The sequence below is a fragment of the Stigmatopora nigra genome, chromosome 15 (assembly GCF_051989575.1).
Source record: "Stigmatopora nigra isolate UIUO_SnigA chromosome 15, RoL_Snig_1.1, whole genome shotgun sequence".
NCBI lineage: Eukaryota > Metazoa > Chordata > Actinopteri > Syngnathiformes > Syngnathidae > Stigmatopora > Stigmatopora nigra.
This window is the reverse complement of record NC_135522.1, coordinates 3806536-3870439: the sequence shown is the minus strand read 5'-3', so window position 1 is coordinate 3870439 and position 63904 is coordinate 3806536. Positions and strand designations below refer to the sequence as shown.

Here is a 63904-nt window from a genome sequence, read left to right as displayed (position 1 = left end):
TTTTTTATGTGTTTTTAGTTCAAAATATATTACATTTCCTGATTTTCCCCCTTTTAAATGAATAATTGTCATTTTTTAATCATTTTTTTCTGTTTTCAGTTCAAAAATAATTTTGTAAAATCAAAAAAATATATATAAAGAAAAGCTAAAATAAACATTCTTTTAGATCTATAAAAAAACTGAATATTCAGGGATTTTAATCCAGTTCTTTTAATCCATTTATTTAAAAAAAATTCTAAATATTATATCTAAAACGGTCCACGTGAAATCAAGTTGACGTTAAAGCAGCCCGCGAACCAATCCGAGTCTGACACCCTTGCTTGGGCCTTATTCTGGTTTCTTTCTTTTGTGGGTTAGCGTCAAAGCATCTATTTTTCATTGTCGCTAATTAATCCGACTAGATTTGTCTGATGACAACAAAGCTGCCGGTAGTTGTCATAATCAATCCCTGCTGGAGCAAGTGTCGGCGTAGTCGTCCTTAAAAAACATGTTTTATACTCCCAGTGCTAGGCCGGCATCTCTGTGAAGGTTCTTTTATCTGTATATAATCCTTTGCTTATTCTGTTTGATTCATGGCTGGCTCTGATGATGAGCTCACCACAAGCCAATCCACTTGGGTTTCTTTTTGGGCTTGTGTATCCTGGGAACTCATCTGTTCTCCGTGTTTCAGCACCCGCCAGATCCGCAATGGCTGCAACACTTCTTCGGTGAGCCAGCTGGGCCAACCCGGGTGGTCGGTCGGGGTGATTTGACAAATAGGCCAAAGGGACGACGGGCAGAGAGGTATTTGGAAGAATGGATGGGTGGATTTACAGAGGATTGGACTCACCAACTGAAGCTAAGAAAGTTGCCAACAATGGGAATGACAATAAAGTATAAAGAATTGAAAAATGGAAGCAGAAAATCAAATCCAAGGACTTTCAAGGGAGTTTTCCACAATAACAAAGTAATAACAATGGACCTTTACTAACAATAATCCATGAAGGCCAAGATCAACCCAGAACTTCAGAAGAAAAGTATAAAAAAAACTATTTTATGGGCTATCAAAAGTCAGACAAAACCATGAAGTTATTTTTCAATCTTGTCAGCAGTTTTCATAGGGAATGATTATGTATTCATAGCAAAAAAAAATTCCCCCGGATCCACCCAGTCATGGAACACCTCACTATGCTATATTCCCTCGCAATTTAACGTAGGGAATCGTGGTCCAACTGGTTCTACACAGTGGGCAACTAATAAATAGCTTGTTGTAGAACCGCGTTCTGGGTTTGGCAGGACTGAATATTTACGTAGCGTTCAGAGTGTGCAGCTGGCTATAGGATGCCTTTGTCTGCCGAGTGTCGGTTTACAGGTCGTTGAGTTGAAAACGTCAAGAGAAGCTCGTTTTGGGGAGTGGAAGACAACAAAAGAGTAGTGTCACACAAATCCTGTGGACTGGCGATCAAGCGCCCAGAGTGAAAAGGCCTAGGGCCAAGCCAATAAGGGAGTAAGAATAGAGTATGCTAGTTGGTGGGGTGGGGCTTGTAAAGGTGGTCCTACTATTTTTAGACTGTGGAGTGGGAGAGAGGGTGATATCTATTTGAGGGGTTTTTCCAGGGGAGTATATTTGGAGTTGGGATGTGTACAAAAGACAAGGCAGGCCGTTCTGATGTAAGAATCTGCAATCGACTTCGAACTGGCTCACCTGTTGACTCCTTTAATACACCAGAATTGGTGACATGAAAAGGATAAAATATTTTTTTCCAAGTTGTTTTTACAAGATTAATGAATTCATTTTAAGAATAATTCAAAAGTTGTAGGCATGTGTATGTAATATTTAGGGTTTTTTTATGAATGGATTAAAAGAACTGGATTAAAATACCTGAATATTCCGTTTTTCATAGCTCTAAAATATTTATTTTGGCTTTTTTAATATATTTTTTTTGATTTCACAAAATGATTTTTGAACTAAAAACCCAGAAAATTTATTTAAAAAATACAATTATTAATTTGAAAGGAGGAAAATCAGGAAATTTAATATACATATATACTCTTCATTTAGTTTGATCCTAAAACAGAAAGTCAGCACTCATGATTTACTTTCCCGGGCCACAAAAAATGATGCAGCAGGCCAGATTTGGCCCCCAAGCCGCCACTTTGACACATCTATACTAGAGAAGAAAACTCAAATTTTGTCTCTCAATAAAAAAGCAAATAAAGTAACTGAAAGAAAAAGCTCACAAATCCAAAACCCTAAACAGGTTAGAGCAGTCGGAAATGAAGGTACCGCTGTAATTTGTGGCAAACGTATTTTTACAAAACCAAGCTTCCAAGTTTGAGAATAGCTCAACTTCACCGCCTTATGCCTCGATCATTTTTTATGAGTAAACACAAAAAAATAAAAGGCAGCCCTTTCCGGCAAATCAGTATAAGAAGCGGCTCGTTTCAGACACCGCAAATCAGACACGAGCTTTTTCCAAAACGCGGCAAACATGGCCGCCAAGAGGAGGGGGGGTGCCGCAGCTGAAAAAGCAACGCTACGACAGAGCCATGTGGTCTGTCTTGCTAAGGATAATAGCATGCGTGCTGGCTCGGGTAGACGAGAGAGCGCGAGGCGAGCGAGTGCACAGCCGCAGTGACGCCATTGTGGTTCTACAGCACTTCCTGTCTACCGCAACAGTGTTTGTGTGTCTTGTCTCTATGGTAACTGCCAACACATAAATACCAAAGAGAGTGAGTGCGAGAGCGGGAAAGAGCAATCAAAGTCAAGAGGAATCTAGTCCAACCAAGCCTTGGAGACGATAACTGGCGCGTTTTTCTTCGTCCAATGCGTGCGAGATCTTTTCTATGCACTTTATGACCTGACGTTGCTCGCTTTTGTGTTCCAACGAGAGCGAGTTGAGACGTATAAAAAAAAAAAGTAGTGAGCTCAAGTGTCCCGGGAGAGAATAGGGATGTTCAGGGTGGAGTGGATGAGGATGAAGGGAGACAAAAAGATGGAGGCCACCTATTAGCTGATGGCTTGTAGACAAATATTTTTAAAAGAGATGCTGATGAGGTGTTGTGATGCGGAAATTACTGACATTTGAGTTAATAAGCAACGGAATACTAGGTATTATATTTACTGATATGGTTACTTTGTTCAATAAAGTGCATTGGAGTTCAGTTTACTAGTTGATCTTCAGCTAAGTGAGTGGTCGGGAATGTTTTTAAAAGAGAGAGCCATAAATAAATCATATTTTTGAATGTTATTCAATGAGAGGCATACGGAGGATTTAAATAGTAAAAAAAATACCTGAAATGTGGGAATTCTTTAGTCATTTTACCTCTTTTAAAGTACAAAAAGTCAGAATTCTTTGGATAATAATATTGTCATGCTATTGTTAATCAATGAGTACCAATGAGAGTATGCATATACAATTTCCATATTTTTACCTCACAGTTTAGCGGGGAGCCATATAGACTCATCAAACGAGCCACTAATGGCTCCCGAGCCAGATTCCCTACCCCTGATCTAAGTTAATACAAATCTGTTGCAGACGATTTTTACATTAAACTTTTTACTATTTTTAAAGCCTTTTTCCATTTAATTTCTTGGCTGCCATTGACAGTGCTAAACGTGGAATTTATTTTGACTAGGAAGGGCAAGTGAACTTTTGCTCTCTTTTGGGAAAATATGAAAAATCAAAGCCAAACCTCCAAAATGAAATGAATTGGACGTATTGCATTTTTTTCTTTAAATTTAGTAAAAACTTGTTTGCATTAAAAGTCCTTAGTGTACATTGGGAAAAGCCATATTTCCCATCTCTTAGTGTTGTATGTACTTCAGTAGCATATCTGGGGCTCACTATAAATTCCAATTTATCTTGCAGTTCAAAGCTAAAAAATGTTGACTGAGCAATGCCTTTTAACTTGAATAACTTAAGTTAAAGTCTCATAAATTAATGTATTTGATAAAAGGTGAATACACACCAATATGTTATCTTTTTTTTCATAAGAACCATTTCAAAGATTGCTTTTATCTAACTATGGATCAACTAAATTTACACATACTGTGTAGACTATATCTCTTGAACATGTCTGAATCCAATTCTTGTTTTGTTAACAAAGAATTCCGCTTAATTTACGTAATGCATGTGTCATTTCTTTGATTTCTTAAGCTAACATTGGGCAGGGAAAGCTTTCAGGCAACAGTATTTCAAACTATTTCATCAGCTAGAGAGAGAAATGCCAAGATGGCTGTCGCATTGATAGTTGGGAGAGGCCCACACACCTCATCAAGTCCTACCGTAAACTTCACTTTAGCATCTGCAAAAAATGACATAGTGCTGATGTAAGGTTGGATTTACATTATAAGATGCAAGTGACAATTCCCATTTCTTTTTTTTTTTCACTCTCAAGTGGCACCTTCAGGAAATGAGTCACGGCTCCAAAAAAAAGTTTCAATGGGAATATAGCCTCAGTAAAACGTTGATTATAAATCCGATATGGATCAGACATCTGCCAATGCAATTACAAGACATCAGAACGCGGAAAAAAAGTGAAAATGAGATGACTTAAGTCATTATAGTTAATCTGGCAAAAACCAACAATATTTTAAGAAAGTCCACATCCAAGCCCAGTTATTACTCTAGCTATGTAGGTCATAAATCAGGTCATACAATAAACCACAGTCACAAACATATATTATCATATAACAGCTGCTTAACCAAGTCATATGGAATATGTCTCATAGATTTCATAAGTCGGCCACTGCACTCCACATTGTTTTTGACCCAAAAAGTATCCTAGAAATGTCAAATTAAATTCAATTTTGAAAGAAAAATTGCCAACTCAGACATATGTGCCTATACTACTAGCGAAATACACACAAATCTTCAAGAACAACACAAAAAGAAGTACTTTTTGTGTACTTATGGCACATTACACATCCTAAGAGTTAAAACTAAACTTGGATAATTTAGCAGTTACTATTAATTAAATCAATTCAGAACCAGGTCAATCTAATTAAGGTTTAAAAGTTAAAAATACAAAAGGTTAGTAATTGGTCTGTGAATGCAGGTTGTTATGTGAGCCTGTCATATTTACAGAACTTATTAATTAAAAAAAAGCTGTCAGTAAATGTAAAGGTTTTTTGTTATTGATTAAAAGGGCGCAGGGTGACATAAATGTCCCTTATTTTCCTTTTTAAAATGTTTTGGGGTCTAAAAAGTATAATTTTGGATGATTTGATACATCATTTGATCTGACTGCACTCAAAAGCTGAGAGGAAATGTTATTAATGTATTTTTTTTTTTAAATCTCCCAGACATTGCAGCCAAGAATAATCACACAGTGACTCACCAAGTCACCAAGATGGTCAGCTGGTTCAATATGACACGTGATTGGGTGACGCACTTGTATCCAAGCATACAAATAGTAGAATGAAGGCACTAAAAAAAAAAAAAAAAAAAAAATTAATTACAAGAAACCTACAGGCCTGATGTGCTTTAATTAAGATTGTTGATTAGTGACATTTATCATTGTATTTGAGTCATTAATCATATTTATGGGATAAAAGTATGGGTCATCTCAGCACAATTTGTGAAAATCACCTCCAAAATAAATAAATTAAAAGAGAAAACATACTTTAGATTTTTTTTAAAGGAAAATTATGGTCAAAATATGGCACAATTGAATCCTCGGGCCCTTAAATAGAAATATGTAGGGAGATTATTTGTGTTTTATACTTGAAAAAGAGTTAAATTTATGAATTGATTTGTTTCTACAGACCATAAATATATTTGAAGTGCTGAATAAGTACAAATGTAGTGGTTTAAATAGAGGCTAGGCATAATTAAGACATCCCACCAGGATATAATAACCAAACACAATTGCAACTTCCTTATTCATACCAACTTAGTTAATTTCTACCATTACAGTTAGCCTTGAATTTACGCTTACACCTGCAGAACTTGTCAAAATGGCCACCTGCCAACCTATGTGTACCCAGTAACTTAATAACAGTCATTTTAATTCTAAAAAATTAATAATAATTATGATAATCTCCTGTCTCTAATCATTAAAGCGCTTAATGCTGATGACAATGACCGACTTTGTTAAAAAAGGAAAATCTGCTTAAAAAATATATATATCTTATTGCATTTAAAAATCATTTCAGTTAATTGGGAGTGGCCTCTTGTGGTTTTAATAGTCTGTGTTTTGAGGGCATTGTTCAGTCTAATCTGTCTGACTAATTACAGAAACAACTCTAGTTAAGAGTCAGGTCGGAGAAGCTTAATTAAAAGGGGAGTGTACACCACGTCTACCTGAATTTTGACCACAAGAAAGACATGGAAACTTTTCTTCATCTCAAATATGCTTTCTGCCTATGTACAAAGTGGTGCTCATTAGAGTAATTACACAAGTCTAATCAATTCTAACTTAAATGACCATACCTTAAAAAGAACATCATACCTTGCGGTTATGCATGTTAGTGGCACAGTCATTTCACTTGGCCTCAATGTATGTGTTGCTAAGAGACAAGCTTGTGTGTATATGTGTGTGTGTGTGTCTGTAAGTGGAATGTGTGACGTCTACAGGGGCGTAGTTGTGTCTGTGTAGGACTTTTGTTGTTCTCACACACACACATGCACACAAAGGGCTTGAGGGGAAGTTGTAAAGCTTCAATCACACCCCTTAGAAAATTGTGACGCTGGTCCTGAGTATGTGTTGTTTGAGTGTATGTGTTTGATGATAATAGGTATAGATCAGCAAATAAGTCAGAAGAAAAAACGTAAAGTTAAGGTCAATATTTGACGTTAAGGCCCTAAAATTGGCTAAATCGGGGGGTAAAATATTTTTTTAAATACTATATGCAATAGTATAATGGCCTAATTGTCCAGAGGTAATATTTATATGATATTGTGACAGAAAAAGGCAAACTATAAGTAAAGATTTGAATCTTGAATGCTTGAAAAGATAGTTGGAAAAGATTAAATGTGTGTAGTAATACAACAGAATGGTACTTAATAGAGGAAAACAGTTATATAAAGTTTGAACACTTAAGTCACATACTAGGAGAAACTTTTCCTCTAATTTAAAATAGGTTTTATAAAACGCATTCAATGCAAACAATTTATATACTAAATAACAACCATACAGACCCTGTTTTTAATGGATTTTGAATATAAAAGCCCACAGAAAAATTGTGTACATAGATGACATATATCTTAAAGTATGATCTTATCTACTATCTGCCACCTTCATATTTCCTTACTTGATAAATGATTGCAAACTCATCCCTTCATGGTCAATTACACTTGTCCTCACTTGGGTCATGAGTAGGCTGTAACCCATCCTATTTAAGGTGTAATACACCTTGGACAAACAATCATACATGCCGACTATTGAATTTGAATCCACACAAATACGAGAACATCCAAATAAATTCATATCTCACAACCTGGTTATGTTGCACGATACCAAAACGATTATTTCAGCTTCAAAATCATTTTCAAAGTCAACAACAAAAACCTCCAATATTCTCAAAAACTGTTTTACCAACCATTTCCTGTTTTCTAATTGGCAAAACCCCAACAAATGCTCGAGAAGTGCCAACATCCGACGCTGACGTGGATATTTAACACTGTTAAAAAGTTTGCATACTCAAAAGCGGACTTTCCGAGTGTGTTTGTCTGCTGAACTTCTGCACATTTCCTGCTCGCTATTGACTCGGACTGCCTTTGCTCATTTATTAGCGGCTGTGCGGCCAATTAGCTCCCTGCCCCCTTTCCTGTGGGGGAGGAAATCGGGTGGTACACTGCTTGGGAGTGAGCGAATGAGTGAGTGAGTGAGACAGAGAAGCGAGACACTGAAGAGGAGGACTCTTCTCCTCTGACATCGTCATAAAGGAATCCCCTGGACTGGACTCAGACCCGCCCACCCGCTTACTCTCACCCCGTCTGGCTTCCAGACACACACTGGTGTTCACACACACTTGTGTCTGCACTGCTCAAGAAGACAGAAAGAGAGAGAGAGAGACTACATTGGAAGGAGAGGGAGGGCAAAAAAGAGAGAGAGAGAGGCTAACATCTGTGTATAGTTGAGCCACACCACTGGAGAGCATGCTTAGGAGTCAACGGGAGACCAAAGAAAGGAGTAACAATGTTCTCTCAGGTAAGTGCACCATTTCCCCCCGAGGGCATTGACTGACATTGTCGTTTTGCTCTTTTCTGTCTACTGTATACTTCCTGTTATATGTTGATTTGTGCGCCCTCTTCCGTGAGTCTCACGTTATCTGGCAAAAAGCGGCAACCTGTTGATCAAGGGGGGACTTGAATACTCATTCTCACATTGTGTCGGGTGGAAGCGTCTCCATTACAAAGGTCGGACACAAATAGTTTCTTTGAATGGGATGTCTGCCAGTTTAAACTCCACCCTGTTGAATGACATAATTAGTTTTCCTCAACCTGTTTGTCTACCTTCCAAATGTAACCGTCGGTGAGCTCCCTTTGTGGATGTGTGTCATCATCCTGTCCATGCGCCCTTCCAGGTCAGGGTTTGGGGTCATTAAAAGTCGCTGAGAAGCAAAGACGGGATGTCGGGGGGGGGGGCAGCGATTCAACAGGCATCCATTGGCTTAACATTACTCTTATTGTTCCAAGGCCTTGTAAGTCCATAGAAGGAAGTCAGTTCTCTTTCTGAATTGGTCTAGACTAAAGTTTAGCGCTATGGAGCAACAATAGCTCATGTATTCCATTTGGGAATCATTAGTTAAATGCTAGAAAGGTATAATCGACTTAGGGAATGCAGTAATAGGAGTAGACTTAAGGAAAAAAGGGATGGCGTAGTGGAACAAAAGCCATTGCATGTTTTCTGCCTCCATTTATGCACGTGTGGTTCATGGCAGCAGTGCAACTGAGGACTAAGTAGAGGCCTGGTGGTGGTAAGGGTGTATTGGCATGGGACCAGGCTGGGGATAATGTTACACATGGAGCAGAACCACCAGCTTGGGGATGGGCTCATAGTCCCGAGAGACTTTGTCTTCTTTGCAAAATCTTCATCTGGATTTCCCACAGATGAATGTCAACCCAATGGCCCGTCCCCACTGATTTTAAAGCCAAATGCAGCACGTAAACGGAGAGAAAAGTATCCAGCAAGGAGCGCCAGAGAGTCAGACTTTGAATGTCACGGTCTCAGTAATAATTACACTCTCGCACGCAACATGAAATGAATACGCCGACATGCGCTCACATACCCAGACATACACTGTCTGCTAGCTAGGCAGGGTGTGGTAAACACACCAAGGTGTGTGGCCTCAAATATCTAACTGTGGATCTGCTAGATTTACACATAAAATTTAAGTGCACCTTCAGTTGACATTGTTATCTGACAAAAGATTGATTGTTGTTTAAAGTGCAGCAATTTCACAGTAGCATACTCTAACTATTTTTAAAGGGTGTGATACCTAGATTTATGAAAATAGAATAGTTGCATCCCTGCTTAAACAGAGTATCCAACTATAATCATTTAATATTGATTTCATTGTTAGTAACATACAGTAAATACATGTTTAATAAATTACGTAAAAAATCAATAAATTGGTAAATATACTTATATTTCATACTCTTGATCTGTGTTGCGTTTATACATCCATATTTTGAATATTATTTTGCTATTTATGACAAGTTTCTGGTCTTTAAAAGTTATCTTGGTTAATATCAATTTCATTGAGAGTAACATACAGTAAATACATGTTTAATAAATTACATTAAAAATCAATAAATTGGTAAATATACTTATATTTCATACTCTTGATCGGTGTTGCGTTTATATATCCATATTTTGATTGACATTTTTTCATATTTATGACAAGTTTCTGGTCTTTAAAAGTTATCTTGGTTGACAAAAGCTAAAAATAGATATATAATGAGTAATCAAGCAGTATGTATTCAGGACGCTCAACCTGCACTTTGTTAAATTGTATCAATATTAGTATGCCACATTATTAAACCACACAAGTGCACTGTTTGCCATGTGGAGCTCTTGCCAGCCCAGAAGTGTGAATGATGTCACATCAGCCTGTATTGGTGCTATTCTGAGCTTTATGAGGCCAAGAGAGGAACCAGCTAACGCACATACCTTGTTTACCCACCAGCATCGCTGACATAACCGGTGTTTGTTTATCGATAGCATTGTGTGCGGGTCCCCATTGCCTTTGCGCATCTCTTAATGCACATGCACGTGTATTTGTGCAAGGGCACTGGGAAAAGATATGCGTTGAAACAACAAGGGCTTGAGACCCAGCTGTCTCAACAGAGGCTTTTCCACTTAACCGTGTGCCCTTGTGTAAACGGCAAAGTCAACCCCGAAGAAGAGTGACGGTCAGAGAAAAACAGCCAGTGGCCACGTCAACAATCTACTGTGCGTTGTGTGCACCAATATCAGCAATTTGTCAACTGGCGTTAACAGTATCTCAAACTGATGGGAGTATAAAAGAGGGTTTTTTTTAGTATTTATGTTTGTTCCTGGAGACATATTGGGATTTGTCTATTGTCGTGTAGAAACTGCATTGGTATACGTGGGATTTAATATTAGAAATGAGCCTGGACAAGTTAGCTTCTAAAGCACAAAAGCAAAAAGCAATGCTATAGTATAACACAACAAAAACTAGAATTGATATTATCACATACAATGGTGTGGCAATAGTAGATCTAAATTAGGGGTGTCAGACTCGGGTTGGTTTTCATGTGGATTTCATGTGGGCCGGACCATTTTAAATATAATATTTAGATTTTTTTTTTTATAAATGGATTAAAAGAACTGGATTAAAAGCCCTGAATATTCAGTTTTTTATAGGGCTAAAACAATGTTTATTTTAGCTTTTTTTGTATATTTTTACGTTTTACAAAATGATTTTTTAACTAAAAACACAAAAAAATTGAAAAAAAATTACAATTATTGATTTAAAAGGATGAAAATCAGGAAATTTAATATAAATCTATACTCTTCATTTGAATTTAATCCTAAAAAAGAAAGTCAGCACTCATGATTTACTTTCCCGGACCACACAAAATGATGCGGCGGGCCAAATTTGGCCCCCGGGCCACAACTTGGACACACGTAATCTAAATAGTCTAAAAAGAGCAATGCGATTTTATTTTTTCAGTACTACAATTTCCGAAAACTAGGAGACAATTGAAATTCTTAAAAGATGCCTTTCCCCTTTTTTCCCCAATGCCCTCATTAGTCCTAATGCAAACGTTCCACTGAGCTACATTTCCTGGCCATGATCTCACACAATGAGACTCATTTTCCCCTTCTTCTATGCCTCAGGATGCACAACACTGGCACAAAGACGATCCGAGCCACAGACGTCTTCTCCACAGAAGCTTATGATTACATCTAACCATAATAAACGTCCCAGTAGAGAGAGAAGCGATACATGTCACGTCGACACACACAAAATAAACAAGACGAGCCAAACCCCAAAAAAAGTGAGACATCGCACAAGGAGCATTTGAGGTGAGGTGTTGGACAGTGTGCGTCATCACACAGGAAGGGAAGGGAAAGGAAAGGGAAGGAATGAGGACAGCTGCGGGTTCGAAGCTGGGAAAACCCATGGAAAAGATGAAAAGGCAAAGAAAATAGTGTAAGATGAGAGTACTATGGGATGAGTTGGCGGAATAATGGCTATAATGGCTATTAGGACATAAAAATGACCTTTTCTATGTAATAGGATACATTTAAAGATCCCCACTGCAATATGATTTCTGTGAAATTCTCCCAAAAATAGATTATAGGAGGTTTTGTAATAATAATCAATACTCATTTTTGTCATATTGTCATATTGTTTGTGTGTAACTGTAACCTTTTAAATTCAATTGGCTATTTCCAGCCAGAAAGGAGGGGGAACAAAAACCCTTTCACTTGGAGTGTTTACCATTGGGACTGCTGTAACATTTATACAAATTAGCCAAAGGGGTAAATTTTTAGGTTTTTTTTCGCCCACTCAAGGAGCCATTGTTGCATGGTGGAAATTTGCGGAGTTTACAAATATTCCGAGAGCTCTTCTTGGGCGGTAAAATGATTCCTTGGTTTCCTTCCAATTTGAAATCAGGACTGAAAATTAGTCTAAAGTCCTGCATTAGCCTGTCTTTTCCACATTACTTGTTCCCATTTCTTTAACCAAAACTGCCCTTTCTTGTAAATCCAATACATTTAAAGTGAATGTACATTAACTGCCATCTTCCCACTTCAAATAGATTGGACGTCTATTGCTGTCAAGTTGTTAAAAATAAGAAAATTCCAAAAAAATAAGCTGCAAATGGCTCTGCATTAGTTGCTTCAAACTCTATTTTGAACAACAGTAGAAATCTCAACTGGGAAAATAAAGTTTTATTCTTAAAAGAATAGAAAAATCTTACTTTTACATTCTATTGAGTGAAAACTACTTGTAAAAAAATGTATTCCCCTTTGAGCCTTTTACTGTATAAGCTGTTCCATGTACAACAATTACATTAAGCACTGGTGCAAAAGTGCCTTACTTTGGCTTGACATCAAATAAAACAGTAGGTAGCGATTATACTATTTTGGGACCATGTTTCCAGTCTGTATGCTCTACAGTTTCTGCAAGGAGATTGGCGATAAGCGCCCTACGTGTCCCAAGAGTTGTGCTCCACATCCCGGCAGACAGACAGGCTTTAACTTATTTAGAGTCCGGAGTTTCCCAAAAAGAGTCTTGCTGACTCATGTGTTGTACTTCAAAAAGTGCCTCTTACTAAATACTAACAAAAGTAGCAAGAATAAGAATGTAACACTAAACTAAATGTAAAATGATCACATTCCTTGCTATTTCTTAATGGGCAAACTAAGCCGTTTCACTCAATTCGTGAGGAAAAAAGATCAGACGGACTAGTGCGCACATCCATTAGAGGGAGTGCCACTTGACTGGCCACTTCCTTCGAACTAAATTCTCCATTCTGTCATTGAAAAGCTATTTTTATAAGAGAGGCCACGGGAAGTCTGGGAGTTGACGACAAACACACACACACAAGGACGAATGGGGGGCCGAGACAAGGTCAAATGGCTGATAAAAAAAGGTAATGGTGACTATTGTGATGTGTTTTGTAGATATGGCGACGACAGAGCTTCTCGTCGAAAACCGTCTCTGTTGACCAGGGGAATTCCTGGCAGAGTGATTTCCAAGACTAAGGATTGAATCACATTGCCAGGGATTTCCAATGGCTGGCATGAAGAAAGCACATATGAAGAAGAAGAAGAAGAACATTATTAGTTGCTGTTGACTAGACCTGAGCGTGCTGTGCCGTGGCGTGACAGGACTTAGCTCACATGTGAACACTGAGTCTGTCATGTTCACAGTGGTTAAGTTCTGTCGCTGCAGGGCTGAAAACCGGAGGGGGGCCCAAGGAAAGATCAAGGTCATGGGTTGACGTCCATTTGCATCAGTGGAAAAGCAGTTGAAGGATTATACACTCATATTGAAGATTTTTATATTTAAGTTGGAAATTGTAGCTTTATGATATGCAGAGTTTTGCTTCTTTGAAAAGAATGTTTTGGGAAATAATGTGTTTTATTTGATGGAGGAAGAGTGGTGTGAGGTTTAGGATTTAAGAAAAAGGGATTATAAAGTAGTTTTCTGAGGAAAAATTAATGTCTATTTCGATTTTGGAATTAGATTTTGTTCAAACAAAAAAACATATTTACAGATGTTAAAAATGACTAGATTAATGTATTTTTGGGAGAGAAAAAAAGTAACAAATGTAAAGATTTTTAAAAAATGACTAGATAAATGTATTTTTGAAAAAAATTAAAGGCCTAGCTCTCATCTGCAGTTAAATATATACAATTATATATAATATATATAATTTAAAAAGTTTTAATCTTGATATTATTCATGTAAAAATATATATTTACAAATGTTTACAATTCAAAATACCAGAGTCATTTAAACTTCTGGTAAAATATAAAAGAGGTGTTCTAATTATTTTCTGTATCCTTGTTAAAGGGAATGTGAGGGAGAATTTAGGTGTTTGTGAATCATTATTAGCTTGATGTAAAATAAAATACTCCATGGGTAACCTAATTTTTTAAACATATTTAGATATCAAAAAGAAAATAGTCGTTAGCCTTTTCATTGTTCTTGTGCCATGTGTCCATAACAAATGATTCACCACTTTGTTATGACAATGCCAGATGAGGTGTACTGCCTTATGGGAGTGAGTATAATGCCATCTGCTAATAATTGCTAATCTTTTGTAGAAGCCAAATGTCATCAGATCCCTGCCAAAACGACTTGAGGACAAAATTTGGGCTTGCAGCGTTTTTGGTTCAAGATATTGCATCGCCTGTGGATTTTTGCTTGATTATACAGAGTCCATTAGGTTGGAAATATATGAAAATATATGTACTTATGTGTGGCAGTATGGACCCCCTCCTGGGCTGGTCTCCTGTGCCTGCTGCGCTGATAATCAGTGTGTGACGTCAGCTGGCTCAGTTCAGCAGGAACAGGGGCTCGGAGCCTCATTTAAACTCACTTTTTTATGTCGACTTACCGGAAGGAAACATTTCAAATATGTGATTAAAGGGGCTGATATTTTGATATGTCCAAGTTATGTATGAATATAGTTTTAAAAAGTTTCTTCTTGATTTACAGTATGAATTTTGTTGCTTCTTTTTTGTCCGATTAACAGAACAAGTTTTGATTTGTGACATTGAAAATAAATTATTTTGCTAGTTTTTGTGTGTCCATTTGTGGTTTTTGTGTAAATGTATTACATCAAATTGTATATTTTTTGGGGGTTTTCATAGACCAAAACGATGCAATTTTAAAATAAGAATATTTTAACATGCATAATTTGTCTGATTCACTAATATTTGGCATTTATAACAATATTCAATCAAGGAACTAAATCTAACAAATTAATAAGTGGAAGACTTTAAGAATATTGAAAATTCCATAACAAATCGGTGTCAAAACAATCAAGTTCTGTGTTTTTTTTCCTGCTTTTTTTATGTTACCACGGCAACAATGTCACGCGTTCCATCATTAGAGTAAAAAAAAAAAAAACTATGCGTCAGAGTACTTCCTAATTCTCAGTATTCGGCGGACACATTTCTTTTTCCCATGTTCAAAAGTTTACCTAAGTATCAGCCCTTCCCTTGAAACACACCCCCACACACACCCATGAACTTACTCACCTGTTCATTCATGTTGGCCAATGGATTTAGCAAGATACTCATTACCATAGCAAAGACAGATAAATAGAATAGAAAAAAAAGTCAGGATAGGGATTGAGTTCAGCCCTAGACGGACACAATTAATCCTAATGTGTAACTGACAGAGAATCACACACTTGATTGTCTTCCTACTTCTTCTTTCTCTATGTCTAGTACTTAGCTGCTCACCGTCACTTTAGACAGGAACAGACATAATTGCCATTATGACTGCAGTTCTCGTTCACATCCCACAGGGCACTGATTGTTCCATGCTGGGGGGGGGGGGGTGCAAACACTGCCTGGTCTGTGTAGACGTTTTTGTAGCGTGACAACGACTCGGCGCTGAGTTTCAAGTTTTTTGCATTACTATGAGAATCCTCTTGGGCTATTCTGAATGAAATCCAGGTCAAATGTCAACTTTGAAATCCATTAAATCGTACTAAACTAGAAAATGTCCTTACTAGGTCCAAATCCAAGTCCCAGAACAAATGTAATGTAAAGGGAATTTATTTAATCCAGTTCCAAACTGCTTCCATCTTCAAAACCTTGATTTGTGGTTGAGGATATGCTTGAATTGACATTTTCACATGGAGAACTTCCAAGAGTTAGAAAAAAATTAAAGGAAAACTATTTATACTCCTTTTAAAAGATGCCTGAAGGGCAAAATGCACCATTATTGCCAAATTGTGGCTTTTTGGTTCAATCACATTAATCACTGATTTCTAAGTGCTACTCCAGACTTTTGTTCATGGTCCAATCTAACAGACTCACGTAAGCAATGAAGAATAAGTGCATGTAAGACAGAATATATTTAATCGTTATACACACACACAAAATGTCTTATCTACTTTTGCTTTGCTGTACATTGGCTGCTATAAAATAAAAACCATAATTTAGTTTAAGATACAGCAACCTACAATCCATAAATGACAAAACGGACTTTTCTTTCATTGTACATTCTAACAGTACACAATGAAACACAGAAAAACACAAGTCATTCACCTTAAGTTAACTCAAGTCACTCAACATGCAGTATAAACTATGAGTTTGTCAAATTTAGATTTTCCTAAGCTTTGATGCCATTAAATGGAATCTTGGGTGTAACAGAAGACCACAAAATATACACTGGCAGTTAATAAGTGAGTTTTTAGCGAAAAAGCTTACGTAATATCCCGCAAGGAAAAACCCGAACATGTCAATACGTTAAATATGAACTACAAATAGCTGTGGATTTGATGTGTTGCTGAAATTCTACCTCCAAACCACATATTTTCCTACAGACTAGTACAGTGTCCCATTCCCAGTTACCCACACTTTTTATATTGAGGCACCACAAAAAAATGAAAGAAACTCATTGAGTTGAAGTTTTGTTGGACTATGAAGGATGACATAATATAATCACTCGGTCTATAGATGACTTGAAGTGAAAAGCTTTTTTTTTTGGAGGAAGACGCAATTTATTGCACACATATTGCACGACTCATGTTTTTGAGAGTTAGTTCCGATGTCGTTACTTATTCTCAAAAGCAAAATAAGGACAAAATATTCCCTCATATACACACTTGTAACTACTGTGTGGAATGCACAAGTTCCTTTTTTTAAAGGTATAACATATAGTAAGCTTTAAGTGGGTTAGGAAAACAACTTGAGGATATAGGAAGCGTGATTGGCACAGGAAATATTATTGCCACATCAGACTGATTTATCGCATTGGGAAATGGCTTGACTTGATTATGGGGTTGTTTTAGCTGAGAGCAGAAAGGAAAAGAACCTTAAGAGGATCTATTGTGTCTGGACAAGTAAAAACTCTACGTCAACAACTGAACGGCAGAAACAGTGTGTATATACATATATACATATATACCTATATATGTATATACATATATATTTATACATACATATGTATTTACATACGAGTACATATATACATATATATGAATATACATATAAGTACATATATATGTATATTCATAAATATATATATATGTATATACTTATAAGTACATATATATGTATATACATATAAGTACATATATACATATATATGTATATACTTATAAGTACATATATACATATATATGTATATACTTATAAGTACATATATATGTATGTACATATACATATATACATATATACCTATATATGTATATACATATATATTTATACATACATATGTATATACATACGAGTACATATATACATATATATGAATATACATATAAGTACATATATATGTATATTCATAAATATATATATATATGTATATACTTATAAGTACATATATATGTATATACATATAAGTACATATATACATATATATGTATATACTTATAAGTACATATATACATATATATGTATATACTTATAAGTACATATATATGTATGTACATATAAGTACATGTATACATATATATATGTATAAACATGTATATGTACATACATAAGTAATATGACTTATTTTGCAAGGCTAAAAAGGGAAAAATAGATAGAGAACAAAACAAAATGTAACGTCATTCTTAAGGCCACCCCCTCTACAAAAGAAATACTAAGCTTGTATAACAAACAAATGCTATAATAATCTAAAATATTCATTGATATTCATATTGTGGAAATAAGACAGCTATTTAAAGATTTTCAAACAACGAGGTGAACATGATGAAATAAACTATTGCATATACATTTCTTTGAATTACAACTAATTGTTTGCATTCTTCAGCAATCATGCAGTGTGATGTCACGGTTTACATAATATGGACAATCATCCGCGGCGTTCATTGTTAAATCAAATCAAATTCATGAGCCAGATAAACGCCGTTTTGGCTTCATGGCCACCACATATTCACTGATTCCATCACGGGCGTCTGTTAACGCACAACTGACTTTTTCTTTGGTGCATGCTGTGGCATGCGACTGCATTGTTGCAGCCACACCAATCATAATAAAAAAAAACTTGTCTTAACAAGTCAATATTGGACGTAAAAGCTAAACTCACCTTAACATGGCAGCACTAATGCTGCAGTAATATAAAAATTTAACCGTCCCGACCAACGAAAGGCTTCCTTTTCCCCGAGAAAAAAATAAAAATAGGGGTCTTACTGTGATGAGACAAAAAGCTTTGCCGCCTTCATTCCGTTTTCTTGCCGGCGGTCAGTTGGTCAGCGTGGCGAGCGAATGTTTCAGCCACAATTAGAGGAAATACTATAGTAGCATCGGCATACACCTGGAAATAAAAGGACTATTGTTAGAATACACCTTGTAAAGTAAATATAACAAAAAGGATCAATGCTTGCAATGACATGATTATCCATTTATCCACATATTTGTGTATACATAGTAGCCTTAAAAGGAGAATATAGTGATGACCAAAACCTATCAATGGCAATAAGAGGATATACTGCCACCATGAGGCAAAATTAATACCTATCCTGATTTTAATGAAGGTGTGCCAGTCATAATTAATCAGAAAAATTGACTTGGCGACTATATTATACTTTTGATTACCTGTTTGAGTATTTCAACAAATGTAGAACAAGGTGAATTAGTAGTTTACCTGGCGTAGCATCAGACAAGTGATCCTACAATACTGAGATTCAAAACTGTTAAGAATACACTGTTGGAGTTCCAAAACGTATTTTGCCATTGGAATGAAAAATGGAAAAAAATCTCTGAACATATATCGTGGAGTGGTAGAAATTTGTAGAAATGTGTAGGTATAAGCAGTGATTATAGATACCTTAACAGGTTTGGCATCAGTTCTGATCTTGCCCCAGGACACAGCCTCATCGGGTCTGGCGCCAGAGTCAGAACCGTCAAACTCCTGGCCCGTGTTCACGTACACACAATAATCTGCACCATTTCTCTGGAAGAAAATGTGAAGAAAGAAGTTAAATAATAATGTGTATCAGTTAAAAGCCACTACACAACATTAATGATCATCCATTCTTAATAATGTATTAAAGACAGACTATTATATTAATGGGACATGAGAGCCAATCACAAACTAATATATTATGATTATCTATTTGTGTTACTTTGCGACTGGAATAAACAAACATGAAAATGACTTCCACCACCAATGAAAAAGCCTAAAAAGGCACTGAGAGAATCAATGGATAAATTACCATGAGATTAGCATTGGCAACGTGATGCTTTACCAGTCCACCACCAAGGATGATCATTCCAGATTTTTTGGCATGTACCGCCTGGGTGTTCAACCTGCGTATATCTACAAAAAAAATGTTTAAATTCAAGAGATGATCAAGTATAACATAAATGAGTTCATTTATCTCCTTTACCTTCCACGATATCCAAAATAAGACCAGGGTTCTTATAGGAATGGAAGTAAAGCATGTCCCCAAGAGAGCCATCTGTCAAGGCAGGACTGAATACTGGAATGTTATTCTAATAAAATGTAAAAATAAATAAAAATAAATATTCTTGGAAAGGTAGAGATGATTGGTTAATGTACTTTATAAATAATGCAACCTCAGACTAACCTTGTATGCCCAGTAGTAGACCGAATCGGTATTATTGATCTCTTTTCCAAGTCGATGGATCATTTTTGAGGGGGTCCAGTGTGTACCCTAAGAATCAAATCAATTTCCAACCATCAATAAAAACAAAGTTACTAAATAAGCAGTATATTAAGAGACTCACTCACCTCTGTGTTCTGCTCCAACAGCATTTGATCCAAGATGGGTATAAGCCAGTCTTCAAATTTACAGTAGTTATCATTAGGAACGAGTAAGTTCCCGATTCTTGAACCAGAAAAAATAAAAGGGGGGAAATGGAAATGATTAAAAAGAAATATGGACACATTACATGAAGGCCAGAATTTTAAAAAAAAAATCCAGCCACTACCCCATATTTGTTCCTTTTTAACAAACTAGTCCAGGGTTGGGCAAACCAGTTTTGGAGGGCCATTATGGGTGTAAATTTATGGTCAAACCGGTTGAGTAGAGCCAATTTAACCAATGTGATTTTTGCAGAAAACATGAAGCTTCTGGCTGTAATCTACTTTTAGGATAACAGATTAGTGGAATAGGTGTCCTATTTATGAGTTGGAATGGCAGCCCTTTGTGGAATAATTTGCCTAACCCTGAACTAGTCCCATCTACAGATATTTGTCTTAAATGCATAGTTCTAAGAATGAGTAAAAATAAAGTAAAAACACTGTAACTGATTTCTCAATTTAAAAAAATGTATCCACATTCTCTGTTAGAAAGTTCCTCAATACCAACCTGTTAATTCCTCTTAATCGAAGCTCCTTGCCAGGTAGACTAAAGTCTCCCAGGTACGTATTCGCCAGACACTTGATCAAGTCCTCCTCTATGCCACCTGCTGTGGTTACAACCACATCCACCTTCAAAAAAGTTAACAGAAACATTTTTTTTGGTCAAAAAAAAGAACATTTGAAGAGAACTACGATAAACTCTTCAATACATTTAGATTTAGAAAATACATAATGGCGGACGTACCATTTTGTGTTCTACCAGATATCGGATGCTCTCTCTGACTCCAGAACTGATGAGGTTTGAAGTATACCCCAGGAAGATAGTGCAACCTGGACGGGATGGCACGTCACCACAGTCATTTTCTGCTGCTTCCGTTGGCTCAAGACGTTTCTCGATCTAAGAACAAATACATACAGTAATTGTCAAACCCTCAAAAACAATAAAAAAAAAGTAGTGCATGTTAAAGCTCTCACCATGCGGTTGACCTCCTGTATGGCCAATCCGAGGCTACTGGCCTGAAAACCTGTGTTGAGGTAAGACTTGAGCACTGCTTGGAGATCCGGGCCCTGGTTAAAATCGTAGCCTCTGATCTTGGGTAAGTCCTCTGGTAGGTCGCTGCTGGTTTTAAGAACAGCCTCGAGGGCAACAGAAGGGATTTTTTCTGCCATGTTCTTGACCACAACTGAAAGGTAGTGTGATACAGTACATAATTAGTCTTAAGTCACTGATTGCCATTGACCATAATGCTCCTCTTGTCATCATTCTGCAAGTTCTGCAGGCAATTTACATGAGATCATCACTTATAGATGTCATGTATTCATGCTTTTTTTCCACAAGTATTGCAGGGGTGCTGGATTCTATCCCAGCCAGCCATGGGCAACAAGCAGGGAACACCCTAAATTGGTTCCCAGCCAATTCCAGGGCGAGATGAGGGGGGTGCTGGAGCCCATCCCAGCTGACTTTGGGCCACACCCTGAATTGGTGGCCAGCCAATCACAGGGCACATGGAGACGTCATACTTAGGGGCCATTTAGAGTGTCCAATCAGGCCATCGTGCATATTTTTGGAATGTGGAAGGAAACCAGAGTACCCAGAGAAAACCCACAAAAGCCCAAGGAGAACATGCAAACTCCACATAGGTGGATCTACCTGGATTTGAACCCAGGTCCACCCACTGTGAGGCACTCATCCACAACACATGTAAACTATTATGCATTCAGTTCAAACAATTGAACGCGTCTCGCCGTCAATGGCAATTACTTAGTTGTTTTCGCCTTAGAATGAACGATCGCTACTTTGCACATGAACCAATATATTTTATTTTTGTACCCATATATCTTAACGTAATGCATTAAGTAAGGCAAAACTTTTATAATAATTTGCCATGTGGACAGTTTAGCAAACAAAAGCTAACACATGTTAGGTTCAATCGGACGCAAAACTATAGAAAACAAATAAAAGGTACATATTTACGCACCTTAGAGAGACGCTGTGGAATGCGGTGCTTAGGATTTGAGAGGATCTCACAAACGATCTTTAGATCTTCTGCTTTTTGTGATTTTAGATCGAAGGAACCACAAATCGCAATCAGGACGCATTTGTGACAGCTCAACGGAGAGTGGGAAAGGACAAACTTGATAAGTTTCTTCTTCGTTGCTCACAAACTTGTTTTTTCTTTTATAGGTGTCGCATTTAATTTAAAGAAGAGATCTGGCAGAGTATTGCAGTTTAATTGTGCACTGCCACTGACAGCAATACACATATTCATCATGGTTTACAACAGGGGTAGGGAACCTATGGCTCAGGAGCTATATGTGGCTCTTTTGGCGAGTGTATATGGCTCTCCGTGAAACTGTGGTAAAATATGGGAACAGCTGGTGAGAGACCTCTCTACCACCTTTTTAAATCATAATTTATCTTCATTAGACTATTGGATAAATGGCAAAAATCAACACTATATAAATTATTTATTTAAAAAAAAAAAATACAAGTTACAAATAATAACTTTATTCTCAAATATGCTTCATAGGAATAATCACAATGCAAAAAAAAAACATCTCCATGTGTGATGAAATTCATTTCAATTTAATTAAATTCCAAAACAGGCAAAAACAATGCAAATTTGCTCACCAACAACAACAGTTTACATTTATCAGACTACTCTACCAAAAAAAGGCTTTTTGCAAAAGCAGATCCATCCTAAATCCATTTGAAGAGCTCTGATCTATGTGACCTTTCCATATTGACCTTTCGAGTAACGTTCAAAGGGTCGTTCTACTCCTGCCCGATGAATGAACATAAATACAAAGACAGTGGCGTTCAAAAAAGGTACGCAGAATGCTTTTCAGGCTACATCCAGCCACAACCTAACGCGGCGATCAGCTCTTGTGGAAAATGAGTTACAGAAACAGTCTTGCTCAAGTGCAAAAGATGGTGGAGCAGCTCCGCTTAGAAGCAAGCATGGAGAGGACAAAGGTATGTATACACTTGTATTTTTACATTAATCCTTTATCTTTAATTCATGGATGTTTTTCCAACTTTATCCTTCTGTAGATTTCCATCACAGCAGTAGACTTGGTCCAATACTGCCTGGACCACAGATGCAATGACCCTCTAATAACAGGCATCACTGCCTCTTCCAATCCTTTCAAAGATAAGAAATCCTGTATTTTGCTTTAAAAAAAACAGTTTAAAGATCGTCATTTCTTTATTTGATGTCTTTACCAATGGAAAATGTTAAACCGTGAATAAAATGGAATACTTTGTGACTGATATATTCATGATTTGTGTTTTACTGGATACATAGTAAGTCATACAATGGGATTTATTGTGAATAAATGAGGCAAATTAGTTTTTTTTTTAATGCTGAGGATTTATTGCATATTGTGTTGGGAAAAATGTGAAAAAGTCATTTGTTACTAACCACTTTTTGAGTTATAATTCACTGGCCACACTCAAAACGACATTGACACATTGATTTGACCCAAGAAAGAACTTTAATAGAATATATTCAAACAAAATGAAGTAGGTTACAAAAACTTAACAATAAATCATGGCAAGACTCCAAGAAAGGAAAAAAACAATGAACAAAATGCATGAAAAGTTCCACTTGATGAAATAAATATGAACTTTTAACAGCATTCCTAATTTTTTTTAATTAAATTGTACATACTTTATTATATAGATGAACTATATGTGTGTTTGGACACAGATACTACATTAATACATCCATAAAGTGTGTATACACAGTATACTGTGTACTCAATTACAGACTGCCCATACAAGTACAGTACTAATTATTTCAAAATGTTATAATTCAAATGATGACAGATTTATTTTTAAATGTCATCTTATTTCCTCAACATAAAATATCCCACATAGCCATTTTCAAGATTTGTTCCTAAACCAAATAAGTTCAAAGATAAGTGCTGAAAACATAACATTTGATATGATCTTTAACAGTAGTTTTAGGGTCACTAAACCGTCCAATTCCATCATCAAGTCTCGCTTTTCTTTGGCCTCCAGATTTCCACACACATATTCCCCAAAGCGACAGCAAGAATTCCAGCCTCCACACTTAACTGGAAAAAGAAACAAGGAAAATATGATTTATCCATCCAAACATACGAAATGCAGACATATTATAATAAATTACTCTGTCAAGTCTCAAAAATGGTCAATTTAAAAAAACTAATGGAATAATTTTATTATACAGTGAATTGTTTGACTTTGAATGTTTTTATCAAATAAAGGTATGAGTTAAAAGGAATTTAATGACTTTTTATAAGTAGTAAAAACGTCTTTTTACATCACACTCACCCCTAAGACTCCTTCTTGATGACGCATTGTGCATAATGTCTTTGGAGGCCCACAAGGGATGTGTGTCTGAAGATGGAAGAGAATCAATTGGAAAAAAAACACAAAAAAACATAAATTGTGTTAAAAAAAATACAAATAAATGTAAAAAAAAGTCCTGAAATTTCCGATTAGTAACTAAAAATGTACAAAGGCTGACAACACTGTAATGCTTGCTTTATATGACAATAATATCACACAGTCTTACCTTGACAGTAAAATCAGAGGAGCACGTATAGAGGCTTCCAGGTGACTTATAAATCCCCGTGATCATAGCCGTGTGGCCAACATCGAACACCGACAGTCGTTTCATGATCCCCTGCTTTATTGAAAAACAACGAAGCTGGCCCTTTAAGTCACCTCCCCAAATCTCGCTGCCACTGTAGCTCATGGACCGCAGGTAAGAACGTAGCTAAAATAAGAGAAACAATTTTGAGTTTATCTGTCATATAATTAGAACTTCTTCCAGTTCTTTACAATTACCCGAATTTTGATCAATCTCTTGTCTGCTCTGCGATCGTGGACGACCACGGTGTTGTCTCTACTCGCAGAAATGACATACTGATCATCTGCTGCCAGGCACAGGATGGTATTGTTGTGGTGTTCGAGGGTTTTCACCAAAGGAACATCAGCTATGGGTAAAAAAATAAAAACAATATTATTAATATTAGACCGAAAAGTACATTTTGGGAGTAAAAGTACCTCACCTCTAGGGTCATACATTAGGATCTTCTTATTATATGTGCCAGCCACCAATACATCTTGAAGATAAGACATGCATATGACGCCAGTTTCAGTCTTGAACACCCCCCTCTCTGCCCCACAAGCTTGAAGGTCCCACAACCTGACAGTTTCGTCAGATCCCCCCGAAGCCAGAAGGGGTCCCTGCAATGCCAAACACCAAACCCAACCTTGATGAGTATTAAAGTGACCTTGACCTGTTAATGTATGCATCAGCATATTGCCAGAATCTGCCTTTAAATTCCAAAGTTTAACATCCCAATCTCTGGAGCCTGTAGCACAAACAGCTCCGTTACCCCCCAATAGGAGGATGGAGTTGATCGCGCCGATGTGTCCTGAAAGCAAGGTGACGCACTCTAGTTCTGGAGGTGGACTTGGACTTCTGGAGGGTTGGTACTCTTCATGGCCCTGAAGCCCAACAGGCTGTTGATGATCAGGAGCATCATTTTGGTCCTCAAATAAAATAGGTTGATCCCCAAAATCCCCATTCCCTGGTTCTGGATTATCTTCTAATACCTCATCCGGAACTCCCCTCAATTGGGCTAAATGGTCCTCGCCATTGTTTGCTTCCTCAATGACACCCACCCTCTCTGGTTCAGGAACCCCCACTGGGTCACCTTGTTGTTCCTCTGCTGCTGGTAATTCATTTTGCAAGGCCCTTGGACGCCGGCCCACTCTTTCATAGTCCGCCAAAACATATTGAGGCACTCTGGTTACAACCTGCGGTACACTGGACCAGCATGAAATGAGTTTCTCCATCTCCAAGCAAGCAACAGGCCAATCGAAGTCTTCCCTGGGCCCCACTGGGAAGCTAGCTGTAGATCCAATGAGTCTGCGTGTCCGTAGCTGCCAGGCTGTGCTGTCCTTCCCGATATTGCGCAAAGCACAACAGACCTGAAATGAGAAGACAGGAACCATGACAACATTTTGTTTGTATTTTTAATCCCAAAGCATGGTTGGGTTTATCATCAGGACCATTCAGTGACTAATCATTTTAACCCAAACATCAAATTGTGGCCCAATGACAAATGTAAGGCTCATATTTTTTGTGAAATGAAGGAATGGGTGAAGAAATAGCCTATACAACTCACCTTTGGCAGGACAGAAATGACACATTGAGCCGGGAGATGTGAAACAATTTGGGATACCATCTCCAATGGCAATGACAACAATCCACTGGCTTCGGGAGATGCAGATGGGGAAATATCATTGGAAGTGGTATTCCTTTTATGAAACAAACAAATTACAGAGAATTGTGTAGCAGATGAAAGTGGAAAATGTAGAGAATACAAGTGAGGATAACAAATACTTGTTTGATCTACAAAATTAAAACTATTAATTAATTACACAAAGGAAATTAAGGTTTAAAAAAAGCTATTTTAATGATTATGTGGACATTTTTAGGGAATAAAGTCGTTGATTTTACTCTTACATTTGTTGCTTTGGACTTGAAGTGTCGCTTTCAACAAATTCGTGAGACGGCTCACTTTGTTCCCCATCTTTAACCACCACAGATCCTTTGTTTATACTTGCGTCATCCATATCCGAAGCAGTCTTAGTAAACTGTATATGGGCAACACTACTCTCCTCTTCTGGCGATTGCATGCTTATTTGTCTGGCAGTACTATCTTACATAGATCAACAAATTGTGTGACGGAAACAAAAAATTAAAAAGGCAATTCGTCATTTCGGTCAAAAAAAATAAAACGTCCGCGTCCGGTAACCAACATCTGATAAGTTCAGGCAATAACGTAAGCATCTGCTGGATACTGTACCACCCCAATGTTTACGTTTAACAATTCTCAGCGTTGTCACCAAGGATGAATAGATCACGGGTTTAGTTTGAAGTCGTCGCTAGAAGGGGATTTTAAAAATATATTTGCCAAATGGGGTAAACGATACGATTTAGTTGCAGAAATAATGTATTATCCAAACTGGTTTATCCTGTAAGAGGGAGTAAGGGGCGAACTACAATTTCAAAGGACCACTTCCGGCGGTAGCTATTAACGTCATCAATGTGCAGAGTTCAAATTCTGGTATTAAAGTCAATGGCTTGTTTATAAAAAAAAAAAAAAAAACAAGTCACAGATTTAGCCTGGCTGTCTCCCTTCCACTAATGATAAAACTCATTTAAATTTACTTATTTAGAATGTTCCTTATTAATTGGTGCGTGTAGCTAGTGGCCATTGTGAGTAGTGTAGGAGGACCAGGGTTGTAAACTACTAAATTCTGATAGACTAGTTATAAAGTTTTACTTGCAAATTCAGGCTATGCATTAGAATATATGGTCCTCTATCGCCAATAAAGTACATGCAATACAAAAACGCTTACATTATCCTGCCATTATAATGTTCTTATCAATACTACATCCATCTGAACATTAGCCCAATTTATTCCAAGGTAAACAATTGTATTTAAAGTGTTGTGCAGAAGAATTTAAAACCACATTGTAATAGAAAATTTTTATTCCCCCCCTTTGACAAAATTAAAAAGGAGTACATCAACAGAGAGCCCACCTGCACCACAGTTAAAAGGGAGGTGAAACTCACCAGCCTCAATATTATATTTAAACAAATTCATGAATCAGTTGTCCTCCCTAAGGTATGCGCCAAGCCTACTCCTTCAGTCAACCACAACATCAAATTTGATGTAATTACATGGTCCACTATAAAAATGAATATTTCTTTAAATGAAAAGAATAAAAACAAAAAAAACTTTTGAAGTCCAAAAAAACATTTGTGCATCACAGGCACAAAAACATAAAAATAAATTAAAATACCACAAGTATAAAAATAAAAAAAAAAATCTTCACGTATCACAATATGCAAAGACCACCACCTCCTGCCTCAAATACACAAGTAATATCAATACTGATCATCCTGAGTGTTTTTGACAGCTTTAAATGAGCCAATGCAATTGTGTTACATAAGTTCATAACCAAAAAAATAGTTAATTAATAAACAAAATTCATAAAGCTAGCTAATACTCTGGGACAAGAAGTAATAAGAGTTGAAGTTTCCTTTGCCATACAGTCATTCAATTTAAAAACCATTAAGGTTTTGATGTTAACTGGCTGGCAAATATTGATATTGGCAGTGGTCACTCAAACTCTTCCTTCCCCGACCTATGCCCGGCACATAACCTTAGGGTAGGGCTGGTGCAAAACAACATGTAAGCAGTAATTACATACAAACACCTTTATAGCAACAGACCCAAAAAAGGCTAACAGCCATACACACTTCCAATACAATCATCCACTATGGACAATGGCTAGAAGACAAAGCTGGAATTTAAAACAAAAAAAAATGCTTTCTCCAGCTATCCAGTGTCGTGTATAACTATTGGGATCAGTGTATTTCCAGGCATAACGTGCGCACACAGTGTTTACAGGTGAAATAAGTCAGCCGATGAGAATTACTAGTTGAATCATACGCTGGAACTGTCTCCCATTAGTCCAGCACAAGATTTATATTGCTATCAACAAAGCTCTTAAGCGCGACACCCTCAAAAGAGGGACATTTTGTAAAATGTCTAAGCGGAAAAGGAGCAACTTATTGGAAAGCATGCAAAGGTTCATGATTATTGTAATGTCTGTTACTTTTCCCCCCTCCCAAAAAAAATGAACTAGGGGCGAAACTTATCACATGGGTCCAAGTTACAGATCACCACAGCAACATGCAAAAATACTGAAATAGTCCCTCTTTAATCTTAGGAATTAACAAAATCACTACTGTTTAGACACCTTGAGTCTCACCTATCCTTTTATCACTGCTTAATATTACTTAATAATTCATAGACAATCCTAGAATCCCTTCTAAAATTAAGCCCTCCGGATCAGTAATCTTGTAAATTCTAATATTCTTACAATAGAAAAAAAGTGCATTTATATTTGTTAGAACCGAGTTTTCTTGACTTCTCTTATGTCCACGTTAAAAGTCCTTAGATAAATTAAGCAGCAAAACAAGAATCCTTAACCTGCCTACAGTACGTTAGCCCGCCTTTACTTTGAATATTAATCTGTATATAAAGTTGGTATTTATGCAGCTTCCATTGAACAATAGAGACCCACTGCAGTACGAATGTAAGGGGGCTAGAAGAAAAAAAAGCAGCCTGATTGCTACACGTGATAACCTTCCTATTATAACTCTATAAATCAAGATATTCATTTAACATGCATCAATGATGAGGCAATGGGATAACTCAGCATAAAATGTACAGATGACTAGAGGCAAAGACCCAAGTATATGCACACCAATCGATTTATGCATTGGTTTTCCTGTAAAAAGGTGCAAATATTTATGCACATTTCCTGCATTATTACATAATAAAATCAACTTTTGTTTAGCCTCTGGCAAAGCCGAGAGCTGACTTTCAAATCATGAAGTCACACCAGCCTGTTTTAACACACTAATGTATGCGCGTCGATGACAATGTGCATTGGGAGATTTGGGACTTTGGCACCCTATGCTGGTTTAGACATTTCTTTACAATGTACCTTTCTGACGCCCCCCACCCCAACGACACTACGTTGGGGGGAAAAAAATGAACTAATTGAAGGGTAGGGAGGTCAAAACCAACCCCATTTTGAGACATCAACCAACTATAATCCCTGTGGTGCTATTGGTGAAGTCACTTTTGCGCATGTTGGATTTTGTGAGGCATGAAATCCAAGAGGTATACAAATATCCCTAAGTTTACCCTCCCTCACCCACCACCCACCCTCCCTCACAGAGACACAGGGCACGGGGAAAGAGGGGGTGGGAGAAGACCCTCTGCCAAGTGAAGGCCCGTCACGTCCCGCCAGATCATTTCCCCTGCTACGCTGGGCAATGCAATGAGTCCCCCGGTAACCCTTCGCTGTTGTTAACCAGAGGGGGGAAAAAAAGGAAAGGAGCACATTAGAATTTGAAACAGTATTACTTACAGTTGCAATTGTAGTAAAAACATGGCATTCTAGATCAGAGAATTAGGAACACATTATTTCATTGCTTTTTCAATGAGCTGGGAGTGTCATCATCTCCAGAAAGGCAAGGATTTCAATAAAAGACCCTGAGAAACATACCGAAGAGGTCAGCATCCATTGTGGACTTGTTAGACGCCATAGCATGCTGACAGACGTTCCTTCAACAATGGAGGGAACTGCTCAGAAAACTGCTGCCAGTTCTCTTGACCGACTTGGTCCTTAAAACCATGCAAGATCTAAGATAAAGAGAGAATAGCACTGTAAGTCCAATGCAGTTTGACTAGTTCAAGAGTTAGATTAGTTAAACCAATAAACTTTTAGCCAGCTTTAAAAACACATGTCAGATTCAAGTCATCCTCAGATTTTGTCAGATTTCGAATGTCTTAGAAGTGATCATCATCGTGTGTACAGCTAGTGTCAAATGAACAATGAAAGTGGATTCACCCACCTTATAAAACATGTCTCGGAGGTCATCCTTGGGGTTGACCCAGGATGCCACGGCATCACAAAAGAAAATGAAGTCCTGAGAGAGACAAATTCATACAAATACATTTGATATTTAAGCAGAAGAATGCAAATAAGACCTTTTCACACTAAATACGGCAAGAGAATATTATTGGTTAAAACAACAAAGAAATTGTTGAAATAGCAAAAATAAAAATGAAACAAACAGAAATCCCCTCTATTTAAGTACCCCAATTACACTAGTTATTTTTTTAAATATAAGTGGCCAACAACATCAGGTGGCCAAATTAGCTCACCTGCACGACACCAGCTGGATTAACACCAATCATCACGCAGATTCCGCGGAAAGCTGAATCTTTCTCTTCATTATCCCTGATATTCCTCAGTGACGTGCACCTGCCAATGTGAAACACATGTTTCAAATAACGCCTAAATAAATCACAGGACAACGACATGATTGAAAGTAACTCACCAAGGCCTGATGAAATTTGGAAGCTGCGGCGCCACTCCCTGAGGGCAGACATAACCCAGTCTGCCTATTGTTATGGCTGCACATGATTGAAAAACATATTTACAATTTCTTCAAAATACTTCCAAACACGTGTCTATGCATCGACACAGTGCTGTATGAGAGCGCGCACCTGTATTTTCCAGCAGGGTTTTTGGTGTATTGGGTCTGTTGATGATCTCCACCAAATGTGGCAAAACCACTCCAACATAAAGTTGCATCTCTGCACCTACAGAAACAAGTGGATAGTTAGATAAGGTTTGAAGTACAAAAAAATTGCAGTAAATAGGGGCTGGTGTCAACAAGCAACTCATAAATAAACTTACCCATTTGCATGGCAATTTCCCCAATGGCCCAGGTGGCATTGTTACACACTGAAATAAACTCTGGGTTCAGATTGAGGCCGAGGATGGGCATGAACTCAGCTGGAGAAAGGACACAAAACAAATTGGTCACAATAAACAATGTGTCTTTTGAAATGTTTTAGTCCCGTGACCATGCTATCCCAAAACATGTTTAGCCTTGCTAGCTGTCAAACATTTGACTTGGATTAAAAACTAGAATGGGAGGGTCAAAATATCTGGATCAGAAAATATAGGAACAAAATTTTTCATGTTTTTTCAACGAGCTGGGTTTTCATCATGTCCAGATATAATGAGCTTTGCTCTTGGCTGTTTCGGTTTCGTGTCAATCTCATGTAATTACCAAGTTTACATTTCAAAATCCACTATACCATATTATGAGGGAATCATTAGTTCTAACAGAGGGGGAGAAAAATACACTCACCAATGCAAGGCTTAACATGCATGAAGCAGACCTTCGTTAAATCTCCCAACAGGGCGAAAGAGCTTTGCCTCACTTCAGGCATCGTATCCTGCATTACAAACATGCAAAATTAGAACTCTACAAAACTGCAATATGACAGACAAAGTATTAAGACCTACCTGCATGCACTGAAAAAGCAGTGTCATTATATTGGAGCGGGCCACAAGCTGCTCTACGTGATTCCCCAAACCTTCTGCCAAACCACTGAGCAAATCCAGAGCTACTATCATAAAGTCCTTGTCAGGTGCCTCATATTGATCTTGGTGCTGGTTGTACATCTGCAAAGGCCATATTTTCATTATGTTAGTCAAAATATAACAAGCAGTAAAAAAAAAAAAAAACAATTAGTACATTTCTTCTCTCACCATAGCCTGAGCTAAAGTTTTCTGGACTAGTGTGACACAGCGCTGGTAGACAGGTTCGCAGTAAGGCAGAAACCCACTCTGCAGTGCAGTGGCAACTGAAGATAAGCACTGGGAAGGGGAGAATAACATTAGACCTTTTGTTTGTTGAAATTCCACATATTTCTGGTAATATAAAAAAAAAAATGCAACATTAAATTCAATGTATTGCTGATTACCTCCAAGAGAGGAAATAGGTCCTTATCCTCATCTTTGAGCTCATTCCACTTTGCAATAAGAGGAGGCATCAGCTTCTGGATATATTCCTGAGAATTTAAAAATACAGAAAAATGATGATGCATAAATGTCTAATAGAGTAGACTTAAAAAAGCGGAGAGCAAGTACTTACTGGCTGATTAAGGTGGTGGCCCACCGAATCTGCCAGCGTTCCAATGGCATCATAGAGGATTAGAAGATTCTTATGCTGGTATTTCCCAAAAGCAAAGACCAGCGTGTCCAAGATGAAGCTCAAATATGGTACTAGTTCTGTGCATGCCTCCTCTTCTAAGGTGGCAAAGGCGCTATGGTGAAAACAAAGATGGCGGACAATAACAACATGACTAAATCTAGTCTATGGCACATATATGACTACCAGTCAACAAATGATTTGATAAAAAAATGATGTGGATCAGAACAAAATATGGGAACAACATGTATCATTGTTATTCAATGAGCTGGGAATGTCATCATTTCCACAGTGAGTGAAGGTATAGACAGAAGCTTACCTGCAGGCTGCTTCTTGAACCCTCTTGTTTGCATCCAGAATGCACTTAAGAAGCTCGGTCATGAGGGGCTTCAGATAAGAGTCTGGGGGCTGGGAGACTACCCAATGTGCGTAACGACTGAGCGTCCAGCAAGCGATGGAGCGTACGAGAGCTTTCTTGTCACTCAGACATTGGATGAGGTGAGGGATGAGCTCTGGTAGGTAAGGAACCATGCCTTGCATGCAGCCTGTGGCACAAGGACAATTATTGTATGGGTATTTAGCTTGGCTTTTGCTATAACGAGCAAAAAAGGTAGCCATTCTTACCTTCAGCGATTGCACCCAATACAAGAATACCAGACTCCTTTATGACCCAGTCAGGATGGAAGAGAAGCTCTTTCAAGAGTGGAAGCAGGTGAGGCAGCAGTTCATCTCGAAACACGTTTGCAAGCACGTCCAATGCTGCCGCTGAACACTTTCCTGTTTGTCATAAATGTCAATTTTCTTCACAGCCAAAATTTAAAGAACATGCCAGTGTTAACCAGGTAGCTAAATTAAGTTCTGAAACAACTAGAATGTGAGGGTCAAAATATCTGGATCAGAAAATATAGGAACAAAATTTTTCATGTTATTTCAACGAGCTGGGTTTTCATCATGTCCAGATATAATGACCTTTGCTCTTAGCTGTTTCGGTTTGGTGTCAATCTCATGTAATTAACAAGTTTATATTTTTATCTCGGTCATGTATGTCTCCATGTAAAAACAAGACTAAGATGGGCAATTTTACTCACTGAGGTTCCAATCAGACAATGTGTCGTCGTCATCGTCGTCATCATCATCAATGTCTTCACTGTCGCCACCTTCTATGCCTTCATGCTGCAAAGTGACCGTGCGAGACTTGTGGAAACGCGGCTTGATGTCCTGATCGCTGTCTGGTACGGCCTCATCTTCCTCCACATCTCCCTGATCAAAACACAGACAGTTGTGACACTTGGCAAATCTGCACCACCATAAAATTATATTAGCTGCTTAAATGATTTATCTTTAGCCAGACACTGCCAATTTCATTAAAAGAACAACAAAATGACTTACCTTCAACAGTATGATGTCTATCTCTGAGTATTTCATTCCATTCACCAGGATAGGTGTCAGTCTATATTAGGACACATAGGAGTGGTGAAAAACGGAGTTAAAAATAATAATTTTATTTTTTATACAAGCATGTCCAATTACAGTAGTACCTCGACATACAAGCATTTCGAGACACGAGAAAGCCAAGTGGCCCAGCCATGAAAGGCTGTTTATCATTGTAGTGCACTATGTGAGGGTCAAAATATCTGGATCAGAAAATATAGGAACAAAATTTTTCATGTTTTTTCAACGAGCTGGGTTTTCATCATGTCCAGATATAATGACCTTTGCTCTTGGCCGTTATAGTTTACATTTCAAAATCCACTATACACCTAATGCTTCACGATTGTCATCTATTTCGTGTATAACAGATATCTACGAGCACTGGGTGGAGCGTTGCATTTTTTTTCAATGTTTTTTTTTCTGTCATTCAGCGCAAATGCCAGAGCGATCACTATTACGAGGTATATATTACTTCCCAGAGTGGCTACTCACTGTGCCAGGTGTCCTGACAGCATCTCCTTGCAGATTGGCTGCTCTGCCAGAGTCAACCAAAACTCACAGGCTTCCAGAGCTACGTTTTCATCTGGGTCCTGCGTACGCTGCAGCATATACTGCAGACAGAAAGATGAAATGTATTGGTGACAAAGGTACAACATAAGAAAGAAAGTTCTGGCCCAGAGCTGTAGCAAATCTGGATCAGAAGTTTAGGAACTTTAGGTATCAGTGGTCATCAATGAGCTGGGTTTGTCATCACATCCAGGATTTTTTTTTTAAAAAGCAAGCGTCATAGAGATTTCCTTACCTGGATAATGCTGTGCATGTGAGGGATAAGTCGATCGATACGGACCTCCAGAAGCATGACCAAAGCCCGGCAAACATTCTTTCGGACTTCCGAGTCCTCGTCTGTTGCCAGCGCAAAGAGGCTCTACGGGGACGAGATATTACACTTATTGAAAAAAAAAGTGCAGAAAACGAGACTACAACAAATAGCAGATGGAAAAGTCTCATTAAATTATTTTAATTAAAAAAAATGCAGATAACTACATTTGACTCCAATATCTAAACACCAACCTCAATGAATGTGTCAATGTGGTTCATTAGGGCCTGTGCTCTACTAACGATGAACTGGTTTACACAGGCGATCGCATGAGACCTGCAGGGACCAAAGATTTTGTCAGAATAAAGTGCATCCATGTCGAGTCCCTCATTTTTCTATGAACATAAAAATGTAAAAAAAAATACTTGCTTAAATGAAAGGCGTAAAGGACCTGTACCTAATTTTAGGGTTGCAGTGCTTGAAGAACTGAAGGAATTTGGGTATCATGATATTGAGTGGTCGATTCAAAGCGTCGCTGTCCAGCAGCTCGGACAAGTCTTCACAGATCTTCTGTAGTGCTCCGAACGAGCCCTGAGACGTGGACACACACAGAGAGACTGTCAAATCAAACGCAAACATACAGAGGGGGGAAAAGGGGAGAGAAGGATGCTCCATGAGAAATTATTCTACATTTTTGTAAAGTAGTATTAAACAAAGGTGCAACACAGTGAGTTATGTTGTGTCAAATAATTTGTGCCTTCTGTTTACACAGGAAGATCCTTAAATTTACCAAATTCCCTATTCATGATTTTAGATTTTGCGAGGCCTTACATTATATTAACTAAAAATGTACTTTACCTCGCATGTATTGTAGTCCTCCGAGTTGAGCAGGTTGCAGAGCTGAGGAAGGAGCTCGGGCCATGACTGCAGCTCCCCCTTAGAGGAAATCGTCGTGATCAGAATACCTGAAAGAAGATGGCAACAAAATTCAGGTTGAGCATCCAATGACAAGGGCTGTTTTTTGTTGGCTGTCTACAGCTTTGGATCAGCCAGTATGAATACAAAACCTTCACGGACAATCAGATGATAGTATGCATCACCTCCAAAGGGACACAGGCTGCAAAATACTGTGACCACTTGAGGCTAGACTTACCAATGGTGGCACGGATGAGCGGAGAAGGGTCGCCAATGTTGTTGACGCATTCCTGCTTAATGAAGTCCGCAACAGTTGGCGGGAAGTTCTGGTAATGGGCCTTAACATTGTTCTTCAGTATCAGACCACTGAGAGAGCGAGTTGGCTCATCTAGAAAGAACAAAATAAATATTTATCATATTTTGGGGCCATGTGAAGGTATCACAATAATTGCAAATAGGGTTTTGAATCTATTGGGTCCAGTTTGTATTATTAAGGTTGTATTGGCCTGCTGTAACATGTACTTTTAAATAAAACAAGATGTTCATATGAAAGACAATCTTTTTGGATATATATATTTTTTCTAAAAGCTTACCTTCTGTTTTAAGTCTTGTGAGGACAAATATGAGATAGTTGTTGAAGTCAGGGAACTGGTTCAATTGTTCAAGTTTCTAGATTAGTGGTTAAGGATTAATTTATCCAAAGCAACCCCTCCGCCCCAAATATAACAATTACCCCATTATTTTATGCTAAAAACGACATGGGTATTTCTCAACCTACAAAGAAAACTATCAATGCAAATTCAGGATACTTGTTGGACGGCTCTCTGCGTAGTTGTGTCGGGTGACTGCGAGTCTTTAAGCAGTTGGAGGACTTGCTGAAGTCCTTGCTCATCTGGCTGCCACTCCATCCTGCAGAAATGAATCATTTTGTTTCATACGGTACAAGTAATAAATATATGGTAGAGAGGGAAAAATAAATACTTGTGGGATCAGACAGTATGAGTAAATAAGACCATCAGGGTTGAGTCAGCTGTATTTAATGCATCATCTCCCATAAAATAACACAAAATTGGTTAGAAACCATGGTGAGGAAAAAAATACAAGTACTTTACTCTGGACTCGAGCTGTTATTTTTCCTCGTATTTTATATTTTATACGGTGCAATAGTATTTTCCACTCCTTTATTTGATGTAACATTAGCCTCTTTGCTAATTTTGCTTAAATAATGACTTTTCTGCAGAGATCTATAGTTATATATGGGCCAATTGTGGTCTGAAAACATAACAATAATGAACTTTAAAGCACCTTTGCAAATCCAATTAGGAGAACATGCTAGACGGCCAAAACGAGCACATTTAACACGAGCGGTTAAAATCTAGGAACAGGCTTAATCCTTCCAAGGTAATCCTTCCCCAACCCCCACACCACCCTCGATTCTAAAAATGCAATCGAGATAAGTCTACACGAACCTAAACTAAAAAAAGATCGTCATCGATTCATGGATGTCGATCTGAACGGTAAAATCGGTGATCCCACGTCCTAATGGTTCAATCGACTGAAAAAACGTGAGGCTAAATGTCAGCTAACTTTAGCAATTTAGCTGAAGCACCGTGGCCAATTCTGACAGATCAAAAAAAAAAGGTTTAATCACAAGAATAGGACGACAAAAAAACAATCTAAACACATGATGACGTCGATTGTTTACTCGATCCCACGTTAGATCATTATATATTAAGTGGATTGCGTAAATGAAATTGCCCTTCTATTTGAGGCCTGGTCTAAAGTAAAGTTTCAAGACATCGTGTTCACACGAGACGGCCTCGAATAATGGAAAACTACAACACTAACTCGAACACAGATCGACGAACCCATAATTAAAAAAATGTAATAAAAACACGACTGGCTACCGATCGCAATTGAAATGCTGATCTTTACTAAATATAGCTGCAAACTTGTTGAACACGTTGCGCAAGGTGGTGCTAATGCTAAGACTTGTCCACGAGACATCGGTGAACAAGGAAAACTTCATCTAAAATTATTAGCCACCCGATATAGTGATATGGCATGGTAATCGTGAGACTTTAAAATTAAAAAGTACAAACCGCACACTCATGTACATACAATATTGACTTTTAGATGGAATATTAACGCTGAGCTGATCTTCCACCGTCCCTCGTTGCGCTTGTTCTTGTTCAAATGGACATTGGGTACGTTGACTGAGATCGACTCATGACGGCTTCCGTTCTACGCATTGTGATCGTATCGCGAGATCACCGGATTGCAATAAATAAATAAATAAAGACTGTAAGAATGTACGATATTATTGTACATTATTACAGTAAGGGGGAGACTGAGAGCTTTGCTTTTTATATCGAGTGCCTCGTTGAAGATGCTTTGATCAACGCACTCCAACGTAATGACCAAAACTGAGGCACAATGACAAGCTTTGTTTTCATCAAATACGTTATATATGTTTCCTTCTTCGTGCTTTAACATCTATCTCTTTTTAATATTAATGAGGGGCTTTCATTTTATAAAATACATTTTCTTTAAACTTCAAGAATAAAGGGAGTTATTTTAGTGTATTATATCTGTATTAATATTCATTTCAGTTTCATAAATATATGATATAATATATAACACATAATATAAAACATATATTGTATATAATATATATACAAATATGTATGAAATATATTATTTTGTGTGTGTCTAGTTTCCAAAGTCTCTTCAATTTAATTTTCTCAACTAAGATAACATGCACACAGAAATGGCAATTATTAATTCCAGTTTTTAATTGGAAAGATACAAACTTGCAAATTTGTGCCCTTTTAAAAAGTATAAAAATATGTATATATATCTTAGAAACAGCAGGTCATTAAAATACAACAATACACATTTGTATGTATACAAGATGATATTTTAAACTACAAATAATACCCATTTCTTAAAAGTTATGGTTTATACAATATCCATGAATGTTTTGACATAAATCTTTATCCAAAATAAAATTCTTACATCAAAAAGTCACAGTGTAACACCCAAATAACTATCCAATACATTGCTTTGTTAACATACAATAATCAAGCATTAAGTATGTCTGCAGCAGTTGGCATAAAGTGCTGTTCATAACCTGATACATCTTGTTCATCTTCCAATGAACTCCAAGAATTTCCCCTACCTGCAGCACCACTCAGATTCCTTACCTCCGTAGCAGTTGGCATGAAGTGCTCTTCGTATCCTGATCCTATTTGTTCATCTTCTGATGAACTCCCACAATTGTCCCTTCCTGCTGCACCACTCATAATATTTTCCTCCCCAACAGTTGGCATAAAGTGCTGTTCATATCCTGACACATCTTGTTCATCTTCTGATGAACTCCCACATTTGTCCTTGCCTACTGCACCACTTTCACTCATTTCTTCATCAGAGTCCACCATTTCTTTATACTCATCCCTGCTATTTCTATGTGTCCTACAAATACATCTTTTTGAGGACTCAGCAGGTCTTGTTTGGTCCTTAGGGCGATAAACCTGTTCGCATTGAGGGCACCGGATTTCCACTAGTTCTAATACGGACATGGAAGGAAGGGGTTCATTGATGGTGATGCAACTCCAAGGCACAGGATCATTCACCTAGCATTAAATGACAGGAACAATAATATTATTTTCCAAAAAGTGAATAGCTTACATAGCATTTAGCTGACAAAAAAATGAAACTCACCTGATTCTTAATCATTTTGAAAATGGTGCTATTGTAAGGATCTGGGATCTTCTGATTGAAACACAGACATGCCTTGTTTGTTTTTTTACTAAAATTGACAAAAATGTTGTTGTTAGTAACATTGGAAAAAGACAAAAACATTTTAATGCTAGTTTATGAGACAAAATGTTGCATCTCACCTGAATAAAACCAAAAAACAGCATAAAATGGCAGGGAGGCATAGTAGAAGCAGGAATGAAAATAAGTGTGCTGATAGACAGAGATAGTGAAATGTATGGAATTAGAAAATGGGTTTATATTATGGGATATATTTTTTAAGAAAATAGTGAAACATGAAAAAAATGATAATACTTTTGGATTTTAAAACAAGATGCTCGGATGCCTTTGTGATGAAACTGGTGGTGACTTTGGCTCCCGGTCCAGCTGCAGTCACCGCCTTAATTCCAACTTCATACTCTTGATTTACACTGAGATTTTGCAGTTCAAACATCTTGTTTCCATCCTGAGTGGAAGCGCTCACATTGTACACTGCTTTAGGGGAGACATATCACAATTAAAAAGATAACAAACACACCAATATTGTAAAAAAAAAACAATGTCTTTCTAGCGCAAGAAACTTTGGTTTTAAGGTCATTTTTTTAACTACCATTTTGTCCAAGTACTCCAATTTCATAGAAGAGAATGAGCCCATTCTGCATGGTTAGTGGTATAGGCTCCCATAATAGGGTTGCATGTGTCGCAGCAATGGAAATGACTTTAAATGAAGGCACTTTGGCAGGAACTGAAGGGTAAAAAAAACAAATTGACAAACACAATTACAAATATTTCTTGTTATAATAATCCAATCAATGTATGAATACCTACTTCCATGACTAGAAAATCCAAAAACAGATGATATGTGATGGCTTTGTTGATTGTCCGTTACAGCAAATAGAGACACTTGGTAAGGTCTATATTTTTCAAAATGACCTGTAATAAGAAACAACAAAGTGAAATGTTTTTTTTTCTCTTTAATCGCAAAACTTCAGTGAGAAATTTCTTCTTCTAGATATTTTTTTGGCAATTAATTTACTGTTGAACTAATCAAAAATAAAGCAGACCTTTAAATGTAACTGAAGTGCAGCTTTTATTGACTCTGATCCAGTCAAATCCTTCCCCTAAATGGCATCCTGCTTGTTTGTATTGGACCACGTACTCCTTAATTAATTTGACATCAGGTAATTGCAGGGGAGAATCCCAAGATACTGTGAGGTTTTCTGTATTCATGCTGACATCAATAGAAACTTCACTTCTCACTTTACCTGTAAACATTAGGAAAAACAAATCAAAAAATGAATAGAAAATACATTTTGCAAGTGTTTCGATTGCTTTTGAAAGAAATAAAACATTTGAGATGATTGAAAAAGTACTTATAATTTTAATTTCCACTTTACATACCTAAAGTAAATCAATAAAATCCCCAAAATTGATACCTGGAGCTGGAATTGCGAGATAGGAGTGCACTGTAGCTCCATGGGCATTGTAGGCAGACACACTTGCTGATGACACGTTTTTTAAAGACGTGTTCAAGTAGCATTGTTGCTCATCACAGACCAACAAGTTCCTTGGTTCAGCTATGGAAACATTCAGTAATTCACTTCTGCTATGTTGGGAGGACTGCTTAATTTCATAACCCAGAATTCGGCCATTAGCCTGAGAAAGTGAAATCTTCTGCAAGGGAACATAAAAGGGAGAAGAAATAAATAAATATGCATTAATATGAGATTCCCACGCTAAGCATAAGCAAACATCCCATTTGCTTACTACTATAATTAATGAATTAAAACTTGTATACCTTCCATATCAGAGAACAATCACTATTAGTGGCAGGAACGCCACAATCCTTCCATATATCCATTTGTCCAGTAGGAGCTGAAAAAAAACATGCCAAAAATGTCTATACTATTATTTTTTTTAATAGATGTCAATTCTAAGTGATGAACTTAATTCTTAGATACTTATAAAGAGAAGGCTTACCTGTCTCAGAGGTCCTTATTCTATGGATTCCACTCCAATTGCTTTTTATGCCTGTTGCACAGGAACAGCGGACCTGAAATTCATAGACTAAACCAGCCCGGATAGGATCATTCAGTTCATAGTGGACTTGTGCACCAATTTTTTCCTTAGAAAAAGAAATGTAAAAAGTCAAACAGTGTTGATGTCACGTAATTAAATGGTAGATGGAATGAATTAGGTTTTTTTTTTTAATACCTCATGCCAGAATTGGTCTACTTCATTCCGAAATCTCACATCACAAGGACCCAAAAAAAGATGCGACTCACTACAGATAGAACTCCATGTTATTTCCAAAGGATCTTGTTGACTCGATGTAATGATAGGAGGAGACGGCTTCACTAAAAGGGAGGGGTGACAGAAGTAGCAAGTTTAAAAGAAAATAATGCAGTAAATGTGAACAATACCTCATTTACTCACCAAGGTTGCCTGTGTTTAAGACAACCACTTGAGATTTGGCAGATCCATGTTTGCTTTCAGCTTCAACCCAGACAGAAAGCTCACTATTCATGGAAAAGTGTTCACGTCCGATAAATCCACTTAAATTGGTCCCTGTATTCACATGGTCAAATCTGGAGAGAAAGAAAGGGGAGATATTGAAAGCCCACTTGATAATATTCATTTAAAAAAACTACTAGTATTTGTTCTTGAGTGACATTTGTGTTACATTACCCAAACTTACATTTGACTGAGATTGACCAACCAAAGGCAGGCAATGATAAAACAGCAATATGTGAAGTTGTGCAATCCAATTTTATATAAAGAAACAATGTACATATTTTTACTCTTACGAGAGTACATTTCTGTTTTGTCTTCCCATATCTGTCATTTACTGAGTAGTATTATATTGCCCTTACACATTGTTTGCTGTTTCCCAGTGAAGGCTATAGTTTGTGATGACATGTGGATCACTTCCATGATTCCAACTACAGTGAATATCAACCCTGTAGCTTTCACCAGTTGGAATGTAGCAGTCCGGTATTGAAGGGGCAGGTGTAGAACCTAAAAGGAAAAGAGAAAAAAAAAGCATTTTCAAAACATGTGCTCTTTTCTTGGGCAGAGAACAACATTTTGACCCTGTTTCACTTATTGGTAAATAGCACCACTAATTTAACCTTGAGTTTTGATTAGTTTAGTCTTATTTATTAGGAATATTAACACATAGTCCATGTTACGAGTGTCATTCAATACAAAAGGTGAAAAAATGACTCAGCCGACGGGAACAGGAAGTGAGGAGATGGTCTACTTTGTCAAAGAATGCTTGTGACAATATAAGTCGCAATGTGAAACCAGAACTGTAGCACGGCTTCGTGTGAAAATCACAAACTTTTAGGCATTTGTTGTAAGAAATGAAATCGGCTTAAAATTCTTAACATACTATAGTGTAGTTAATATTGATGTGAATTCATTTAAGTGGTATATATTGCCAAATATATTTATTAAAGCAATAATTTAAAAAAAGGTACCAGAGATTGATAATAAATCACTTGAAAACATACCTTCAAATGCGTCAGAAATTGACATGTTGGCGATTAGGATCAAGAGAAGCCATCCTGAATCCATTGCATTGGGACCCAGCAGTTTTGTCCACCTGTGAATGTGAAGATAGGAATATTACATTGTGACTAATACAGTCTGTATTTAAAACTTGTGAAAGGTTCCAATGATTTTGCTTACTGAGATTGTGTTGATTAAACCAAATTGATGAATTGATGTGCTAACTAATGTCCAGAAGTTTCACTTCTCGGGGCTGGGACAAGTCTGGCATGGATTCTCAAACCTTGAAAATGTGCATAGAAAAGTGTGTTAGTTGTCTTTTGACGCATGGAAGATTGCAAATACATAAAAGTAAATAATGTATGTGCTTAAATTGGCCTCTAGTTTGCTTCATGATACTACAGGAGTCCATTAAGTCTCTTTACAATTTATTTTGAACTTTTAAAAGTTACAACAACAACAAAAATGACTGGAAATTAATGCAATTGTTTAATTATGCATACACAACTAGATCCACAGAATAAATGTGTTGATATTAATGAAAATTTAAAAAGAAAACTACAAATAGACTCATGCACCCTAAATATTAACTGATTTACATATTGGGGCATATTTTGTTAAGAATGTGATATAGCAAAGAGTATTTAAATACTAGTTGGGCTAGTTCTTCAATCATACATCATATTTGTTAATCATTTTGGCGAAAATATCAGATAAAGTTGATTTTAAGGAAGCGCCACCATCAAAACAACTACGTCTCGCTAAATCGCTGATATATTATGATTTATACAACATACACGTCGTGATTATAACAGTTTAACGGGACTATCTCTATTCACATTGCTTTACGTCATTCAATCGCAGTGGAAGAAAACAAGAGAAAGAAAAACTTAGTCTAGACGTTTTATGACTGTCTGGATTCGTGCTAACATTATTATTTTGGAAATCTCAGTCAAGCGACAACATACCAATCCATTTTAAATATGAAAAAAATAGTGTGTTACCTCATTTTCACCGAGAAATGGTGTTAAGGTTCCCATGTGATGTTGCGTCGATTTTGACAGGAAACAGTCAGTATAAACCCCTCTGTACGCCCACTTTTCTAATCACGTGATTAAAGCGGAAGTGTGAGGATCTACAACCCATGTTTATATAGTATACTACTATATAATAGATAATATAGTATATTATACTAGCCATTTATCTACGTATTTAGTATTTCTAATTGTATTACGTATTGTATATTTTTGTTTATGCAATCCATTGGCAATGGGCAGACTTGATATATCTTTAGAAAATAAAGTAAAAGTGCCAGCTATCTTTTCTTGATAAACATAAACACAACAGTAGTTTTCATTAAGATTTTAATTGATTTGATGGTTTGGGATTTGCAACGTTTTATCAAGCATCTTTAACAACACATTACATCTTGTTCCAGTAACAAACAAACATTTATTAAGTGAATGCTATGTAACAACACATTCTGACAACCCATGCTTCTGACAAATAAATAAATAAATAAATAATTCTCTAAAGAAAAAAATACATGTACATTCATGTTTTGATATTGATCATTTTGTAATAACAGCTGTTGTTAATCCTCTAGAGGCAGATGTTGCAAATTTGCAACAACTAAATGCTAATTATCTAATTTATCCACATGCATATTGTATGAGTATTTTTTATGGCTGTATTCAGTTTTCAGCAAAGAGTACTAATCTCACTCTTGCTGCAGCCCCACTTGCAGCATGCATTAGAAAGACCCAAAACCACATCCCGACCCTTACGATCTGCTTTTCGCAGGGCTTCGAGAATCTCTTCAGTGATAAAAGAACGAGTTGGCCGACTGAACAGTCTATCTTGGTTTTCACTTGATAGGAAATCCACATCTTTGTTTCTGTAGATTATACGTTCCAACATTGGGTTGGTTTTCAATTCCTCTGAAGAGTCTTGGTGGGAGATGAATGGGTCTTCTGCTGTAGAATTATGAGCAGAAGTTGAGTTGAGTTGATAGGAATTCAAACCATCAAATCACAAAATCCTGTACATACAGTATAGACAAAGTCATGATTTTACCTGAAGTCGTAAGCGATCGTTTCCATCTTGAGCCGCCACAAGTAAAGATGATGGCTCGGATGAATTCTCGTCCACAAAGCTTGACGCCATAGACTGGGCTGTCCATGGTCCGAACTTCAATCGACAACAAACATACAGCCAAAAGTATGATTTTCCACATAGTACCCAAGGGAATAAGTAAATATCTACAAAGAAGAAATTAGTGTTGCACAGCAATTGGGTTTTCGTTTCCCTGACTGGATCAGCTATGACTCTGTAGGGTGACCCAAACGGGGTTTATAAAGCAAAGTCAAGCCAAGGGAAACATGAATATTGTGCATGTATTATCCTCTGACACAATAGATATGAAAGGGAAATAGAGTCCGAGACCTTTATGAAGAATAAAAAGCAGACCAAAGGTCAGAACAATGTGAAGTGGTTTAATCACCTTTTGACAGCCTCAATTTCATGGATAGAGCTTTTCATTATTGTGAATTATGAGTATATTGTAGAGATAACGAGACTAAATGTTAGCCAATCAGATTTGCTTTGAGGGGTCTATGATAAACAAAACATGTTAGCATTTTATGACAAACTCCTCATTCATAAACTCATCCTGGGTACAATGATCTATACAATCTATAAAGTGTACCAGTATGAAAGAATCTAAATATGAAACTATAAATAAATTAAAAAAAACATTAAATGGCATTCACTGTTTTCCAGAAGAAAATCTAAATACACTCACAAACAATACATTAAAACAATATACCAATTGTCAATGTAATGTATTATCACCCCATTTAAAAGAAATAAAAAGTCAAATGATGTGAATGATTTCCACATTGCCACCTCACGCTCCTAGTAATGACTTTGTTCTATTATATCCCTTTAACAAAAAGGTGAATATAGACAACAGAGCCGTCACTGGTGACATTTCCAAAGTCTGATAACATGGAGCTGTAGTTACGAACCGCCCTAAAATCAAAAACCTTTTATCTGTGGAACCACTAGTCAAAGGTCATTCATTTGTAATATTACAATAGCATGATGCATTTGCCATTAATAAAACAATGAAAAGCAAACTAAATGGCATTCTAAATGTGAAATTCATTGGGGGCGTCCAAAGTTTTGAAAAGAGTCGGTTTTTGAGTTTGTGTTTACACTTTATGACTTTTTTGTACATTTTGTCATGTTTTGCCACTCGCTTAATTTGCACCATTAAATCATTTTTCCTGCTCTTTTATTGTTTGCTGAAGATGAGGAAACGTCACAATTGTCTTAAATCCAGTTTTTGTATGCACCATCAGAAAACAGTTATTTCAATATCTGATGAAATTAAGTTCTGTTAATGCAATAAAACGTGTTCAGTGTGTATAACTCGCGATCGAGGGGGTAATACTTGGATTGTACTGTAGTATCTGCTTGGAGACACTCAGAAAATGGGCGTGTAGGGCTTTGTGGTGAAAAAAGTGCTATTACTATCACTTTAAGAGAATTTGATCGTAGCCAGCCAATCAGGATCAAGCATGGGAGAAAAGGGAGAGGGGTGGGTAGCAACAGTTGCCCTGGTGAGGACGAAGCGCCATAGCCACGGTAGCCCTGGCGACAAGAACCCGGCAACGAGAATCAACAACAACAACGACTGAATCGGCCATAAATTTTAAAGAAGATCTTTTAACCCCAGGAACACACACGTGGAATCACAGGTGAAGCCCGTTGCATCCACGGAATATTTTACGTCCATTACAGGATGAAACCAAGGGGGCTTTTTTAACCCTTGTTTCTCTCGGGCAGCTGGAATCAAATATTACTCTGCAAACTAGCTGTGTTGCCGATAATGTGTGTTGTAGCTTTCCGGTACGTGGGTATTTGTACCCACTCGTGTCTGGGTTGTCAGTCTGCCTGCCTTGACGACGCAGCCAGGATGCTGCGGGCCGTTGTTATGGCGATGTCAAAAGCGAAAGGTAACAGTTACAAAATGGCGGTTGTTGAAGCGCTCGGGAGCACAATTTGGACATATTTGCCGTCAATGGAGCCTCGCCATATTGCGATGATGTATTTTTCAATATCACAGCATTCGTTGGAGTTCCCAGTTGATCGTGATGTGCGTTACTGGTTTATTCGCCCATTTGGCGGAACGTGGATTCAACAGCGTCTCCCAACAAAAGTCCATCGGCACGGAGGGTTCAGTAAACAAAGAGGTGTCGATTTACAGTGGCTAATATTCGAAAAACTGATGAGAATGATTGCGATAATGTTTAAAAATCACACGATCGTGATACAGTCTGTACTAAAAGTGTAATAGTCAAGAGAGAACCAGCGAGGGCATGTGGCGGACATTGACGACTCAAGAGGCGTGGCAATAGAAAGCGTCTGCGTGGGAGTCATGCATGCTTAAGTATGATCTTCTATCATGGATATGTATAATAGGATGACCATATTTCTATAAAATCCTGAACGGATGGGGCCATTCTATATATTTTTTGTCTTATAATTGTGTCATTCAATTATAGTTGGCCTATTTTGGAGTTCCAGACCCACTTTTGGGCCTAATCACTATATGTTATAAACCTAAGAAACATATTTTACATTTCAAAAATATCTCATAGACATTTAAACTGAAATAATGATTTCTTCTGAACCGTTTATCTTCACCAGGGTTATAGGGGGTGCTGAGTAAAAGTAAAGTAAAAGTGAAATTTCATTTTTACATTAAAATGAATGATTAAATCATGAATAATTAATATCCTGCAGCACACCTGAGTCATTTTTCATCATCATGCACATCAAACACACATACATTTTACAGTATTAGACACTCCATAAAAACTAATGACCCTGTGTAACACATTTGGAATTTATTTTACATTTACCAAAATATATTAATGGAAGTCAATTTTATTTGGTCCTTCATTGACCGATCATAATACTTTTCTTAAGAGTGTAGTATACTTTGTTTTAATGCCCCCTTTTCCGTTGCTACCACGGTTAAGAGGCAGTGTTATCACATTACAGGTAATAAGACACCAATGCCCTACCTCACTGCTGGCTTCCATATTAGCTCTATCATTAATGGCAAGCAGTATTTCACAGTGATAATTTCATCAAGGCAACAAAATGGGAATATACAGCAACAGCCTCCTTTCATTTTGAATATCTTATTTCAAGAGGGTTGATGTAGAAAGGTAAACAGAGACCTCTCATTCATTGTCCATACCGCTTAGCCTTACTAAAGCCTAACATATACCATCTTAATAACCAAATTGTTGAAGAAAAGAGTCATATCTTACAACCTTTAGTCGTAAAATGACTAGATTTACTTGTTTCTTGCTTTCAGGGGGATTACCCAGCCAGCGCCATGGCCACCTCAGGCTATGTTGGCGAGATCCAGCCATCAACACCATCAACTGTTGTCATATCTGGACAGCCTGATGCCAGCACCACTCCTTCAACTACATCTCAGTTCTTGTCCGAGATTCAAACCACCGTGGTCACCCCTACAGTTGTCACCCCTACTGCTCAAAGTGTACCCACAGAACAATCCACTTCAATCAGCAGCCAAAAGCCAATTGCTGGCAGTCAAACCCAGTCAGCAGCTCAAAATCAGCCCACACAGACACATTATGTGACAGCAGAAATCCAAGGCTCCCCCACACAGTCTGGAAATGGCCAAAGTGCTCCTCAGTACATCGTTGTTACCGTTACAGGTAATGTAGCATGCCTTTTTAGCACCGGGTGTTGGAAAAGCTGCTTTAAAAGCTTGTGATAATTACAATTGCATGTGAACCCCTTCTTGTTGCCAACTTTTATGAGTTCTTTGTCTAGCAGAGGGTTCCCTTCACTCAAGTGATAGTGTCTCAGACTCCAGTTCCCCTCCAGCTGTTGTGCAGACGGGGGTACCCACACAAGTTGTTCAACAAGTCCAAACAGCCCAACAGGTAAACAGTCTATCTTTGTGTCTGTCTGTTTTTAACCTAAAACTCATCCTATCTTTGTTTACACAGAGGTCTGTGGTCCAGACCACCTCTCAAATAGCCAAGACTGAGCCTAGTGCACAGCTCAGTGTTGCCAGTCTACAACCAGTTCATATAAGCCCAGAGGTAAGGTTATCAAACTGGAAATACCTCTGTATATACAATTCAAAATGATCAGTTGCGACCATGAGTGACTAGATTGTATTGTCACTTTCAACACATGATCCGTGTGGTGGGATTTAGCTCCATTTCGGCAGTGGAGAGACAGCTTTAGTCAGCACAGAATCTATGGAAGAAAGACATCATCCAGTTTAGGACAGCATTTAGATCCCTTTGGACATCTTTCACTATAAGCGGCTGTTCTACCAGTTCTCTATGCATGTAGAGAACGACTCACCAGCTGCCTGCTGCTACCAAGTAGGTCAGGGACACAAGGGAGCTAACATATGTGAAGTTAACCGGTAGTCAGAATGAAGTTTGGGTCATTAAATAAGAAAAAAAATCGCAATTGTTGAAAAAGTTTGAAAACTACTGTCAGTGGGAACAATTTGCATAACAATACCTTAACTTAAAAGCCTATTTTTTGCTCATTCCAACATGCAGCATTTGCATCTCAGGTTTTTGCTCTTAAATTGAAACAAAAAAATAACTCACTCTTATGTCAAAGCATCAAATGTACTATATAACATCTTTTGAACTATCAGTATAATTTTTTATGTTTTTTTACAGCAACAACAGCTCACACCAGTACAGGTTCAACATGTGTATACAAATCAAGTGCAGTATGTGGAAGGAGGCGATAACAACTACACCACAAGCACTATGTTAGTAATTTCTTATCTCTCATTGGTAAACAAACTCTGTACTTTGAATACATGGCGTTTTCAATGGGCTAACCTTTCTTTTAATCTCCTATCCAGTCGTTCCAGCACTTTCCCTTACAGTGACACAGCCTTGTATACCCAGTCCAACACTGGCCAGTACTATGAAGGTCAACCGACCTCAGACACACAGGCCTCTACCCCTGGCACACCTCTTACCGTCTCTGTGACCACCGGGACAACAGGCGCCGTGTCCATGTTTGTGGCTCAGCCTAGCAGTGCAACAGGGGGAGGGGCCACAGTGGTATCCACAGGTGGTACCACAAATGGGTCAGGGGATGGAACAGGCTCTAATGGTGGTGGTGCTGGAAGTTATGTGATCCAGGGGGGTTACATGTTGGGCAGCAGCAGCAGTAGCAGCAGTAGCAGCGGCGGGTCGGCTGGAAACAGTCAGAGTTACTCGCATACAGCCCGCGCCTCCCCAGCCACTGTGAGTATAACAGAAGGCGAGGAGAGTAGCGTGCCGTCGGCAGACAAGAAGGTATGCAGAGGCTCCAAGCGAAGGAATTTCTTTTCATTCTGTTTTCACTCGCACAACCCTTTGGTGCCACACGTTGATGATGTCGACAAGTGGAAAGCACAATTAAAAATTGGGGAGATTAAAACCATAGCAGAATTTGAAGACAATCCAATCCTGTATGATTGGAACTATTTGAAGCTCTTAAAGCAGACTATATTTTTAACTGTGTTTTCCCCAGCTAAAGGAAAACTGAACCATGATTTCATTGCTTTCATACCATTGTTTTGCATGTACAAGGGGTGGCTTTTGATTTGCTTGAAATGCCCCAAAAACATCATAGAATTCCATATGATAATGGTTACCACCCAATGTTTTGGGAAACATTTCATTCGTATTTCAGGTCATTAATTCATTGCATACCAATGTTGTATGCCACGGCACGCACATAAAGGTATTTGTGTTTTCATTCAAGTGATCTGCAAATTATTTGTGTAGAAAATACATGTGCATGCAGTGTTTAGGAGAAAAGAAACATCTGTAACTCACAAAAGTTAGGGATATTAGACTTGTAGGAATTTAGGATTAACTCAAATTGATCAATACAGTTTGCTTATTTGGACCTTTTCTAATCTTTTCAGTGCACATGGCACACTGTCCAATGTTCCAGTACCTTTTTTTACAAAAGAGTCATGAATAACAAAAAATATATACATTTTGATATTTTTCTTGTTATTGTTCATGGAACATTGAACGTTTTTTTTAGAGAAGGTCAATGCAAGCTCAATTACATCTCAAAACCAAAAAGACCAACAAATGCAACCTTTTGTGAGCGGTGTTTATTGTGCTTTTTGATATGTCTTATCTTTTCTAATTGTACCAGTCTCTTGCTTTTCCTTTGCCTGCCGGTCAGGTACAGTGGTTGCTGGACAACTATGAGACTGCTGAAGGAGTCAGTCTGCCACGCTCAACCCTCTATTGCCATTACCTGCTACATTGCCAAGAGCAGAAGCTGGAGCCTGTTAATGCGGCTTCTTTTGGGAAACTCATTCGATCTGTTTTCATGGGATTGCGTACACGACGCCTTGGTACACGGTAAGATTGGTCTTAAGGCACATTTGACCCATTTCAACAAAATAATTTGCATTCAATGTATATGTAAATACCTTTAAAGTCTTGACTAAATTGTTGGCTATTGGAATGTGGTATTCAGCTGAAGGTGATACATTTGCTGCCATCTCTAGCTTTGAAATTTGTTCTGAGTGTGGGAGGGAGTGTGGGCTGAAATGTAAACACAGCTTGTCTGAGGATTTATGAGTTTTGACACCAGAGGAGAAATTCTGCTAGTTTGTTTATTTAGTTATTATAGGTTAAAAGCAAATAATAATTTTCTCTCCATTTCACAAAAGATTCCTTTGAAATAAATGTTTCTGTTTCTGACAGGGGCAATTCTAAATACCACTATTATGGCCTAAGAATCAAGGCAGGTTCTTCTCTTCTACGCCTGATGGAAGATCAGCAACATTTGGCTATGAGACAGCAGCCCTTTTCTCAAAAACAAAGGTTCATACTTCCCATCACTAAGAATCTTATAATAAAAACAATTCCAATGAGTTTTTATGCACTGTTTTGGTTCAGTCCACAAAATGATCTTTGTATTGTCTCAATTGTACGCAACCAAGCAGGTTGAAGCCTGTCCATAAAGTGGAGGGAATGACCAATGGGACAGCTTCGGGAGTAGGACAGCAACAACTTCAACAGCAGACTTCTGGACAGGTGGACATCAGCACTCAGGTTCAACAGTACCAGCAGTTCCTTGGTTAGTTATTTTTCTTTTGTGTAGACTTAAAGTGAAGGCACTTTACCACATAATTATGAATGGAGATGACCTACCTAAGACTATTTTTTAATGAGTTTAGTTGTGTTGTTTGACTAGATGCAACCAGAACACTGCCAGAGTTTCCAGATATTGACATCCAAGGGAAACCGCTACCCGAGGGTATTCAACTGGATCACATAAAGAGCTTTCAATTGCTCTACAGAGAACACTGTGAGGTAATGACATAGGAGGAATCTAGTTTGTTGGTTACAAAATATTTTGGGAATTTGAGTCAAACTAAATAAATTATATGCAAAGGTTTATTATACATAAAATATTATTTTTCTTTGTCAGGCCATACTAGATGTGATGGTCAATCTTCAATTTACTCTAGTGGAGACCTTGTGGAAAAGCTTCTGGAGGTTCAGTCAGAATCAGGCTGAAGATGCCACATTGGCTGTGTGAGTGTTTTACATTTCTCATGCTGTGAGGAAATTAGGTTTTATGAGGCTGACAGATAATTTTCATGCTAGGCAGCAATTTTGCAAAACTGTTGGGACACACTCCATCATAGGAGGTACCAGTAGATATATTAATGAAAGCTGTCTATGTCACCAGTCATGATGAATCTGAGAAGCGTCTCCCAAAGTCTTGCCTGGTGCTACTGTGCAAGTATGACCCAGTGCTGCGCTGGAGCCGTGACTGTGACAACAGTTTATATCAGGGCCTGGTGGAAATCCTTATCCCTGACGTTCTCAGGCCAATCCCCAGTAAGGCATCTATGAAATGTGATTGTGTGGTTGTAAAATCTGCAAATATGAAGCATAGTGTACTTCATTTATCACACACTGTGTAGAAATCTATGTTTCCACACTTTTTGCCACACACACACAGCCCACTTGACTGTGTTCTTCACAATCATTGCATTGTTGCAATTTCCTCAGGTGCCTTAACTCAAGCCATTCGGAATTTTGCCAAAAGCCTGGAAAGCTGGCTGACCAACGCAATGATGAATATCCCTGAGGAAATGGTTCGCATCAAGGTATGATGGCTAATTCTGCTATAATTAGCCTAAAATGAAAATGATCCATTTTGTTTACATAATTCCAATATTTTTTTTCCTTAATGTTTTCAGGTAACATCAGCCAGTGCATTTGCCCAGACACTGCGGCGCTACACCAGTCTCAACCATCTGGCACAAGCGGCTCGTGCAGTTCTCCAGAACACTGCCCAGATCAACCAAATGCTCTCTGACCTCAATCGTGTTGACTTTGCTAATGTTCAGGTTCATTTACTGTTATAATCCTAAAAACATTGACCTTACTAAGACCATGTCATATCATACTAATAAACTGCCCTTATCCTGTTTACCTTATGCAGGAGCAGGCTTCATGGGTGTGTCGCTGTGAAGACCGTGTTGTCCAAAGACTGGAGCAAGACTTTAAACTGACTCTCCAGCAACAAAATTCATTGGAGCAATGGGCTGCATGGCTGGATGGTGTGGTCTCCCAGGTTTTAAAACCCCATCAACACAGCCCTACCTTTCCTAAGGCTGCCAAGCTATTCCTGCTCAAGTGGTCCTTTTACAGGTGTGGAACATTATAAGCAATGTGTGATCATGATCATATTTAGTTCCATATTGCTTAACAAAAAGAAAACTGAGTGAATGTAGTGACTTTTTCCTTCAGCTCCATGGTGATTCGGGACCTGACCCTACGCAGTGCTGCCAGTTTCGGCTCCTTTCACTTGATCCGCCTTCTCTATGACGAATATATGTACTACCTGATCGAGCACAGAGTAGCCCAGGCTAAAGGAGAGACCCCCATTGCCGTGATGGGAGAGGTAACAACACAAACTCAACAATTACCGTCAAACAGTACTTACATTCCTCAATTTTGTGATTAGTTTGCCAGTTTAGGACGAGGACTAAATATGCTGGATGGTGACAAAGGTAATAGCGCTCTCAAATATTATCACTCCAGCTACATCTCATCTATTTTCTAAGGAATTTTGCAATCATTTCTCATCTAGAAGAAGAAGAGGAGGAAGAGGAGGAAAGTGATGACGAAGGTCAGGAGCTGTCTTTGCCGTCAGACACTGTGGTGTTAGGAGACGAGTCCCTGGAGCCTCCTGCTAAACTGGCTAGAACAGACCAGAGAGTCCTCTTCACTACAGGACCAACTGACCACTAACAAGTATTCCACAATTCGAAGGAAAGAACTGATCATTAAAAAAAAGACACTTGTTATTATAGCAGCTATTGTTTATGTGCACAGTTTGGCTGCATCTATCATGCTTACTGTGTCTGTCTCTCCCACTGGTTAATGCACATAGACACTTGATTCAATCAGTAGATTGGAGGTACCAGATTCCTTCACCCCTGATACAAGAAGATGCAATGGGAATTTTTCATCCTCACCTGTGTAGATCTGTAAGAAGGAATTTTGCCTGGTTTCTGCATTAGCGTGTAGAGACTGGCTGTCTCCCGTCTATGAAAGTAATGACTCAATTCTCCCCTCTAAATGTCACTGCTTGATTGAGAAATCATCGAACCCACTGTGCTGTGTGTGTGTGTGTGAGGAAAACCAACGATGCGTATAACTGGACCTTGAGATAATGATTTTTGCCATTGTTTTTTTTTTATTTGGGGGATTGTTAGGATTGAATTTATTGTCTGCTATGTACTCTAAAGGCTGTTTGAAAATGGAGCTCACATTTATGAAGGTCTGACTGACTGGTTCTTGCAGGTGATTCTTAAAGATATTTTATTTTAGGGAAACCTGTTGAATTTTTCTGCTTGCTAAGTTGTTGTCTTGGAGTGCCTGTCACAGCGGCTAAATACACATTCAGATAAAACCACAGCTGTGGATTAAGGACTCCTGTGTGATGCTGCAAAAAAATTCAGTGTGTCACAAATTTATGTTTTAAGTGCTTCATCCCTAATTCTTGTTCACTCATCATTTTCCTTTGTTTAACACTTTTGAAAACCAACTATTTCATGATCATGTTCTGTCCGTGCCAAGCCTGTTTTGTTTTATTCTTGTCTTAAATTATGTTTTTGTGCCTCAGAAAGTTCAGTTGATATATGCCACTGTTTCATTTTCCACTACTTTTCAGTTTTACTGTCACAAAGTTAACCTGTTGTGCAGTGTGCAGTGCTGTGAAATCATATTTAGACCACCCTCATGTGAATTATTGTTTTTTTTTGGGTGATTTTATGTTCTGTTTTGTTATGTTCTCTTATTGTATGTCTTAAAAGTTATCGACACATGGGCTAAGATCTACTGTCTCATACCTTAAATCAAGTCTGACACAATTTTCTTCAAATCTTTTTCATCTTTGAAGTCTTGTGTGTGTTAAATTGTGAGGTTCAGCTGTCACATTTTATACATCCTTGCAGTTATGACGTGTGTGGTGATGATTCGTTTATTCTGTCCTTCCCTATAGCAATGCATTTTCCTGCCAATGGCTTTATTTTGCTTAATATACTGATCTTTGTGAACACTGTCACGGTTGGTTAATATAAAAATTCTAACGTTGGAATTAACTTTTTAGTCATCAACATGTGGGCCTTCTCGTTTTCATCACTTCATTATTTCTAGGGAGTCCAAATCTATACCAAGACTAATTTACATATCATAGCAGAAGTCAGCTGATACAAAAATATCTCATTGTTTAGTAACGTTTAGTCTTTTTAAAGTGCATTGATTCTCATGAACAATACAAAGTTAGTAAACTAAACATGTTTAGTGGCAGTGTTTCATTGATTTGGTCTACTGTAAGTATTATTGTGCCTTTGGAGATGGTAGAATGCAACCCAGATGTTTAATTTTAAATATATAAATTAAAGACTTTTTAAAATGTAATTTTTTCATTTATTTTATATGAAGTTCACTTTGTGAACTTAACCAGGATTTATTTAGTAGTCTTGCAGATATGGATGTCCTTGTCTGAATCATCATGCCTTAACAGACTTGGGAAATATTTCTGTGGCAAATATATGAAATATTCTGTCTGGTGTGCCAGGTTAACAATTCGCAATAAGTAATTATACAGAACAAGAAATATAGATATTTTTTTACAAGATACAGTGAGACAGTGATTTTCTATGTGACCTTTGTGAACCTGTTCCTTTACTGCCAGTGGGTGTCGCTGTTATTTTCTCAATGAACTCAAAGCCGGACGACGGTCGCGATGACGAAATGGTGTTCTCTCTTCTGATTGGAGGATATGGTCTACGCGTAGGGTCATGTATATTTGGCGCTACCTTCTACTACTCTGGCGCGTTTTTGGAATGATGGTCTGACAATTATGTTTTTCTTACTTGCAACTTGGACGATCTTGGAAAAAATCAAATAGCATTCATGCCTCGTTTGTAAACAAGCAGGATCTGTTTACATGTTGAGCAGCAAAGTTGTAGGTATTTGAATCCAGCATTTGCTAGCTGGTTGTTTTCCTTAGCACATTTGAGTTAATGCAAGCAAACAAATGTCTATCTCTGGCTGTGGACGTCAAGACAGTACCGTAACCTGGAAACGCGGTCGAAATAAAGTCTGAATTATTATCGTTTTCGGTAAGTGCCAAGCCAATACCAGTTGCAATAGTTATCCAACAAAGCTACATGTTTACAGTATGTAATTTCTTCTATTCTTTATGTAGCTTTGTGACTTCCACCTGCCTCTAATTTGTTAATATTTATGGTGATCACGACTGCTAAGCGTTGCATTTCATAATATATTAATGTTATTTTTCCTTTTTAAATTTGTTTTTGTTAGCGATGTTATTTTTCCCTTTTTAATTTGTTTTAGTTAGCCCATTCTGTTTGACAGCGTACCCCAGCCAATTATGGTTAAAATTGATTACTCCTACACCTGCATAATCATGTAATTTTCGTAAAACCGTGTAATAGTCAAACGAGTTTTGTTGTCATCTTGTTATACGTGTTATTTTTGCCCCAGGTCCTCGAAATAGTATGGCTGGTGTTGTGGCAATGGCATCTATTATAGAAGACTTTGACACACAGGTATATTTACATTTATATCAAATCATTTTATCATCAAGTATTTGAATAACCTCCTTAATTATTTTATGTTTACAGCCTTGCAAGAAAACTAGCAAAGATGCTAGCAGTACTGTTGTCAAAACAATCACCAGCTATTTCTCTCCTATTGCTAAAGTTGTGGAGAAACCGTTCTCCCCTCCTCGCTCTAATAACATAACAGACTATTTTATCCGGCGACCTTTGACCTCCAAAGTGACGACCAGCCTGTCAGAACACCCTAAAGAGATTGGTGAGAATTTAGCAGAAAAAGACACGAACCAAGATGTAGCAGTGACGAAACCAATTCCCAAACGGAAGATAAGAGCAACTAAATCTGCTAAGAAACATGTAGATCTGAAGATTGATAACTCATCTGGTGAAGAAAGCTGCTTTGTCATCAAAGGAGATGATGAAAATACAAACTTGGTGGAAGATTCTCAAAATGTTAGTACTGTTTTTGGCAGTGATTCCGCTGTTCTGCTAGCCCAAATTTGCACAGATGCTTTTGTTTCTAATCAATCAATAGAGGGTAAAAATAATCAGCTCGTTGAACAAACTCAAAAAGATGAATGTGACAAAGATGGCTTTAAATATAGAAATGATTCTTCATCTGAAAGTTCATCTGCAGTTGCACCTATAACGGACAAGGTAAAATCAATCAAAACAAAAATTGTACGTAATTCCCGAGTGAAAAAACAAAAAGAGAAAAAACAACCTGAATCTGAGCAAAAATGTCCAGAAAATGTCTGCACAGATGTCAACAATGTAAATGAAGGCTCTGAGTTAAAGAGCAGCCCAGTCAGGGTTTCTTTTGAGGAGTTTTTGCGCAGTCAGAGTTCGGAAGAAAAGACTATTGATGTGCAGTGTGGAGGTACTAAAATAGCACACAACGCTAACAATATGGAGACTACATCTAATGAAAATGTTGCATCTACAGAGCTCTCTGTTCAAATTTCCCCTCGAACCATCACCATTCAGGCTCAAATGCACACCATCTCACCAGAAGAGCAAACAAGAAAACTTGAGTGTAGGGGATCTTCACTAAATAACAGGAGAAAGTGTGCAAGAAGTGCAGCAAAAGAAGAACCACATTCTCACACTGATACTGTAATAACTAGGTGGAAGTCCAATGTGGTCCTGGAAGAAAAGGATCTTGACTTGGCTGTACTTGAGAGTGAACCCATGCCCAAGTGTCCTGATATCGAGAGGAGACAATTCATGGCTGCCTTTAAACAACCACAACCTGGCCTGGATGGATCCAAGGAAAAATTGGGTAAAAATCAGTTGAAGAATAGGCCATCTGTGCAGAATGATGTGGAGGAAAATGACATCCAGGAAAACAAAATTGCAAGAAAAACAAAATCACAAAGAAAGTGCAAAAAAGCAGTGACTCGAGCCTCAGTGGAAAGTTTATCTATAAAATCTGATGAGCAGCCAGATGCTTCCTTACATCCCGCAAAGACAGTTTTGAGAAGGTCCCGAAGAGAGGCTGTCTTGACGCAAGGCCCTCAAACAACAGAAAAAACACCTATCAGCAACAGACGAAAGCAAAATAGCGATAAGAATTCTGTAAAACGATCTGTTAAATTATCACACCATAAAATACGCAAATCTAAGTATGGCGTGTACGAAGCTAAGATGGTCAGTCCACCTGATTCCAAGGAGAGCTCAATCAGGTAATAATGCATGATTACTGTTGAGAGTTTGTATTGATTAAAATTATACCAAAAAAAATCACAATACCATTGTATTGTGTTCCATTAGGATCAAATTGAGACGAGTTCATCAAACTGTATCCGAGGGTAGCAAAAAGTCGTTTTCGCCTTTGAAAGTAAGTAAAGTCCAGGATTATAATGTTTTTTATAGACTGAAATGGTGCTCAAAACTTGTCTTCATTCTCTTATTTGTTCCAAGGCATCAGATAACTCCAAAAAACAAATAAAGGCAAAAAAGCTGGTGAAGAAAGCTAAAGCCATTCAAAAGGTTAAAAGAGATGCAGTTGATAACAAGAGCACATTAAGGCGATCATCAAGGACCGAGGCTATCATCTTGAAGACCTATTGTGAAGATGAGGTAGGATTTATTATTTATATAATTATAAAAAAAACTTGAATCTTGATGTCATTCTATTTTCCGCCAGCAGGTTGACCTGAGTGCTTCTCCTCAGATGAAACAAAAAAAAAGTAAGACTAAGAAGCCTCTCCGCAATCTAAATGATGTGCTGGGCAAAGTGGCCATACCTCCCCCAGGTAGCCTTTCCTACTATATTATCTTAGAATAGCCCATAATCTTGGTATAAACTGTGAGTCATTGAATGGTTCTGCATTATATTTCTAAAAGAATCCAAAGGTATCCATGAGAAGAAGGCCAGTAAAGCAACTACTGTGATTTCTATCTTCGATGAGAGCAGCCAACCGAGCTCTGAAAACTCCCAAGATGATGTGCAGTTCAGGGCTCGTAGAGAGTTTCTGAGGAGTGGCCTACCTGAATCATTCAAGAAACAAATAGCCAAGGCTGCTGCTACAAAAGAGACCTACACCCTTTCCTGTTCCTCTTTCCAACCTGTTGTTCACGTGATGCAAATTCCCAATGGTAGACAACAGCTTAATCTTTGTCCATATTACTCTGGAGCCTCAATTTTTATGAATGTTTAATGAATTGATTTGTGCTAACTACATTTACAGATTGTCCTCTATGGAGTCTACCCTGGCCCCAGTCTCCTCAACTTAACTGCCTCAAAGAGCTTAGCATTCAATTGCCTGATCCACTATTACATGGAAATAGTCCACTGTGCCTAAAGACAAAACCGGAACGTGGAATTTTTCGTGAACGAGTAAGTTAAGCATTAGAAATGTTCAGTTTGGGGCTCACTTGCTGACTGTCCTAAATTGGAACCATTTCTATGCCTGTTATGGCTATTCAACTCCTTTTTGTTTTAAATGATGCTTTTTTGTAGCATTCTGGTTGGAGTCTTCAAATGTCTGAAGATGTTCGTCAGCTTCTGGTGGAGGAAATACGCACTTCGAACCCTCTCTTCCTCAGTGAGACGTTCATGTCCCGCTTTATGGCCAGATGTGCTGATCGCAAGCAACACTCAGGTATGTCGGAAAAGTGACCAAGTGTCCACATTGGATGACTTAACATTTGTGACCAATGGGTCTATGGGGTTATTTTTAAAATAACCACAAATCATCTCTCTAAATCTAAAATTACTATTTAATTACTATAAAATATACATTTATTATTACTATTACCAAAAAATAACAATTACTACTAATGTTACTATTATAGAGCCTAGCAAGTCTCCTGAGCAAGTGGGAGGAAAGAGGAAGAGAATAGAGGATAAGGTTGCAAAAGTAGCTAAGAAACAGCGAGCTGCCCAACACAAAGGAAATACTTTCAACCTTGAGCCAGAAACGTCAAGCAGGACACGCCGCATGAGACAAACCCAGAGATCTACATTGGAGAAGGCTGAAGACAAGTCTTTACATGCAACAGAAGATGATGATGATGATGTTATTGTGGTGCTTGATGATTTGTGTGAGGACACTGAGAAAAAAGGTGAGGTAGCTTTTTTGTGTGGGAAGGGATGTATACTTATAGATATTTGAAAGAAAAATAAAATAAATTTGGTGTTTTTCACAGTTGAAGCAAAGGAGGATCTGTTGTGGACAGAAAAATATCAACCTCAGCTTTCTAGTGACATCATTGGCAACACGGCATCAGTGCGGAGGCTACATAGGTTTGTATTAAAATGCTTTACTTTTGATGTTGAAATCAACAATAATTTCTTGCCTTTTTGTGAAGTTGGCTTAAGGAATGGAAACTCCGTGCAGATAGGGAAGAGAGAAGTAAGCAGAGCGTTAAAAAACAAGAAGCAGGCAGCAACGGTACGTTCTTTTTAAATGCTTTTTCCCTCTCTTTCTCAAATATGAAATTAATACTATTTTTGTAATTGTTGCAGATTCTGATTGGGACTGTAGAGATGAGGAGTCCCTCCCTTCAGACGATTTTCTGTGTAATACAGTCCTTATTACAGGACCGACAGGAATAGGAAAGACTTCCACAGTGTATGCTTGTGCTCAAGAATTGGGCTTTAAGGTACAGAAAGAAAATTTATCACTCAGTCCAATGGTGGGCTTTCAGTCACGTTTTTTTTGTCATTCCTGGTTTTCCAAGGTGTTTGAGGTGAACGCCTCATCCCAACGGAGTGGCCGACTGATTTTGTCTCAGCTAAAAGAGGCCACTCAGTCGCACCAAGTGGACAACAATGGAGTCAATGCCAATAAACCGACTTACTTTAACAGCTATGGCACGAGTAGCTGCTCTGGCAAGCATGGATCATCTCCACGTATGTAAAACATGGCTTTAAGAAGGTTTCACAGATACTGTTAAGTTAACCTAACTTGTTTAATTTATTTATCGTTCAGGGAAGCTGAACTCTCCACGTAAAGTTGTCTCATCTCCAAGGAAACCTCCCAATTCACCAAGAGCTGCTAAGCGAGCAGGTCTGGCTCCAACGTCTTTAGCCAACTTTTTTAAAGTAGGCCGACCTAGTAAGAAGGAACAACTGAGCACTAAGCAGGATGTTCAAAATGGTAATTAACATCCAACTTGTATTCTATTAATACTAAATAACTTTGTAGTATTTATTAGTATTATCATTTTCTTTCATTCTAAATAGCTTCAAAGAAAGAGGGGGACGCTATGAAAGAAAAAATCACAGTCAAATCACCCAAACCATCTGTGATGAAGGAGAAGAACGAGCAGAGTAAGAAGACGGCCACCTCGCTCATTTTATTTGAAGAAGTGGATGTTATTTTTGAAGAAGATTCTGGATTTCTTGCTGCTATCAAGACATTCATGAGTACAACCAAAAGACCTGTCATCCTTACTACCAGCGGTTAGTAGAAATGGAGAAAAGCTTTTGCTATTTTTGCCATTGTGCTTTATTTATATAAAATATTTTACAGATCCAGCATTTGGCACTATGTTTGATGGCAACTTTGACGAGATATATTTCCAAAGACCCTCTTTGGTGAGTGAGGGCCTCATTTAGGGTCCAATTAACACATTTAAGTCATGCCTAACAATCTCTGTGTGTCTCAGTTGGATGTGAGCAACTACCTACGCCTGTTGTGTCTGGCTGAGGACACCAGAACAGATCAGCATGATGTCAGCACGCTGCTTGAACTCAATAACTGTGACATCAGGCAGAGCTTGTTGCAGCTGCAATTCTGGATTCGCAGTGGAGGGGGTTGCCAGAGAGTAAAGCCTAATGGGGAAGCATCAGACACGGGTTCAATGTCTCCGTGTGAAAGCGGCTGTAGTGAAAGCCGGCTCGGTTTACTGAATATTGAACCTGAAAAAGACATTTGGGAGCTGCTTCGGGTAAATATTATTGTCATGCAATTAAATCAAAGTTTGTACAGTACATTTTGTCTGAATTTACTCCATTTTTCATCAACAGAGTCAAATGCATGAGATGGCATCCTGGGAGCTGCTTCTTGATAGCACTCGACAAAGAGTTCACTTACTCTACTCCAACATAGAGAGGCTCTTACCATTACCACGCATACAGTTAACCCCCACTTATAAACCAGAGGCCTCCTCTGTTAGCACTCATACTTGCCTAAAGTCAGACCCCCAGCCTTCCCATGCAAGGCAACTGCACTCTGAGTCGGCAGATAGCTCAGATGATGCCAGTCCTGTTAAAGTGTCCTACGGAATGAAGAAGAAAAAAAGGAGACGATGCCTGCTTAGCCAAGATGGGCAGCATTCCGACTCTGACTCAGAGGAGAGTTTTCTCTCTCTCAGCAAGCAGCAAGAACAACCTCAGTCCAAAAAAGAACCCAGTGAAATGTTAGTTCCACAAATGGAAAAGAGGAAATCACTGACTCCTGCTGAACGTCTTAAAAGCGTCCCTGTTTCTAAGTGTCTTGAATCAATAAGTGACTTTTTCAACGACATGTCTGACATAGACTCCTTACTTGCTCATCATGATAGTGATTTTGATAAAGGTCGGCTTCAAGACTTGGTCAGCACAACACTGAAGGACGGTATGACTGATGAATGCAGGGTTGAGTCGGATACGTTGAGTTATGTGATAGGCCAGCGTGTACTGGAGATCCAAAGCGCGGTAGAGGCGCTGAGCTTCAGTAAGTGTCGGCTCGCTGTAGCAGAGGCCTGGGATCGAGCTCAACAGCTTGAGAAGCAGCAGGCGGAAAATGCTGTAGAAGAACTCACCCTCCCTGTCCTGTCTTCTCATTATGAAAATTACAGCTTCACCCGAAGCAGCCTCCATCGACCCCAGTAAGTTCATCAAATATTCATCAAAGATAACCATTTTTTTGTGTGTGAGCGTACTCCTGAAGTATGATTTTTTTTTCCCAGGATGGTGCAGCAGAGAAAAGATGTGATGGATAGTGTGGTGGTCAGAGGACCATTTTGTACTCTTGGCAACAGATCAGCAGCTGCTGAGGACTACTTGCCAGCTCTGCGGACCATCTGCAGGTCAGAGCAGATGAAGGAACAAGGAAAAGTCAAGCGAAGGTAAGATGGAAGTACCAGAATGTGAAGAAGCATCTGGTTCTTCATAAGCTGATTATAAATAACTAAAACAGTTTAGCCCATGCTGTAAGGT

General features: G+C 38.0%; 8 protein-coding genes and 1 non-coding gene across 27 annotated transcripts in view; 3 read left to right on the top strand and 6 right to left on the bottom strand.

Moving 5' to 3' along the window:
- Positions 1–4888: 4888 nt before the first annotated feature.
- On the bottom strand, positions 4889–22046 carry dhps (deoxyhypusine synthase). Of its 2 annotated transcripts, XM_077735344.1 has the most exons (11): positions 21910–22046; positions 20906–21114; positions 20676–20828; positions 20439–20560; positions 19859–19955; positions 19695–19781; positions 19494–19599; positions 19320–19423; positions 18932–19057; positions 18295–18418; positions 4889–5411 (listed from the first exon to the last, which is right to left on the bottom strand). In XM_077735344.1, the coding sequence occupies exons 2-10, from the start codon at positions 21098–21100 to the stop codon at positions 18323–18325; spliced, it is 1086 nt and encodes a 361-aa protein (XP_077591470.1). In that variant the 5' UTR covers positions 21101–21114; positions 21910–22046; the 3' UTR covers positions 4889–5411; positions 18295–18322. The 2 variants fall into 2 exon arrangements, with proteins under 2 accessions (XP_077591470.1, XP_077591469.1); XM_077735343.1 differs by lacking the exon at positions 4889–5411 and having other exon boundaries at positions 18221–18418.
- A 734-nt stretch (positions 22047–22780) lies between these two features.
- On the top strand, positions 22781–23191 carry LOC144209122 (guanine nucleotide-binding protein G(I)/G(S)/G(O) subunit gamma-7-like). Its single transcript, XM_077735345.1, has 2 exons — positions 22781–22907; positions 22986–23191. The coding sequence occupies exons 1-2, from the start codon at positions 22827–22829 to the stop codon at positions 23109–23111; spliced, it is 207 nt and encodes a 68-aa protein (XP_077591471.1). The 5' UTR covers positions 22781–22826; the 3' UTR covers positions 23112–23191.
- Positions 23192–23406: 215 nt separating this feature from the next.
- On the bottom strand, positions 23407–27023 carry fbxw9 (F-box and WD repeat domain containing 9). The gene is made up of 7 exons (XM_077735422.1): positions 26461–27023; positions 26120–26252; positions 24995–25922; positions 24771–24919; positions 24496–24699; positions 24252–24317; positions 23407–24013 (listed from the first exon to the last, which is right to left on the bottom strand). The coding sequence occupies exons 1-7, from the start codon at positions 26631–26633 to the stop codon at positions 23930–23932; spliced, it is 1737 nt and encodes a 578-aa protein (XP_077591548.1). The 5' UTR covers positions 26634–27023; the 3' UTR covers positions 23407–23929.
- Positions 27024–27475: 452 nt separating this feature from the next.
- On the bottom strand, positions 27476–38116 carry LOC144208401 (transportin-2-like). Of its 2 annotated transcripts, XM_077734222.1 has the most exons (25): positions 37881–38100; positions 36569–36668; positions 36353–36428; positions 35998–36147; positions 35703–35809; positions 35302–35435; positions 35099–35180; positions 34830–34952; positions 34520–34638; positions 33986–34046; positions 33685–33856; positions 33221–33373; positions 32916–33141; positions 32540–32711; positions 32370–32456; positions 32155–32262; positions 31909–32067; positions 31751–31838; positions 31291–31389; positions 31098–31193; positions 30929–31004; positions 30753–30852; positions 30440–30514; positions 30091–30227; positions 27476–29885 (listed from the first exon to the last, which is right to left on the bottom strand). In XM_077734222.1, exons 2-24 carry the CDS (start codon positions 36665–36667, stop codon positions 30120–30122), a joined length of 2670 nt encoding a protein of 889 aa, XP_077590348.1. In that variant the 5' UTR covers position 36668; positions 37881–38100; the 3' UTR covers positions 27476–29885; positions 30091–30119. The 2 variants fall into 2 exon arrangements, with proteins under 2 accessions (XP_077590348.1, XP_077590349.1); XM_077734223.1 differs by lacking the exons at positions 27476–29885; positions 30091–30227; positions 30440–30514; ... (6 more) ...; positions 32155–32262; positions 32370–32456 and having other exon boundaries at positions 32634–32778; positions 37881–38116.
- On the bottom strand, positions 36744–36813 carry LOC144209234 (small nucleolar RNA SNORD41). Its single transcript, XR_013329060.1, has one exon. It is a non-coding gene; the product is annotated as a small nucleolar RNA SNORD41 (small nucleolar RNA).
- A 474-nt stretch (positions 38117–38590) lies between the features above and the next one.
- LOC144208526 (interleukin-6 receptor subunit beta-like) lies at positions 38591–44151 on the bottom strand. Of its 3 annotated transcripts, none has more exons than XM_077734425.1 (16): positions 44036–44151; positions 43210–43314; positions 43034–43121; positions 42392–42536; positions 41955–42106; positions 41733–41875; positions 41499–41643; positions 41317–41393; positions 40955–41192; positions 40583–40783; positions 40347–40451; positions 40129–40263; positions 39834–40013; positions 39662–39731; positions 39483–39570; positions 38591–39394 (listed from the first exon to the last, which is right to left on the bottom strand). In XM_077734425.1, exons 3-16 carry the CDS (start codon positions 43095–43097, stop codon positions 38843–38845), a joined length of 2295 nt encoding a protein of 764 aa, XP_077590551.1. In that variant the 5' UTR covers positions 43098–43121; positions 43210–43314; positions 44036–44151; the 3' UTR covers positions 38591–38842. The 3 variants fall into 3 exon arrangements, with proteins under 3 accessions (XP_077590551.1, XP_077590553.1, XP_077590552.1); XM_077734427.1 differs by having other exon boundaries at positions 39834–40010; XM_077734426.1 differs by having other exon boundaries at positions 43034–43125; positions 43212–43314.
- A 360-nt stretch (positions 44152–44511) lies between these two features.
- rln3a (relaxin 3a) lies at positions 44512–45356 on the bottom strand. 2 transcript variants are annotated; one of them, XM_077734790.1, is made up of 2 exons: positions 45108–45356; positions 44512–45007 (listed from the first exon to the last, which is right to left on the bottom strand). In XM_077734790.1, the coding sequence occupies exons 1-2, from the start codon at positions 45265–45267 to the stop codon at positions 44733–44735; spliced, it is 435 nt and encodes a 144-aa protein (XP_077590916.1). In that variant the 5' UTR covers positions 45268–45356; the 3' UTR covers positions 44512–44732. The 2 variants fall into 2 exon arrangements, with proteins under 2 accessions (XP_077590916.1, XP_077590917.1); XM_077734791.1 differs by having other exon boundaries at positions 44512–45004.
- Positions 45357–46639: 1283 nt separating this feature from the next.
- rfx1a (regulatory factor X, 1a (influences HLA class II expression)) lies at positions 46640–56086 on the top strand. 14 transcript variants are annotated; one of them, XM_077734999.1, is made up of 18 exons: positions 46640–46795; positions 48427–48796; positions 48918–49027; positions 49094–49189; positions 49793–49887; positions 49984–50374; positions 51315–51496; positions 51845–51964; positions 52087–52220; positions 52338–52456; positions 52575–52681; positions 52839–52990; positions 53165–53262; positions 53356–53505; positions 53601–53809; positions 53909–54062; positions 54126–54171; positions 54252–56086. In XM_077734999.1, exons 2-18 carry the CDS (start codon positions 48448–48450, stop codon positions 54410–54412), a joined length of 2673 nt encoding a protein of 890 aa, XP_077591125.1. In that variant the 5' UTR covers positions 46640–46795; positions 48427–48447; the 3' UTR covers positions 54413–56086. The 14 variants fall into 14 exon arrangements, with proteins under 14 accessions (XP_077591125.1, XP_077591119.1, XP_077591115.1 ...); XM_077734993.1 differs by having other exon boundaries at positions 51285–51496; XM_077734989.1 differs by having other exon boundaries at positions 49984–50425.
- A 400-nt stretch (positions 56087–56486) lies between these two features.
- The window catches only part of atad5a (ATPase family AAA domain containing 5a), an 8323-nt gene continuing 905 nt past the window's right edge, over positions 56487–63904 (top strand). The window contains exons 1-20 of the mRNA XM_077735315.1: positions 56487–56793; positions 57179–57243; positions 57319–58937; positions 59026–59092; positions 59176–59334; positions 59402–59510; positions 59602–59853; positions 59946–60094; positions 60218–60359; positions 60553–60822; positions 60907–61003; positions 61069–61151; positions 61226–61362; positions 61441–61612; positions 61692–61859; positions 61946–62164; positions 62235–62299; positions 62371–62652; positions 62732–63573; positions 63655–63813. Of these exons, the coding sequence (XP_077591441.1) occupies positions 57193–57243; positions 57319–58937; positions 59026–59092; positions 59176–59334; positions 59402–59510; positions 59602–59853; positions 59946–60094; positions 60218–60359; positions 60553–60822; positions 60907–61003; positions 61069–61151; positions 61226–61362; positions 61441–61612; positions 61692–61859; positions 61946–62164; positions 62235–62299; positions 62371–62652; positions 62732–63573; positions 63655–63813 (5042 nt within the window). The 5' untranslated portion in view covers positions 56487–56793; positions 57179–57192. The remainder of the gene's footprint in view (positions 56794–57178; positions 57244–57318; positions 58938–59025; positions 59093–59175; positions 59335–59401; positions 59511–59601; positions 59854–59945; positions 60095–60217; positions 60360–60552; positions 60823–60906; positions 61004–61068; positions 61152–61225; positions 61363–61440; positions 61613–61691; positions 61860–61945; positions 62165–62234; positions 62300–62370; positions 62653–62731; positions 63574–63654; positions 63814–63904) is intronic.

Excerpts from the sequence above, each read along its gene's own strand:
- rfx1a (XM_077734985.1), top strand. The coding sequence starts at position 48,448 with ATGGCCACCTCAGGCTATGTTGGCGAGATCCAGCCATCAACACCATCA. Across the intron at positions 51,497-51,844 it reads ACACGACGCCTTGGTACACG|GGGCAATTCTAAATACCACT; the intron begins GTAAGATTGGTC and ends TGTTTCTGACAG. Across the intron at positions 52,682-52,838 it reads GAAGATGCCACATTGGCTGT|TCATGATGAATCTGAGAAGC; the intron begins GTGAGTGTTTTA and ends CTATGTCACCAG.
- LOC144208401 (XM_077734222.1), bottom strand. The coding sequence starts at position 36,667 with ATGGAGTGGCAGCCAGATGAGCAAGGACTTCAGCAAGTCCTCCAACTG. Across the intron at positions 32,457-32,539 it reads GCCACCACCTTAATCAGCCA|GAATATATCCAGAAGCTGAT; the intron begins GTAAGTACTTGC and ends TTAAATTCTCAG. Across the intron at positions 31,390-31,750 it reads GCATGTTAAGCCTTGCATTG|CTGAGTTCATGCCCATCCTC; the intron begins GTGAGTGTATTT and ends TCCTTTCTCCAG.
- dhps (XM_077735344.1), bottom strand. The coding sequence starts at position 21,100 with ATGGCAGAAAAAATCCCTTCTGTTGCCCTCGAGGCTGTTCTTAAAACC. Across the intron at positions 20,561-20,675 it reads ATCTGGTAGAACACAAAATG|GTGGATGTGGTTGTAACCAC; the intron begins GTACGTCCGCCA and ends ACTTTTTTGAAG. Across the intron at positions 19,600-19,694 it reads TCTACTACTGGGCATACAAG|AATAACATTCCAGTATTCAG; the intron begins GTTAGTCTGAGG and ends ACATTTTATTAG.
- rln3a (XM_077734790.1), bottom strand. The coding sequence starts at position 45,267 with ATGTGGAAAATCATACTTTTGGCTGTATGTTTGTTGTCGATTGAAGTT. Across the intron at positions 45,008-45,107 it reads ACGATCGCTTACGACTTCAG|CAGAAGACCCATTCATCTCC; the intron begins GTAAAATCATGA and ends ATAATTCTACAG.
- LOC144208526 (XM_077734425.1), bottom strand. The coding sequence starts at position 43,097 with ATGGATTCAGGATGGCTTCTCTTGATCCTAATCGCCAACATGTCAATT. Across the intron at positions 40,452-40,582 it reads CACTTCAGTTACATTTAAAG|GTCATTTTGAAAAATATAGA; the intron begins GTCTGCTTTATT and ends TTCTTATTACAG. Across the intron at positions 39,395-39,482 it reads TCAAAATGATTAAGAATCAG|GTGAATGATCCTGTGCCTTG; the intron begins GTGAGTTTCATT and ends ATTTAATGCTAG.
- fbxw9 (XM_077735422.1), bottom strand. The coding sequence starts at position 26,633 with ATGCAATCGCCAGAAGAGGAGAGTAGTGTTGCCCATATACAGTTTACT. Across the intron at positions 24,700-24,770 it reads AGAGATTGATCAAAATTCGG|CTACGTTCTTACCTGCGGTC; the intron begins GTAATTGTAAAG and ends CTCTTATTTTAG. Across the intron at positions 24,014-24,251 it reads ATCAAGAAGGAGTCTTAGGG|TTAAGTGTGGAGGCTGGAAT; the intron begins GTGAGTGTGATG and ends TTCTTTTTCCAG.
- LOC144209122 (XM_077735345.1), top strand. The coding sequence starts at position 22,827 with ATGAGTTACAGAAACAGTCTTGCTCAAGTGCAAAAGATGGTGGAGCAG. Across the intron at positions 22,908-22,985 it reads CAAGCATGGAGAGGACAAAG|ATTTCCATCACAGCAGTAGA; the intron begins GTATGTATACAC and ends ATCCTTCTGTAG.